The sequence below is a fragment of the Chiloscyllium plagiosum genome, chromosome 18 (genome assembly GCF_004010195.1).
Source record: "Chiloscyllium plagiosum isolate BGI_BamShark_2017 chromosome 18, ASM401019v2, whole genome shotgun sequence".
Classification (NCBI taxonomy): Eukaryota; Metazoa; Chordata; class Chondrichthyes; order Orectolobiformes; family Hemiscylliidae; genus Chiloscyllium; species Chiloscyllium plagiosum.
Window position 1 is genome coordinate 8,426,357 of NC_057727.1, and position 72,089 is coordinate 8,498,445.

The 72,089-nt window shown below is 39.8% G+C and overlaps 1 protein-coding gene across 1 annotated transcript; it reads left to right on the forward strand.

The window, feature by feature from the left end:
• The first annotated feature begins 4,788 nt into the window (after positions 1 to 4,788).
• LOC122558830 (rab GDP dissociation inhibitor alpha) lies at positions 4,789 to 58,222 on the forward strand. Its single transcript, XM_043707642.1, has 11 exons — positions 4,789 to 5,191; positions 29,852 to 29,959; positions 33,487 to 33,586; positions 34,897 to 35,031; positions 40,468 to 40,666; positions 43,430 to 43,561; positions 44,336 to 44,435; positions 47,469 to 47,640; positions 48,290 to 48,434; positions 49,828 to 49,882; positions 51,759 to 58,222. Exons 1-11 carry the CDS (start codon positions 5,147 to 5,149, stop codon positions 51,906 to 51,908), a joined length of 1,341 nt encoding a protein of 446 aa, XP_043563577.1. The 5' UTR covers positions 4,789 to 5,146; the 3' UTR covers positions 51,909 to 58,222.
• Positions 58,223 to 72,089: the final 13,867 nt, after the last annotated feature.

The following is a 72,089-nucleotide window of genomic DNA, read 5'->3' on the forward strand; positions in this document are numbered from 1 at the left end:
GGCAGCCTGCCCCTACCCACCTTCCGGTTGACAGATTTTTAATTGACAGTGGAGTTGTTTGGAGAAATGTAATCACACATAGTTTATTGGCTGTTTTGTCATAGTCACGTCACCTGTGCTGCCAACTTGTTCTCACATTAGTAATGGAAGACTTGTACATATTATTTGAGGCATGATATCAGAAGAGCAAAACTAAAATTAGCAAACCTTCTGTGCAGGAATCCTGCAAAAAATGCCCAGTGAGCAAAGACAAAGCAGCCAGCTCTCTATTTTTCTGTGTAGAGAAGCATAACAAAATCCTTCATAGCTAACTACTGTCCCTCAGCTTTCGTCTATTAGCTGCTCTCCCTGAAACTTTCCTGTTGTAAAAGGAGAAAAAAAATTTAAGATACACTGAAGGGCTGAATTCTCAACCAGTGAATGAAAGACTGAGAATTGAAATGCACATGACATTGTGTTATGAGCAAAGGGTCCGAAGGAATCAAAAGAGACCAATTCATTGACGTCCATAATCTGGATTGGTGTCAGACCTGTGCTTTTTTGACTTTCTTTCTTCCGCAACTACAATATTTAAATCTTGTCATTGAGTCATAGAGATGTACAACATGGAAACAGACCCATCGGTCCAATCCATCCATGCCGACCAGATATCCCAACCCAATCTAGTCTCACCTGCCAGCAACTGGCCCAGAGACCAGAATTGCACGCAATATTCCAACAGTGGCCGAACCAACTCCTGTACTCAATGTTCTGACCAATAAAGGAAAGTATACCAAACACCTTCTTCACTATCCTGTCGACCTGCAACTACACTTTTAAGGAGCTATGTCTTGTTTTATCTATTTTTGGAGATGTATGGGATTTTATTTTAAAAACAGGGTTAAGTTCTCGAATCATAAGTTACAGAGTCATAAGTTAGCAATTTGTTTTGCCAATGGCTGGAAGCAGTTTGATTACAATTAATAGTTATTTTCTTGTAAATGCAAGCAAGCCTGGTGTGCATATTCTTTTAACCTGTGAGTTGTGACAGGAGGGAAACTGTGAATCAGTATGTGATGGCACTGACACATCTAGCTTCATCTTGTGAGTTTGCCAACTGAAAGATGATCTCATCAGAGATAGAATCCCACTGTGACAGTCTGGCTGCTGAGAGAAGAGAAACTTACTCTCAAGGAAGCTATCAATGTGATTGTCAATTGTGACCTAGAGAAATGGGAGAACAGATGAGGCTTTAGATTTTACTGAGACACATTTCAGGCTGATCGAGAACAACATATTTGAACAAAACTTAAATATCTGCACAACAGCTAGCAGAATGAGAAAAACCAGAGGTCAGCCTGTAAATAATGAAGAAGACACAACACAAAAGAAGAGGAAGCAAGTCCAGTGTAGGAAAAGCAGTGTTGTAACTGCAATATTGTGAATCACGCAAGTGTTCAGCTAGGATTAAACAAAACAATCTTAGAAAAATGGCTGCTGGAAAGGACAAATCAAAATAGATTGGCATTGTCAAGACTCAAGGTGATAAATGGCTTTTGACTGTTTGAATGATGACTGCAGAAGGACTGATTTGGAGATGCTGGTGTTGGACTGGGTTGTACAAAGTTAAAAATCACACAACACCAGGTTATAGTCCTACAGGTTTAATTGGAAGCACACTAGCTTTTGGAGTGACGCTCCTTCAAGGACAGCATCAGGTGAATGTGAAATGTCAGAAAGACACAGATGCTTCAGGCACAGACAAGAAGCAGCTTTACTCAAATCAAAAGACTAGTAACAACAGTTCCAAATGCTTTGGAAGTTATTGTTGAGAGGCTACCATATAGAAATTTATAAAATAATAAAGAATCAATAGAGTTAATGGTAGTTTTCCTTTCCCTCTGATGGGGAATTTTAAGACTGGGGACACATTTTTAAGGTTAGAAGAGAGAGACTTAAAAAAAGCATGAGAGGCGAATTCTTTACGCAGAGGGTGGTTCGTGTAATGATTTTCCTCAGGAAGTGGTGGATTCGGGTACAATTACAATGTTTAAAAGACATTTGGATAAGTACATGAATAAGAGGGATATGGGCCAGGAGCAGGCATGTTACACTAATTCAGTTTGGGATTATATTCAGCATGGACTGGTTGGACCGAAGGGTCTGTTTCCATCTCATGACTCAATGAAAAGAACATCATCCCAGGAATGAACAGATACCAGACAAATTGACAACAACTCAACTGTATGTTATCAAAATACCTGAATGCCTTAGAGAAAACAAATAAAATGCATGCACAGGTAAAATGCATTAACAGAGACTGATGAAGATGGGACAGACTAGAATTTTCAGTTTTGTTCATGAGTGATCATTTTTCTTTGATCATGCATTTTGGGTAATCTGTAGCTGCTGAAAGTATTGTATGCATTTTTTTTTCTATCAAAAGGGGGATGCTTGGAGAAATGAATCAGTACATTGCCATCTTTCTTTCATCCCGTGATCTCAACCTTTGCTGTAATTTGTTTTCACTTCAGGTGTGGCAGCCATTAAACACATATTTTGAAACAAGGGTTATGCAGATCAAGCAGGAAAGAGGGGTTATGGTCAGAATCATATCAGCCATTATCTCATTAAATAGTGACAGAGTAGGCTTGGGGAGCTGAATGGTCTGCCTACTCTGATTTCTTGCGCATTTGTGTTATTATTACAGCATAAAAAGACATTGGTCCCAGTCATTCCTAAATCTGAGCTTCTTTAAATTACCTGTTATGAAACAATTTTAGCCTGGATATCTTTTTCTGGAGCATTGGAGACTGAGGGGTAACCTCAAAGAGATTTATGAAATCATGAGGGACACAGATAGAGTAAGTAGACAAGGTCTTTTCCCTCGGGTGGGGGAATCCAGAACTGGATGGCATAGGTGTAGAGTGAGAAGGGAAAGATTTAAGACAGACCTAAGGGCCAACTTGTTCATGCAGAGGGTGGTGGTGTGTATGGAATGAGCTGCCAGAGGAAGAGCTGGAGGCTGGTACAATTACCACATTTAAAAGGCATCTAGCTGGGTGTATGAATAGGAAGCATTTAGAGGGTGTTGGTCAAATGCTGGCAAATAGGACTACATTAATTTAGGATATCTGGTTGGCATGGATGAGTTGGACCACGAGGTCTGTATCCGTGCTGTACATCTCTATGACTCTATAATTTGGGATAACAGTAACTAGAATCATAGAATTTCATTTTTTTCTGTTATTGTTCAGGGATCAGTGATTTTTCATTTATATGTTTGAGATCAAGTACTTAATTCCTTACTTTATTTTAGAGTAACTTGTATAGTGGTAATCTAAATAAACCAAATTCAAGTTTTCATGATATACATCAGAACTTTTGTCTGTGATTTGCAGGTGAATTCTGTAATTGTGTCTAATATTCAGGAATTAAATACACAAGTTAACACAACATCGAGTTATGTAGTGCCTTAAATGTAATCAAATGTCCCAAGGCAAATCACAAACAAGCTAAGCAACCAAATATAATGCCAAGCCTTATAAGGTAACATTGTGGCTGAAAGCCAACAATGTTGTCAAGCAATGAGTTTCAAGGAATGTCCTAAAGAGATTTATGAAGATATGTTAAAAAAAAGTCACAGGATGTGGGAGTCATTGGCTCGGCCTGTTTTTATTGCCCATCCCTCCTCGTCCAGAATCAACTGTTGTGGGTCTGGAGTCACAAATAAGCCAAACAAAGTAAGGATGACAGTTTTCCTTCCCAAAAGGACATCTAGTAATCTTGACGGGTTTTAAGCTAATTGACAGTGAAACTATTGTCTAACTCCAGATTTTTATTGAATTCAAATTTTATCATACTGTATACCATAATAGAATCCTTGTCCTCAGAATATTATTGAGCCTTCTGAATCACTAGTCTACTGACATTACCACCACTACTGTTCCTACTCCTCCTTCTTCTACCTTTCAAAATCTTGGTGGTTTCGTCAGCTGAAAGTATAACCACCAGTGGAGGAAGTATTAACATCTGGGATGCTCAAGAAGCAATCTCAGAAGATTGCAAAGCTGCAGGAAATTAAAGTGATAGGGCAGGGTGAGGCCATCAAAAATATGAATAAGAATATTAATATCTTTGATGAGGCAAATCATTTACATAGGAGTGAACCCAATTTACCTGTAAGCTCCACTTGTTCCCTTAAAATTCCATCACCCAAACAGAACAAATTTATTGAGAAATTCTGGAGTCCCTAGAATCACAAATAATAGCTCCAGGTACAGAAGGTTCTTTGATGTGCACTTAAAAGATTATCTCTGTTTCTCTCTCTCCACAGACGATGCCAGACCTGCTGGGTTTCTCCAGCAATTTTAGATTTTGGTTCTTTGTTTCATTTTAAAGAAGGTCCTTGTTAACTTCTTCTTTCCTCCTCCTTAATACAATAGGAATTGTCTTCCTGAGCATTCTGCCAGTTGTACTGGGCCTTGCACTATGGTTGCAAGCAGACTAATACTGTCCATAAAACTGTGGAATGATGGTTAGTGTTCTGAAGAAGGGTCACTGGACCCCGAAGGATTGATTCTGTTCTCTTTCTCCACGGATGCTGACCTGCTGAGTTTTTCCAGCAATGTCTGTTTTGTTTGTGGAGAAGAGGTCATTATGTCCGATTATGGAACTACATCTCCCATGCTGCACTGCAGCCCAAAAACAGCCAATACGCAGACTCAGATCCCGCTGTGGACTACAATTCCCAGAAGGCCCGCGCGTTCTACGCCTGCGCAGTGCCGGTTGGTTATTTGGCAGATGACCGTGGCACTACTTTCTCTGCGGCCCAAATTGGACGCGGGGCTGGGAACTCCACAGCGATTCGATATTTCTTTGCTGTTCGCCCTCGGAAAGCGTTGCTTATCTTTCAAATCAATATTCCGAAGCCATCCTGTCGATCCCGAGAGGTAAAGGCGGTGACCCTTTTCCGAAAAAAAAAATAAGGCGCACTATTGGATGGTGGTGGACGGACACCGTCTGAAGAGGGGGCAGTGGTGAGGTATGTGGTGATCAGCTCCATCCAGTCAGCTTCAGGCCAGCTCAGCTTCTCCACAATAAACAGCAGATTCTCAACCAAATAATATAAAAAAAATAACGTTGGCACAGTAAATAACAGCAAAACATGGATGAAGAATATGATGTGATTGTCCTTGGGACTGGACTGAAGGTGAGTCTTTATTCTGTGATTGGAGTAACACCCCCTCCCTTTTGTGATATTAATATTTGATAAATGGGTGGAAGAAATGGAATTACAGAGGCCACTTAACTGGTTTGCTGCTGTCACGCAGGCTGTCAGACTTGGTATTGCAAAGAAAAAAACAAGTTGTTTCCTAATATAAGAATTCTTTAAATCTTGCTAAGGTGGAGGAGAACACTATGGGTGGTGGGTTTGCTACAAAAAAAATCTTACAAGCAATTTGGTGCTGCTGAATTGTAAAGTTTAAAATTATCATAGAGGTGGGGGAAAATTGGTCCCAAATCCTGCCTAACTTGTAGGATTTCTTTGATTTTTGTGAGTTTTTTTTTGAAGTTGTTGGAAATTATTTTTCTGAGACTTTTGAGGTGGAGCAGTTCAGAAATCGAGGCGAATGAATGCTCTGGGAACATGGTGGCTTTTGGAATTTTGATTTAAACCAGTAAAATCTGGTTTTGAAACATATTGCTTCGAATGGTGTTAGTTGTAAAAAGCCTCTTGTTCTCAAGTGACTCTTGTTTACGTGTGACTCCAGACCCACAATAATTTGGGATGAGCAATAAATGCTGTCCTTTTGCCAACCTTTGAAAGAATTAAAAGGATTTTAATCCAGGAGTATCTCCAGAAATACTATTTAAGTTAAATACTAGGGGAAGTCAAGTCCACTGGTTTTCCTTCTTTAAATGGAAATTTAAAGGGTAAATTATTTACTCTATTGTTCTACAATAAGTGATGTTGAGAGATTTTTATTCATGTAAATATTTGTTATATTAATGCTTTGTTCATTAAGTCAAATTTTATTTTTACTTTTAAGTTTCTGTTAAAATGTGTAATCATGGAGCAAGAATCAATGATGTTCAGAATTATAAAATTCCTGCAATATGGAAACAGGCCATTCAGCCCATTGAGTCTGCACTAATCCTCTGAAGAGCACCCCACTCACTATCGGACTGCCACCCTGTCCTGTAACCTTACATTTCTCATGGCTAGTCAACCTAGCCAGCATATCTCTGGACACTGGGCAATTTAGCATAGCCTGCACTTCTTTGGACTGTGGGATGAAACTGAAGCACCCGGAGGAAACTCACGCAGACTCGAGGAGAATGTGCAAACTCCACACACAGTTGTCCGAGGGTGGAATTGAACTCAGGATCCTGGTGCTGCGAGGTGGCAGTGCGATCCAGCATGCTGCCCTGTGCTTGAAGTAACTGGGATTATAATTAAAAAGCATCTAAGAAATTATATTTTAATAGGCACTTTTGATCAGTCAAAATACTGTGGAAAAATTGCTGTTTCTAAATCTATTAATTTAATATCATCTTTTTATGATGATGGCTGATTTTGTCTATCACTCTCTACCCTCGCAGGCCTGTGTTATCTCCTGCTTCCCCAGTAGCATAGTTTTGTTTTTTTTATTCTCCCAAGGCCTTGCCCATCCTATCTTTTATGACATTCTCCAGTGTTGTAATTCTCCACCTCCTCACCCCAAAAAGTCCCTGATGTTTTTTTTTAATCCCTATCTTCCTTAACCTACCATTGATGGTCACACCTTTTAGCTGTTTCTTGAATTGTTTCATTTTCTCCCCCTCCCCCAACCCATTTCTCCATTAAAACCCTTAAGCCATTTTTCTTTCAAGCAAGTATTTGGTTAATCAGGTCTTTATTGTTTTTGGCCCTTTTTTCTCCCTCATATGTGATATGCTTATGGCTTTTTTGCCACATGCATGAAAATTGCTTTCATTGTTTCCTGTGGCAGAGAGGAAAGAAAACTGAACCTGTTATGTGGGTGCTGCTTTGCTTCTGTGCGTTTGTGTGGAAATGTATATAAATAGCAATACAGGTGTTTGGTTTATTTATTAATATCTACATTTGCATTTTTAAGGAATTTTTTCCTGCAAATTGTAATTTTAGAAAAAATGTATTTATCATAAAAGGTTTAATCTCTAACATTGCTTATTGATTTTTGGTCAAATGTTGGATGGGATATTCAGACTGCCAATTAAATGGAGTCTTTGTTTATAGAGTCTGTTTGCCTGCAGGAGAAACATGTGACTGCTGTAAACTGATTCCATCTCGTCTTTATGTTAAATGCATGATGTACGCATCCATGATTGGAACATAGATTATGCAGCTCTGTATTTGAGTGGGAGAGAGACAACTATATTTTTGACTTGTTAGAGTCCTTAGGAACCTGGAATATTAGGATATTCTATGATAATGTTGGTCTTTGAACCTGACAGGAGGGCTATAGTTCCAAAAGGACTTTGCTTGTTTTTAGGCAGTTCCCCCAGCTGGGCTAACCTACTTAACTCACTAACAAGGCATAATTCTTTTGAGAAGATTTGTAGCTCAGGTTGAGGTTCTGGATGTAGGTTTGCTCGCTGAGCTGGAAGGTTTCTTTTCAGACATTTTGTCACCATACTCGGGAACATCTTTGGTGAGCCTCCGGACAACACACTGCTGACAATTCTAGCTTTCTATTTATATGTTTGGGTTGGTGATGTCATTTCCTTTGGGAACACCACAGAAATGACATCAACCCAAACATATAAACAGAAACCTAGAATCGTCAGCAGTGCTTTGTCCGGAGGCTCACTGAAGATGTTACCTAGTATGTGACGAAACTTCTGAAAATGAACCTTCCATCTCAGCGAGCAAACCTACATCCAGAATCATACCTTGGGTTTTCCCTTCACTCTAGTTTGCACTCCCATGGACAGTGATTTCAAACTGGAGTGTGTTTCTGTAAGATGAAATGCTGATGTCCAAACCAGTCATTTCTGCCTGATAACCCAACCCATGTGTGAATGAGCCTTTCAACTGTAGTAGGCTTTAGTTGACAATTAGTGGGAATGCTAGTAGCCAGCGCCCCTTCCTAATTCAACCATCTGAGTAGAGTTTGTCTAATGCATCATGGATGGGAGTTAAATGTGGAAAATCCTTGACCATCACATCATTTAGTACATTTGCCACATGTACCATCACATCACTGAATGTGCTTGCTTTCTGCCATGTGGGAATTTTGATAGTTGACTTTCGTACCTTAGGATGGTTTTTAGGTTGCATCTAATATGGTATAGTTATGTCATAGCCATAGTCATACTATGCCAAACAGCTACTAAAATATGGTTCATTTGTGTATTCCCAAGTCTGGCTACATTGTCTTTTCAAGGTGGATAGTTATAGGTGTTTCATTTTATGTCCAATATGTGCAACTTCCCATAAAAGATTAAAATAAGATGGGAAATGTGGAATGCTTGATGTCTGACTCGGTTGACTAGTTTCAATTTCCTTTGATCAGATGGTAATTTTGGTTTGGGCTCTTTTTTTTTATTCTACACGTTTCTTGACCATGCCTCCGTCTGTAGTTTAGTGATTACTGCAGCCATTCCAGGACCATTATTTCTTCTTTTAGAAGATATTTTACTGTGGTTTTGGGTATCATAACTAAATAATGGAAGCAAATGATTTTGAAGATTTGTGGCTCAGGTTGGTGATAACTCTGCAAGTTAGCTCGCTGAGTTTGAAGATTTGTTTTCAGACACTTTGTCACCATATGAGGTAACATCGTCAGTGAGAGTCTCTAGTGAAGCACTGGTGGTATATCCTGCCTCTCTCTCTCTTCAGGACTTGGTCTCTTAAGGTGGGTAATGTCATTTCCAGTTTTTTTTTCACCCCAAGACAATGTAGATAGGATCTAAGTTGATCTGTTTATTGATGGAGTTCTGGTTAGAATGCCATGCCTCTAAGAATTCTCACAATGTAAATGATGTTATCATCTTGTAAATGACGTTAGTTTTGCTAGCGGTATCTAATGGATCCTTTAGGTTCATTAGTCGCTCTCTGTATGTGGTAGGTTTGTGGGCTACCATGATGCCAAGGTGTCTGAGTAGTCTGGAAGTCATTTTTGATTGGCCTTTGATGTAAGGTAATGTGGCTATAGGTTTTGGTTTCGTTGTCTGCTTTTGTTTGGGTTTGTTTCTGAGGAATTAGCCAATTGTGTTTATTGGCTACCTGTTTTTTGTCTTGAAAATGTTGGATAGATATTTTTCTTCTGCTTTTTGTAGTCCTTAGGTGCTGCAGCATGATGTAGCTTGTTGAAATACCATCTTAATGCAGCTCCATTTGTGGGTGCTGGGGTGATTGCTTCTGAAGTTAAGTATTTGGTCAGTGTGTGTTGTTTATCTGTAGACGCTGGTTTGAAGCTCTCCGTTAACTACGTTCAACTGTCACATCTCGGAATGGGAGTCTGTTGTCATTCTTCTCCCCTTTTGTGAATTTTATGCCTGTCAGGATATTGTTGATGGTGTTGTATGTTTCCTCTAATTTTGTGAAGACTAAGGTGTCATCTACATAGCGGACCCAAAGTTTGGGTTGGATAGATGGGAGGGCAGCTTGTTCAAGTCTCTGCATTGCTGCTTCCGCTACAAGCCCTGATATTGGTGGTTCTGTTTACTTGTTAGTAGGTTTTGTTATTGAATGCCAAGTGGGTGATGAGATACAGGTCCACTAGCTTGAGGATGTTGTCTTTGCTGATGAAGTTGGTGCTGTCTAGTGTTTATGGTCCTGGTTTTCTTAGTAGTGATGCCAGTGTTTCTTTGGCTAGGTCAATGTTAATTGATCTGGAGAGGGTTGTAACGTCAAAGGAGATCATTATTTCGTCCTCTTCTATCTTGGTGTCTTTGGTATTCAGGAATTGTTGGGTGGAGTGAATGAAGCATTGTGAATCATCAGTTAGGTGTTTTGGCCAGTCTGTATGTTGGTCTACCAGGTAGGGAGACTATGGGTCTGAGGGGGGCACCAGGTTTGTGTATTTTTCGTAATCCACCGAAGTGTGGTGTTGGATCCATCTGGTTTCATGTTTTGGAAGCTGTGGGATTGGGTCTATCGCCACCTCCTGGTTAGTGTCCGTATCTAAGCTGTGCATTCGCCTTTTCAAGATAGTCGGTTTTTAAAAATAGCAGTCACCCATCTCTTGTCTGCAGGTGGGATAACAATGTTTTTTGTCTTTAAGGCTTTATTTATTCTAGCATTGTGTATTTCCTCTCTTTTTTTTTTCCGGCCTAATGTAGGTGCAATAGCTTGTCTTATGGTCTGCTGTTGTTTGTTCTGAAAGACAGACATTTTTAAAAATGTGGATTCAAATGCTGCAAGGAAGTCCTTTTTTTTAACTCACACCTTTGCTATTGTAGTTTAATCCTCTGACTAGGACTGCTTTTTCTGTATTGGTAAGTGGACGGTCTGAAAGGTTTGTTTTTAATCCAAGCATCAGTGTTGTATGAAATGTATTTTTGTGAGTTTATCTAACTAGCAGTGCGAGTTTTTTCTTTTTTTGTTTTAAAGCTTATGGTTCGTTCTATGTATTTGTCCATTCAAACTTTTGGGTCGGCTTCGTGGATGACACCTTGGTCATTACAAGAAGGAACAAGTTAGAAGAAACATACAACACCATCAACAATATCCTGACAGGCATAAAATCCACAAGAGGTGGAGAGCGACAACAGACTCTCATTCCGAGATGTGACAGTTGAACATAGGTAACTGAGAGCTTCAAACCAGCGTCTACAGAAAAACAACACACACTGACCAAATATTTAACTTCAGAAGCAATGACCCCAGCACCCACAAATGGAGCTGCATTAAGACAGTATTTCAACGAGCTACATCACACTGCAGCACCAAAGGACTACAAAAAACAGCAGAAAAATACCTATGCAGCGTTTTCTAGAAAAAAGGGGTAGCCAATAAACACAATCTGTCGATTCCTCAGAAACAAAAGCAAATATGCAGACACAACGGAACCAAAATTATAGCCACGTTACCTTGCATCAAAGGCATCAGAAATGACTTGCAGACTACTCAGACCCCTTGGAATCATAGTAGCCCACAAACCTAGTGACACACTTAAACAGCGACTAATGAACCTAAAGGATCCATTAGATACCACCAGCAAAACTAACATTATTTACAACATACTATGCAAGAACTGTTTTTTAAAAAAAAAGGCACTACATCGGACAAACTCGCAGGAAATTTGCCACCAGGATACATGAACACCAACTAGCCACCAAAAGACACAACCCCACTCTCTCTAGTTTCCATACAAACAAATAAAAAAAGGGCACCACTTTGACTGGGACAACACACACATCCGAGGACAGGCGAAACATAGACACGAATGAGAATTCTTAGAGGCATTGGTATGCTAACCAGGACTCCATCAACAAACATATCGACTTAGATCTGATCTACCTTCCCTTGGGCGCGATTGGGGGGGAGAGGGGAGAGAACTGGAAATGACATCACCTACCTTAAGAAACCAAGACCTAAAAAAGAGAGACAGGACATACCACTTAACCAGAGGCTCTCACTGACCATGTTAGCTCATTTGGTGACGGAATGCCTGAAAACAAACCTTCAGGCTCAGCGAGCTAACTTACAGACTTAATGGAAGTAACAATTGAAAATCTATATTCTACCCCAATGGTGACAGTTGGAGAGAAGCAATACTTTTTACTTTCAGCAACATGTAGTCAGCTTTTTTTTGATTTAGATTACTTACAGTATGGATACAGGCCCTTTGACCCAACAAGTCCACACCGACCCTCCGAAGAGCAACCCACCCAGACCATTCCCCTACATTCACCCCTGACTAATACTCCGAATGCCATGGGCAACTTATCATGGCCAATTCCCCTAACCTGCATATCTTTGGATTGTGGGAAGAAACCGGAGCACCTGGAGGAAACCCACGCAGACTCTGGGAGAATGTGTCAACTCTACACAGACCGTTGCCCGAGATGAGAATTGAACTCTGGTCCCTGGTGCTGTGAGACAGCAGTGATATCCACTGAGCCACTGTGCTGCCCCAAGTACAGATGTGCTCATAAAAGATGCGAAAGCAAATTTAAATGAATTCCAGTATTATATTTGACTAAACAGGGATCTTTTGTCTGAATAAATTAATCAGTGAGGACCCTGAGGCTATAATAACAAAATCTTGGAACATTTTGTTTTTAGAAAACCAAGACTGGTGTAATATTGTCACTTGTATATTTTATAGGAAATGTGTAGGAGAGAATAATGCAGAGTGCTGCAGGTAGTACTCAGTGGAGAAAGGCCAATTTTATTTCCTTACAGATAATGCCTTTTTACAATTAAGTACTGTGTTGTAAATGCAAAGATTTAATGCATACATTATAGGGCATGGACTAAATGAATGAATTCCTGTGTTACACAAGCATTATGGGGTGGGTTATTTTAGGCTTGGAGCTTTGGCTGTCGCAGATATTTTTAATCAACTTGTTCACTGGGTGGGTCAGACTTGAACCTGGCCCTTCCAGCCCAGAAGTAGGGACACTGTCAGTGTGTTACAAGAGCTTTATTGCTGTTGCTTTATGGTGTGGATCATTATGGGCTCATTCTGTGGGATCTTAGCTGATGGCTCACAGTTGTATCAATTTTTCCATAAAAGGTGCCTTGACTAACAGCATACGTCTAGTAAATTTCACTCTTTTTCCAGTTGGAAAGAAAATACTGCTATTTGAATGCAGGCCCTGAGTGCCAGAGAGCAATTGTTGCTATGTTACTGTGGTCTTTGTGACCTCATTCAATTCTGCAAGACCACTTTCAACTACAATCAATACACCCTCTGTCAATAGTTGGAAGAGGAAAAATTGTCAGCAGAAACTCTGCAGTGTGATTAGTAGCCTCCTTGGGCAGTAAGATTAAGGCAGAAGTTCAACCTGTCAGTCACAGCTCCTGACGTAATTAAATCTGCATAATCGGATAATGGTAGCAACTTATTGCCGACTACCTAATTCTACATGAAATTCCTTGTACTGCTTCTACTATGTTTTCTCTTATAAAACTTTCATTTTTTTTTACAAAATAAATGAAGATAAGCTTTTCAAAGTATGTATTCTTGAGATATGAGCATCATTTGCAAGATCAGCATTGATTACCTTGATCCACATCCTTCATTGCCCTTGAAGATGCTTTTAAGCCACCTTCTTGACCCGCTGCAATCTGTGTGTTTAAGGTTTTACAGTGCTGTCGGTGGGAGTTCTGATATTGTGGGCTAGTGGTGATTCGAGGCAATTATGTTTCCCTTCTCAGTAAAGATTTGAGAGTTTTAGCAATGTACTTTGAAGACTGCATCATCAGCCTCATATACTTGGTACACAATATAGTCAGACAGTGAAGGGGGCTCGTCGTGTTCAGAAGAGTTTGCCAAGCACCATGGTGCAAATGTTTGGAACATGACAACTGTCCATGCTACATATTAATGATTGTTAACTGTTTTGGCCAGTGACCAGTGATTGGCCTAAAAACTGAACACTTTTTGTTTTAAGAAACGTCATGGAAACATTAAGAATAGGAGAATAATTAGATCATTTGACCCATCAATTCTACGTTGCTATGTGTTTCTCAACTCCATTCTCCTGTCTTCTCCATAACCCTCGATCCCCTTACTAACCAAGAACCTATCTATCTAAGTCTTAAATGCACTCAGTGACTTAGCCTCCACAGCCTTTTACAGCAGTGAGTTCCTCAGAATCCCCACTCTGGCTGAAGAAATTTCTCCTCCTCTCCAGTTCTAAAAGGTTGTCCCTTCAGTCTGAGACTGTACCCTCCGGTCCTAGTCTGAGTGGAAATACCTTCTCTGTATCTACTCTGTCCAGGTCTGTCAGTATTTTCAGTTTCAGTCAAAAAAACCCTCATCCTTCTGAACACCTTATAGAAAACAGACTGCAAATTCTCAGTGACACCTCATGTGACAAGCCCTTCATCCCAGGGATCATTCTTGTAAACCTCCTCTGGAACACCCTTTGGTGCCAGTGCATTCTTTCTTGGCTACAGGGCCGTATTATAAATACAGTCTGACCAGAACCTTGGATAGCCTCAGCAGTACACTTGGCTTTTGTATTTTAGCCTTTACAAAATCAATGCGAACAGTGCCTATGCCTTTCTCAATGCCAGCTGAGCTTGCATGTTAACCTTAAGTGAATCCAGATCGAGGATTCAAGTCCCTGTGAGGTTAAAATTTCTAAAACTTTTCCCATTTAGAACATAGTACATGCCTCTCTTCTTCCTACCAAAGTGCTTAACCACATTATGTCACATTATGTTCCATCTGCCACTTCTTTGTCCACTATTCTAACTTGTCCAAGACCACCTTCTGCAGTCTCCCACCTCCTTAACGCACTACCTATCTGTCCACCGACCTTTTGTGTCATCTGGAAACTTAGCAAGTGTCCTTTTCTTTTGTCCATATCACTAACCTATAATGTGAATAGTTGTAGTCCCAACATTGACCCCTATGGAACTCTCTGCTATTCGCTGGCTGCCATTCTGAAAAAAAGCCCTTTATCCCTATTCTCCGCTTTCTGCCAGTCAGACAATGCTGATGCCTTGCCCCTAACACCATGGAGGAGAAAGTGAGAACTGCAGATGCTGGAGATCAGAGCTGAAAATGTGTTGCTGGAAAAGCGCAGCAGGTCAGGCAGCATCCAGGAAACAGGAGAATCGACATTTCGGGCATAAGCCCTTCCTGAAGAAGGGCTTATGCCCGAAACGTCGATTCTCCTGTTTCCTGGATGCTGTCTGACCTGCTGCGCTTTTCCAGCAACACATTTTCAACCCTAACACCATGGACTCTTGTCATTTAGCAGCCTCATCTGTGGAGTATGATTGCAATTTACCCCTGTGCATACTAATTTTGGAGTCTCGGCAGTCCTGAAGTCACTTTTACCCGATGCTTGTACTTCACATTGTTGAGTACCCCTCTCATCATTTGGCCAAAATAACCAATTGGAATATCAGGCTGTAATGAAAATTAACATGAACCTGCAGAGCCTTGACATTAATGGAGTATGGTTGTGCTGAGGCCTCATTAGTTTCTGGTTAATAGGATACAGGAATGACTCGGGTGGATGCACCACTTTTGTATCCATGGTTATGTATTATTCATTATGCTGTGAATTTGACAGTTGTTTTGCAATTGATCAATGTATGTGGAGGATAATAGGTATAGCTGAGTTATTTATAAGGCATGTTACAATGGGGAACTTCAGCCTCTGAGCAAAATTTCTCCCGTGCGCTCGCTTGCTCTCTCTGGGTAGATGATGGTGGTCTAAAACCGAAGAACACAATTTCAGAGTAACCATAGGATTGACACTGGGATTTACTTCACTCAGTGGTGTATCTTTTAGAAGAATTTCAATTTTGAGGGTTATGAAAGCTTGGTCATTTAGGGTGTTTTTAAGGCAGTGATCTATACATTTCTAGATATTAATGATTTACTAAGGTTATTGCAAACAATTGGTGTTGAGGTGTAAGATTAAATCTTTGGCAGTCAAATGGCCTTTATTTTTTGTTTTTCAGCAGTCAATTGTAAAATTTGTTTTGCATGCATCAAAGTGTAGCCTGTCTCTGCTGGAAACATTGAACTCCTTTCCAGTCTTGGCATCATTTTAAGCTTTTTTTTCTGCTGCCCCCGTTTCAGTTGGAAATGAATTAGTATTATTCATGACAAAAAGAGGCCATTTGGTTCATTTTTGCTCTTAACGAACAATCCAGTTGATCTGTTTTTTTTTTCCCATAGTGCTGCTTTTTCCTCCTTTTCAAATATGTACTTGCCTCTGTTTTGAAAGGTAACAATGGAACTGTTCGATTCCCGGGTCTTGATCAAAATAAAATGCACTTGGCTTAATTGAGTATTTACGACATAGATTTAAATAGTTAATTTTTTTTTAAAAAGCTGTCTAAAAAGGGCTCTCCCATTGGATGTGGAATGCACTATCTGAAATTACTTTTTAAGAGGTGGTGGTGGCAAGGCTGGGATTGGAGATGGGGAAAAGGTTGATGTGCAAGTCTAATTTGAAAAGACTTTAAATACATCTAACAGCCTAAACCTGGGCAGCCGTGAAGCATCCAGTGATTAGAATTGTATTCTAGTAAAATGTGTAACCAGGTACATTTATCTTCAAACCAGGGATAAACCATGATTCAATAAACAATACAAGAGAGCATGCCAGGAACAGTACCAAGGATGACAACAAATGAGGTGTGAAGCTTCAATAAGGACTATCTGTGTGGCAAACAGCCAAAGTGGCATACAATGGACAGGGCTAAGTGATCCTATAACTGGTGGATCAAATCCTAAGCCCTTGTGATGCTACTTGCCATGCATGTCAAACAGTGACCATTTTGACAAGAGACAATCTAGCCATCATCCCTTGTTCAGTAATATTACCACCCCTGAATTCTTCACTACCAATATCCAAGTGGTTACCATTGACCAGAAACTAAACTGATCAGCCATATAAATATATGGACAAAGTGAGGACTGTAGAAACTGGAGATCTGAGTCACAAACTGTGGTGTTGGAAAAGCATGGCCGATCAGGCAGCATCCAAGGAGCAGGAGAGTCGATATGTTGAGCATAAACTTTGAATTAGGAATAGGAATGCTGGTTTTCCAGCACCACACTTTATTTGACCCATTAAAAAATTACTATGGCCACAGATCAGGGCACAGACTGGGAATCCTGCAATGAACAACCTGCCTCTTGTATCCTCAATGCCTGTCTAGCATCTACAAGTCCCCGATATGATCTAACACTCTGGTTGCCTGGATGAGTGTAGCTTCAACAGTATCTACGATAACTATTTGATTGGCACTTTATCCACCACCTTCAACTCTCAATCCCTTTTTGCCACTAATGCACAGAGCAGTAAAATGTGTTATCTGCAAGACCTATTGCAGTCAGAAGTTTCTTAAAGAACACCTTCCAAGCCCATAACCTTTACCATTTGAAGGACAAGGGCAGCAAATGCTTGGACGCCACCACCTACAGGCCACACATCATCCTGACTTGGAATTCTCTGACTGTTCCTTCACTGTCACTGGATTCAAAAATACTGGGACTCCTTTCTGAACAACATGTGTTGCTGCATCCTGAGGATTGCAGCGGTTTGAAAAGGCAGCTCAACACCACCTTCAAAGCAATTTAGGATGGGCAATAAATGCTGGCATAGCCGGTGACTCCCAGATCCCATGACTGGTGTGAGAAACAGGAAGTGTAAGTTCATGTGTTTTAATTTTTATTACAAATGGAATGTCCTTTCCAATATTCTAAAAATTCAATTGAGTATCAAAGTGAGACTTTAGTCTGCCATATGTTAACTTGTTGTTTCTCCCCCTCTTTTTAATTATGGTTAGGGATTAGCATCTTGTGGTATGTTAATGGCTCATGGATAATATTTCACTGGCTGAGACATGGAAGGGAAAAAAAAGCTGACCAACAGTTGATCTTCCAAAAGGGGGAGATGATGGTGACATGTAATTGCTGAACTAATTATCTGGGCTTTTGGATTGTGTCCTGGAAACCAGAGTATGAATCCCACCTGGATAGATACAAGTTTTGAATTAAATATAAAATAAATCATTTTTTGGCGTTCATAATCTTGAGGAAAAAAAAACTTTTTCATTTGAAAGTTGAACAGCCATACAATTTTATAATTATTTGCTATTTTAAATAAATTGCCGAACTGAGAATTTGAATAAATGAAACTTGAAAAAGTAGTACAGTGCCATAAGGCATTGTATAAATTATTTTTGCCTTTTTATTGATGCTTAGGTTTTTTGAGAATTTTACATGATTTAAAAATAAATTACTTGACAGATCTGCATTGAATTGACCAATGGAAAATATTAACAAAAAAATTGTTTAACAAAATCTTGAACTTTTTTAATTTCAGTAGATATTTGTAATACTGAGATCTTTTCTTTTATACTAACAATATACTTATTCTAAAGGGAGAATTCACCATCTGTAGCTAACTAACGAAGTACAGAAGGCATCCAAGTTGAGGGAAATAAAGCATATAATTGTGCAAAGGTGATGGTAGTCAAATGATTGGACAGAATGTAAAGAATGGCAGATAATGATCGGAAGGTTTATCAGAATCAAGATTATTCGAGTATGAGCAGAAGTTAGCTAGAAATATTTAAAAACAAGAGATATTGAAAAAGAGAAGAGCTGGTAATGAGTGCAAATCCTCGAATGTTGGATGTGAGATGTTAAAGGGTTAATTTGTTCTGCTGACCTGTCAGAAATTGGGTGTCCTTTGTGGTGGGGGGGGGTGGGGGGCAGTTTCTGTCTTGTGACAGCCTAATCATACTCTGTAAATGTTGCAGTTTAAGGAGTAACCTAATCACACATTTGTTTCTGGAAATAATCTAATCACTTCACTTTGTTTTTGGGTGGCATGTGACTATGGGGGAGTGGCAGGGGGTGGTGTCTTGTGTGCATGACTGACTGTGATGTAAAACCCTGTATAAAGGGAGGATGGTTCCGTTGTTCAGGGGGATCTCTTGACATGGCTCTGTAAGCCTTGTGAAGAATGTTAAGTGATCCTCTAAAGGGCTTCTACTTGCTGAAATAAATCGTGATTGTTCACAGAAGTTGTATATTGCAGTTGTGTAAGAATCTCAAGAAGGGAACCTAACAGATGGAATAAACAAATATTTAGCTTTGCTCTTTACGATAGAGGATTCATAAAGCATTCCTTTAATTATAAATCAGGAAGTTGAAAGCAGAAAGGAAATTTAGTGAATTACAAACACTGTAGAAGTAGTCCTGAGGAAACAGCAGAATGGCAAGTCCTCTAGTCATAGAGATGTACAGCATGGAAACAGATCCTTCGGTCCAACCCGTCCATGCTGACCAGATATCCCAATCCAATCTAGTCCCACCTGCCAACACCCAACCCATATCCCTCCCAAACCCTTCCTACCCCTCTCACCCTAAACCTATGCCCTCTAGTTCTGGACTCCCTGACCCCAGGGAAAAGTCTTTGCTGATTTACCCTATCCATGCCTCTTATAATTTTGTAAACCTACATAAGATCACCCCTCAGCCTCCGACACTCCAGAGAAAACAGCCCCAGCCTGTTCAGCCTCTCCCTATAGCACAAATCCTCCAACCCTGGCGACTTCCTTGTAAATCTTTTCTGAACCCTTTCAAGTTTCACAACATCTTTCCGATAGGAAGGAAACCAGAATTGCATGCAATATTCCAACAGTGGCCTAACCAATGTCCTGTACAGCCGCAACATGACCTCCCAACTCCTGTACTCCATACTCTGACCAATAAAGAAAGCATACCAAACGCCGCCTTCACTATCCTATCTACCTGCGACTCCACTTTCAAGGAGCTATGAACCTGCACTCCAAGGTCTCTTTGTTCAGCAACACTCCCTAGGACATTACCATTAAGTCTTTAGACGCTATGGAGTTCATGCTGAGGCCTTTAAAATAGATGCTTAAGCTAGTCCGATGAGTGAACTAGATCAGGTTGGAATGATTGACAATGGTTTCATGACTTTCAGACTAATTTTTAAAATAATTACAGATTTTTATTAATTCAAATTGTCTCAGCTGTCAGTGTAGGATTCAAACTGTGTCTATTTTGTGACAACGTTACCTTTGGTCTTTGAATTGCAAGTTTGGATAGTGTTCTTTTTCCAAAGTTTCCTAAATTTCAAGATTCCATCTGAATGGAAAATAGCCAACGAAACTTCCTTCAAGAAGGTATTGTGAACACATCACCCAATACTCTTGAGAAAATTACCAGGAGATACACACAATCCTTGACTAAGTTAAACTTTTATTTGCAAATACATTTTCCGATTGCCACAGCTTGCATTTTCTGTCTGCCCACCCACCTCTTGAGCTTCTTCTGTTCATACTTTTCTAGTTCCCATGCTTGTCTTGTAGCATTAGCATACCCAATCATACTAGCTTGCTTTGTCTTTCTAAACTAATTATCTTCTGCCAACCTAATTTACTGCTTACACTTAACCTATCACATTACACACCACCATCGTCGTTAGCAGTAGTGTGCTACCATTATGTTATCTGAGCCATGTAACACAACCCTATGCATGCATTACACCACTAATGATTTGGAGATGCCGGTGTTGGACTGGGGTGTACAAAGTTGAAAATAACACAACACCAGGTTATAGTCCAACAGGTTTAATTAGAAGCACACTAGCTTTCGGAGCGACGCTCCTTCATCAGGTGATAGGTCATAGACAGACAACACAGGGGGCTAACACCTTCAACATATTGTCTCGCTATCACCATTGTTAACAGCTCACCCGAGAATGCAACTTTAAAAAAAGGGTTTTGTGATTTACACATGAAAGAAGTGAAACTATCACTGTATTCTAACGGATGAAAGGCTTAACAGACAATCAATTTTTCAATGTATAATTTCAGTAACATCACACTGCAAATTTTTGCTATAAATTCTGTGTTGCGATCGAGCCCTCCACAATCACCTGATGAAGGAGCGTCGCTCCGAAAGCTAGTGTACTTCCAATTAAACCTGTTGGACTATAACCTGGTGTTGTGTGATTTTTAACTTTTTACACCACTACGTTAACTACGTAACTGCCAAAATAACTTGCATATATTTCATAAAGGGAGGATGGCAGAAAAGAGCATACTATTAGCTACTAAGCTTGTGGGAAGGGAGTTCAAATAGTAAAGAGATTCTAGCTCCGCACTTAGAAAAATTCAAGTTAATTAAGAAGTCAGCATGTCTTCTTGAAAGGGAAATTATGTTTAATTTATTGATGTTCTTCTGACGGTGTTACATGCACTGTGGATAAAAGGAAGCCTGTATTAAAACACGTTTCAAAATTATGGGCCTATTCTGCACAGGTGAGAAGTTTCACTTAGCCTTGTGAGACTTTGGAACTCTGGAGGCAGGTTCTGGATCAGTGGTGCTGGAAGAGCACAGCAATTCAGGCAGCATCCGAGGACAGCCTGAATTGCTGTGCTCTTCCAGCACCACTGATCCAGAATCTGGTTTCCAGCATCTGCAGTCATTGTTTTTACCTCTGGAGGCAGGGTCATTCAATATTTTCAAGATTGTTGTAGACTTTTTTCTTTCGGCAAGAGAATCAAAGGTTGCCATAGGTAGATGGAATGTGGAAACCAAATTGGTCATGATAATTTGAAGGGCAGAGAGGCCTGGGGCTCTGAAGGCCCTCCTCTGCTCCTAACTTTGCTGTTTGTATGTTCAAGGCTCCCTGTTTTCTGGGGAGAAGAAGAACCACCTAACGTTTAGCTTACTGCTACATCTGTAAGGTTCTAATGCATGTCTGCAATCTGAAACCAAAATAATCTACCATGAGTTGCAATTTTGTTTTATGAATCTCTATTTTGTCTGAACTAAATTGACAGCGTTTCAAGCCTGTTCAAGTAACTAGTGTGACTACTGTACATTTAAGAGGTGTGCTCTGTCCTTTTTGCAAAAAGGTGTTGCCACTGGGGTACCAAAATGTCTCCTCCAGACAGGCAATTGGTAAACAGCTTTTGAGTTCTTCCTGGCTTTGTTTTTAAGGAAGTGAGACAAAAGAATTGAGTGGTTGGACTTAGGGTTCAAACAGATAGAGGAAGGCTTTTGATTTCCTTATTCAGTTGAGGGTTTTCCACTGAGCCAAAACTTGAGTTCCTGTCTGTTTATAGTCAAGTCTTAGACAGTGAGGCTTCCTCTTAAAAATTAATATGGTCAGATTGTTTCTTTGCTCTGGACTGGAGAGAGCCAGCGCATAATAAGGGTTTTGCTGAATTTCATTTTTGCCTAAGAGTTTGTGGGATGCTGCCTATATTGGAACAGTTGATGATTAGTTAAATTAATACAATATCTTGTTAAATGTCTTAATAGAGTTAGTTATGCCATTTTTAAAAAATAAATCTTAACTGTTGTAAGAATGAAGTATTTTGTTAAAAGCCTATAGGTGGACCAATCGAATCACACCTGAAATATAGTACCTTCCATTTGCCTTTAAATAGAAATTTAGGTTCTAGGCTATCTCCTTTCTATAGTACTATGGATGGATGGGTCTAGTCTGGTCTATAACACTAACCCTTTTAAATTTTAGGTGTGTTCTAGTTCTCTTCTGAAACTTTTTTTTAAGAAGACTTCTGTATTATACACCCATGTGAAGGGACCAAAACTGCAAAGTAATCCGGAAGAGGTCTAGCCAATGATATAGGAGAAAGCGAGGACTGCAAATGCTGGAGACCAGAGTCAGAGTGTGGTGCTGGAAAAGCACAGCCAGTCAGGCAGCGTCCGAGGAGCAGGAGAGTTGATATTTTGGACATAAGCCCTTTAATACATATCATTGGCCTTGATGATGACCAGTTCATTTTATCAGTTAGCGCATTGCTTTGACTGCAACATTTCCACATTGTTTAACATTTATTCTCAACTTGTCCACAACATCACCTACATATTTGGCTCTTCCCATTTTGGCAAACTTAATTAAGTGTACTTTGTTTGTCCCATGCATGTATTTAACACTGAGCCCAGGGGTTACCACATGTAATCTGTTGTACTGGTTTTGGTAAACAGTCTTTGCACTGCAGAGGCACCGCAAATTTAAACATTCGTGTTTCTTATTTTTCTCTTGTTGGTCTTGGACATTTGTATGTTTCTCAGATAAAAGGCAGGTATCTGCCAAATAGGCTATAGCATTGCAAGAGTTTATTCAGCCTTGATGCTGATATTAAATACCTGTAAGGTGATTGCCAAGGCTCTAAAATAGTGTTACACTCAGGTGTGGAGAATTAGGGCTATTACAAGATAATGTATCTGAGGGCCCTCCTGTGCAGTGGTAGAGTCCCTGCTCCTGGGCTGGAAGGCCCAGGTTCAAGTCCCACCTGCTCCAGAAGCGTGTAATATCATCTCTGAACAGGTTGAGGAAAATAGGTTAAATGTTTTTAAAAAAATTAAATTTATAAAACTTCTACAAAACAGCTGTTGAAGCATAGTGGTAGTGTCCCTACCTCTTGTGAGTGTTGTGGAGCAGCGACTGAGGGGTTCAGGTCTTTGAAAGTTGTAGTGCAGGTAGACAGGGTGGTTGAGGTGGTGTTTGGCATGCATGCCTTTGTTGCTCAGACCATTGAGCATAGGAGTTCAGACGACACGTTGAAGTTGTACAGGACATTGGTGAGGCCTCTTCTGGAGTACGGTGTACAGTTTTGGTCACCCTGCTGTTGGAAGGATATTATTAAATTGGAGAGGATTCAGAAGATTTTTGCCAGAATGTTGCCTGGACTGAAGGGGTTAGAATTATAAGAGGCTGGATCAGCTGCGACTTTCCTCCCTGGAGGTTGAGGGGTGACCATAAACAGGTTTATAACATAATGAGAAGTATAGATAAGGTGAATAACTAAGATCTTTTCCCGAGGGTAGGGGAGTTTAAAACTTCAGGCATATTTTTAAGGTGAGAGGAGAAAGATTTAAAAGGGACCTGAGGTAGTGTTTTCAGAGGGTGGTCTGTATGTGGAACAAGCTGCCAGACCAAGTGATAGATGCAGGTCCAGTAACATGTAAAATATATTTGGATAAGTACGTGAATAGCAAAGCTTTGGAAAGATATGGGCCAAATGCAGGCAAGTGGGACTAGTTTAGTTTGGGAAATTTGGTCCAGCATGAATGAGTTGGTCTGAAGGGTCTGTTTTCATGTTGTACGACTGTGTCTCTGAGCCAAAAGACCCATGTTGAAGTCCCATCTTTTCCAGAGGTGTGTAAGAACCTTACTGAACAGGTTCATGACAAAATATATATACTTAGAAATTACTTGCCTATTTTTCAGGGAATGCATCCAACATGAGTTTGGGTTCTTGTGGTTATTTTTGGGTTTTTTGGGGGTTTTACTTTGACTGATGGATCATGCTCCTGTTTTAACATTTTAGCATTTATTTTTTAACTTTGTTCTCATCATATGGGTGACTGTTGTCCAGCCCATCGTGAGATACCTTGGGGGGGGGAGAGAATCGTGGTAGTAAGGAGACAATCATTCTGAAGTGCTCTGGATTATGTTCAATATGGAAGTTCAGAACTTTTGGATGAGTGAAATATTCAACCTATTTTGAATGGCATGTGACTTGGAAGTGACATTAGTTCTCTGGGGAAAGGCTCTTCTTTATATTAATTGTCTTGTGAATGGATAGATCTCAAATCTAAGATCTTGAGTTTCATGTCTGCTAGGCTACCAAGGCCCATTTACTCGAATTAGATCAGTCAAGTTGAGGAAATGTTGGCAGTGAGCAAGAATTGTGATTTAAAAGGGATGATATTGAAATGTATACTAATGATTGTAGCTATTCCTCCTAAGGGAAAACAATGTTAAAAATCTCAACACCAGATTATAGTGCAACAGGTTTAATTGGAAGCACACTAGCTTTCAGAGTGCTGCTCCTTACCACCTGATGAAGGAGTAGCGCTCCGAAAGCGAGTGTGCTTTCAATTAAACCTGTTGCACTATAATCTGGTGTTGTGTGATTTGTAACTTTGTGCACCCCAGTCCAACACCGGCATCTCCAAATCATGCCTCCCAAGGGATTTACTGTCATGGTATGCAACACTTGTCCATCTTACACTATCCTCACACACATGACTGAATGAAGCCACCCTGATACCTTGTCATTTCACTGTGCCTAGTTTGACCGCTCTTTCTGCCAGGTGAAAGTGAGGACTGCAGATGCTGGAGATCAGAGTCGCTATTAGTGGTGCTGGAAAAGCACAGCAGGTCAGGCAGCATGCGAGGAGCAGGAAAAATCAACGTTTCGGGCAAAAGCCCTTCATCAGGGAATTCCTTATGAAGGGCTTTTGCCCGAAACGTTGATTTTTCCTGCTGCTCTCATGCTGCCTGACCTGCTGTGCTTTTCTAGCACCGCCCTTTCTGCTGCCTTCCACTTTGCACTCTGGTTTGTAACTTTTATTTTAGCTTTGGACATTAAATCAAAATATTGACATCATTGTTTCTGGAGTTCTTTTTAATTTTGCAATCTCACATACCTCTTTGTAGTCCCATATAGTACAGAAGAGGTTCTTTGACCCTATAATACCTCTGTATATTAAATATCAGAGCTAATTTCAAAAATTAGATGAGTTCAAGTAGGTGGCACTACTTGAAAGAAAGTGAGGACTACAGATGCTGGAGATCAGAGCTGAAAATGTGTTGCTGGAAAAGCGCAGCAGGTCAGGCAGCATCCAAGGAACAGGAGAATCGACGTTTCGGGCATCCTGAAGAAGGGCTTATGCCCGAAACGTCGATTCTCCTGTTCCTTGGATGCTGCCTGACCTGCTGCGCTTTTCCAGCAACACATTTTCGGCACTACTTGAAAACCAATATTAATGCGTCTCTATCCAATTGCTTGAAACTTAGCAGATAAATGTTCGAATCATTTGCCTTTTTTCAAAAAAGAAATCACTGGTGGAAAACTGATACATAATTCCCAGTACTAACAAGTTCTCCCACTTTAAAAAGTATTGCCTGTTCTTAAACCAGATATTAAAGTTCTGTATGTATGAGGAAGGCTGCAGTGCCACGATGATTCTCTCTGAAACTCAACCCTATATACCAATGAAGGGTGATGTGTGTGTATTGTACCTTGCCAGAGATTGCCAGACTTCTTTTCAGTATTGCATTTGTTAAGTGAGGCAGCAGGTGGTTTTGTTTGCATGTGGAGCTCTATTATTGGACCCAATTTATATTGAGAAAGAGTCACTGGACCCAAAAATGTTAACTCTGATTTCTGTTCACAGATGCTGCCAGACTTGCTGAGCTTTTCCAGCTATTTTTGTTTTTCCCTTGCTGTAAATTGGTTGGCTATTGTAGGAATGAGTCATAAAGCAGAGGGCACTTAGGACATTACCAGTTTGTGATCGGTCTTCGATTTGCTGGGGAATGTATTGCAATGAATAGTGTATTCTATGAAGCAAAAAGCCGGAATTCTGTATGACTCCACGTTTATGTCAAACAGGGCTGCACTTCTACTGTTAGTTCAGGGAGGCTTTTAAATAGCTAATGGCAAATTTGTATTACAAGTTTTCAGACTATCTGTCATGTCTCTCTTGCAGTTATAATTTGGTGTTTCTGTATCCTGTAATTTTTGAAAAATGGGGTTTTTGCTTTTTTTGATCTTGAGGTAACTAAAGGAATTGCTGAGAAAATTGGCAGCTATTGGTTCTCAATTTACAAAACTTGGAATAAAATTAGCCTCTGATTCAACCTTTTTGAGTATCAAAGCCCTCTTCAATGAGACCAGCAATTCCATGGTGCACCCACTTTTTTTTATCAGCTGAATTGATTTCTCATAAACGTCACATTTACTTGGATTTACTACAGTTATACCTTACTTGAGAGGTTTGCAACATAGTACATATGTCAAACTATCAACCTCTGCTTGGCCTCTATGCGTTGCTGCGTATCCTGAAGTCCGCCTTGGAGGATGACCACCTCCAAGGGACATTCAGACTTGGATCTGACCACCGCAGTGTTCCCCGACTGGGAGGGAACATCCCGTCTGGCGATCGTTATGCGGTGTCCACTCATCCGTTGTCGAAGCATCTGCTAGATCTCGCCAGTATATCACGCCTTAGGGCATCCTTGCCTCCAGTGATGAGAGTGACAGTGTCAGTGAGTCACATGAGTACCTGCTGCGCATGTGGTCGGTGGTGTCCCCATGTCTAATAGGAATAATAGTGGTGAACAATGTTGTCAAACTTAATCCCACGTGCACTTTGCACCAGTATCATGTGTCAGTTATTCAGTGATCTTTCGAATATATTTGTGTTGGCAGTGCACACAGGATACCTGGGATCACCTGACTTTGGAACTGTACTCCAGAAGTCAGGAGTTTGGGAGAAAGGAAGAAAAGTAGAAGGTGGGGGAGGAGAACTTTCTATTTCCGATTGTAGTACAGTTTTAATTCACTTCTAGGAAGAGGTTTAATGAGAGCATGTTTTCCTTCATTTTTTGACAGAGGTCAGTAATGGAAAAAGCTTGTGTTAAGTGCATAATTGCATCAGCTCCATATTTGTGCTGGTTCTCAGGATTTCTGGCCTCTAAATGTGTAGTTACAAATAAGGCACTTTTTAATCTGCTTCTCTAGTCTCTAGTTTCCCATCTCAGTAAATAAAATGGCATTACATGTCAGGTGCAATATTGTTTTAAGCCTTCTAAATTGATAAGATGAAAAATCTTGTGACTTGAATTTTGTGACAGACCATCAAATACTCCAATAATAATTTAAACTTTTTATTAAGACCCCTCAATTAAGAAAGTATGAGCCTGCAACCCGACTTGGTTATTACTCGAATGGTGAAATCTAACTATCGTTGGAGGATTTGAGCTACGGGGAGAGGTTGAATAGGCTGGGGCTATTTTTCCTCGTGTCAGAGGCTGAGTGGTGACCTTTGTAGAGGTTTATAAAATCATGAGGGGCAATGGATGGGGTAAATACACCAGGCATTTTCCCAGGATACAGGAGTTCCCGAACTAGAGGGCATAGGTTTAAGGTGGGAGGGGAAAGATATAAAAGGGACCTGAGGGGCAACTGTTTTCACGCAGAGGGTGGGCATGTATGGAATGAGCTGCCAGAGGAAGTGGTGGAGGCTGGTACAATTATAGCATTTAAAAGGCATGAATAGGATGGGCTTGGAGGGGTATGGGCCAGATGCTGGCAAATAGGACTAGATTAATGTGCCACCATGTCGCCCACAAGACAACTTCTGGACGACATGGATGAGGGGACCGAAGGGTCTATTTCCATGCTGTACAGATCTATGACTTGACTTCAATTAAGTGTTATGTCTGAACATGCCCAGGGTTCAGTTCTTGTGTAGTGTTGTTTTTCGAAGTTCTGCTGTTGAATTGTTTTGGTGTTAGATTCTTTTTCTGTCTTTCAAGCTTATGGTGTGAATTTTTTTTTTGATTCGATAGATTCTTTGATCTCCAATATCGATTTATATTTTCAGAGACCTCGAGGTCTGCAGCTTCTCTTCTCATCAAAAATAGCTCCTTTGTTCCTTGTTACATTTGGGTTTAGCTGTGTGCTTAAAACACAGCCTTTTCCTGCACTTAACTCGTTTTACTTCAAAACATTGCTACTGCAGGAAGATCTAATTGTTCCTTTGTCATGAGGCAGCAGAATGTCAAATAAGTGTTATCTCCCATCTCCCAGGAAACAACCTGTTTGTTCACAAGGATGGCTAATTCTGTCCTGCTATAATTCCTTTTATAACGATTGCTCATTCATCTCCAGGAAGAGTTTTGCTGCTGCTTTCACTCTAAGTTTTTTTTTGATTTTCTTTTTTAACCAGTCCATGAACAGTTAATACAATTGATTTAAGTTTTTGATTGAACAGAATATGATTAGTTAATCAATTTGTTGCTGAGTTTAACACTACAGTAAGCTAAACTGGGTCCAACTTCATCTGTGTACATACGATTCTCCTTTATACAGTGATAAAAGGTAGTCTTCTAGGGCATTTTGGAGGATGGATAAGGTTGAAAGTCAAAAGGGTTTTTGGAGACTACTGAAAAAGCAACATTGAACGTTCAGACTTAAACTTGCTTAAGAAAATTGTAAAGTGGCAGAAATTGACACCAAGATGTTAGTTGGAAGTTTTAGCAATAACAAGTGTACTTCCACTTCAGAATAGATAATGACCAACACCACCTCAAGGCAACTAGGGGAAGTTGATCCTAGCCAGCACTGCCCCCACAACCTATGGATGAATTTTTAAATAAGGCTGATTGGAGATATTTCCTGTTTTAAGATGATTTGCTATTTTTATTCTCCATCTCTGAGACGACTTCTGGGTGTCCTAGAGAACATTTATCCCTCAGTCAGGACAAAGGTAAAAGTAAGAATTAACTGGCTAGTGATCAAACTTGATTTAAATAGAGCCTTTTCTATGCAACAATTGCTAGCCAAGAATGATCACAATACTTTGAACTTGAACAAATAATTGTTTCAATCCAGATGTTGCTTTTGTAGATATAAGAGGTGTGTTTTGTCCTGATTTCTTTTTAGTATGATTTGGGAGACCCCTGATAAGCAGATTATAAGAAGATAAACAACTTATGAAACTTTGGGGGTGTCTCTTTTTGTGTTAAAATGGAACACTAGAAACAGCCTGAATGGGTGTGGTCGAGCTCTCTCAGAACTGGAACTTTTAATTTTCCTCAGCAACAGTTATTGCTAAGGTCTCAGTAGGGTTGGAAGCCAGTGAATCTCTGCTGATTTGCTACACACTGTCAGTTTCTCTCTGGATATGTTTTGTCCTAGGCTGTTGGAGTTGCACGCAAGACAATTTTTTTTTTCTGAATTTGTTAAGGGTGTGTTTATGGAATGTTACTATAATGGAACCGTTAGTTAGGGGTTACTGGTATCTGTTATTTGGTTAAGGTATTCTAAATTCCTTTCTTTGTATTTTAACTATTTGAGTGAATTTGTATTTGGCTTAACATCCAGTAGTTTGACCAAATGAATTGCATCTGGAACACAGCACCTCAAATTTACTTTCTTTAAAATAAGAAACTGTTGGAGTCTAGGCTACCTTTTTAATAAAGTTTGAGGGGGTCTGGTCTGATCCATAACACCTTGGAGAAATTATTATTGGAGTTTAAGATTATCATTTATACGAACGTAAATTTGTATGCTCTTTTTAACCCCTCATACTTTCTTTTTTCTAGCCAAACAGCAGCCTCCTGTTTCCAGGCATTTAATTCTACCTTTTGTTTTGTTTTGAAGGAATGTATCTTGTCTGGTATCATGTCAGTGAATGGAAAGAAGGTGCTTCACATGGACCGGAATCCCTACTATGGAGGAGAAAGTGCATCAATAACTCCTTTGGAAGATGTAAGAGGATCCTATTTCTCTTTTTTGCTTTTGTTTTATTTGGATCTTTCGTGCTGTTATCGCCCTCTGTTGGAACTATTTCAGTCAATTGTCTACACAGCCACTGAAATGGCTGCCTGCAGTTGCAATATCAGTTAAATTTTGACACTAAGCAGAACTTTGCAACATTTGAATAGTCTGTCAACAAATGTTTTCTGTCTCCTTGTAAAAGTAGTTGACGTACTTGCTATAGGTGTGAATTGTGCCTTTTATTTTTCCTGCCTTTCATCTCTCTGCAGTGTCCATACCTGCCAGTCACAAAGAGGTTTCGGCATTCTGGAAGGTCTACCAAAATTGTCAACTTTGAGCTTTCACAAAACTCCTTTTTTGTTTATTGCTACTCCATTTCTACTTTTCCCCATGCCATCAATGAAATTCTAGTTCTGTTTCTGGATGGCAGTGTTCATCTAATTCTACTAAGAGCTAAAAACTGTGAACTGTGTGTTTCTTTTTAAGTTCTTTGGTTTAATGCATTTTTAACTTGTTACTGTTTTGGGTTCCCTGACTGAAGTAAGCACACTAAAGTATGTATTAGATTCACTGAATTACAGTTACTTACTTGCCCTGCCCTGGCCAAATGACTGACTGATGGTCTTAGGGCCAACTATTTCCAATTATAACTGCTGTACCATTTGAGGTTTTCCAATTTGGCAGGAAGATACAAAAAGCAAAATGTTAGTTAGATTGTGAATGAATGATTGCAGAATATTGCAATACCGAAACATCTGGGAAACTTAGCACATGACTCTCAAGGTTGGATCAAATGTAGTGTAAGTAATGAGCAACACACCTGGAGCGTGAAGTTTTTTGTTTGAAGAAGTCTGAGCAGATAGAAGGGAACTAGTAGATATGTTGTATTTGGACTTCCAGAGGCTGTTGGGCAAGATTACTTTTTGTGAGGTAAGTTATATGTGTTGGACAAAGGATATTGTCATGGATAGAGAATTGGCTCATGAGCAGGAAACAGCAAGTGGTGATAGGGAGTTCGTTTTCAGGTTGGTGACGTGGGACCAGTCAGGATCAACTTTTGACTATATATTAATGGCTTGGAGGAAGGAAGTGAATGTACTGTAGCCAGATTTGCAGACAAAATAAAAATCGGTGGAAAGGCAGGTTGCGAGAGGGAAACAAACAGTTCGGAGAGATATTGATAAATTATATAAATCCAGGCAAAATGTTGGCAAATCAGATATAATTGGAAATGTGGAGTTCCTTTTTGGAAGGGAGAACAAAAGAACATAATATTATTTAAATGGAGAAAATCGCCGAAAGTTAGCGCACATGTGCAACAAATAATTAGCAAGGCTGTATACCTCTGACTGTATAATTGAATTTTGACCTGTTGAGTTTTCAAGGCGGTTGGAGTAGAAGAGTTGGGAAGTCTCGCTGCAAATGTACAAGGTACTGTTGAAATAATATCTGTGGTACTGTGAGCAGTTCTTCTGGTCATATTACTTGAGGGAAATTACCAATTCATTGAAGGCTGTTCAGGATATGTTCATTAGGATGATCCCTAGTGTGGATGGATTATCTTATGAGCTAAGCAGGTTTGGACTGTGCTCACTGGAGTTGAGAAGAATGAAAGGTTTGTTTATCGCATTGTTAGTGAGCTTGACAGAGTCAATATTGAGAGGATGTCTCTCTTCATGGGAGGGTGTAGAATCAGATGACATAGTCTGACAATCAAGAGGCACAATTTAAGACTGAGATGAGGAGGAATTTCTTCTGAGAGTGGCGTGTCTTTGGAACTCTTTGCTACAGAGAGCTGTGGCTGCAGAGTCTTCGTGCATATTTAAGACCTGAAATTTTTGATGATGGGGGATTAAGGCTCACAGGGAAAATACAGGAAAGTGGACATGAGGAATGTCTGGTCAGCCATGTTCCTACCGAATTGCAGAGCAAGCTTGAGCAGCTGAACAGCCGACTCCTTTTCTATTTCTTATGGTCTTATTTACGAGGCTGATTTATTTTGGATTAGGTTAGATGGATGGAGGGGTTGGCTTTATGAGGGAAGGTTGGGCTTATGATCATTCAGGTTTAGAAGCATGAGGGGCGGCATGGTGGCTCAGTGGTTAGCACTGCTGCCTCACAGCACCAGGGTCCCAGGTTCGATTCCAGCCTTGGATGACTGTCTGTCTGTCTGGAGTTTGCACATTCTCCCCGTGTCTGTGTGGGTTTCCTCCAGGTGCGCCGGTTTCCTCCCACAGTCCAAAGATGTGAGGGTCAGGTGAATTGGTCATGCTAAATTGTCCATAGTGTTAGGTGCATTAGTCAGAGGGAAATGGGTCTGCATGGGTTACTCTTCGGAGGATCAAAGGGCCTGTTTCCACACTGTAGAGAATCTTAAACATAGGATTCTGAGAGACTAGAGTGATTTGGTTCTGAGAGGATGTTTTCCCCATTCGGAGTAATCTCTAGAACAAGAGGTGTCCCCTGAATGACAGATAAGAGAGAACTTCTGATTTGTTAGTTCCACAGAGTAATACAGATTTACACCCTTTAAATATTTTCAAAAGACAGATTTTTGATTTAAGTGGACTTGGGGTCAGGAAGGAAAATGGAATTGAAAGCCCAGCCATGTTAGCTGTGATTTTCTTGAATGACTGAACAGGCTCAGTGGGCCAAATGGCTTACTCCTGTTTCTTCTGCTCCGGCTGAATTTTTGTGTAGATTTTGTTGAGAACAGACAGGAGGTATTCTTTTTTTTTTCGTTGGCCTGTGGGTGGCCATTATTCATGTAATGGATCCCATTGTCAGTGAAGTGCATGTAATGAATTCATTGATCGCAACCTGTTACAATTTTTTTAAAAATGAAGTACACTTTTTTTTGTTTGTGTTTCTACTAATTGTTTCTTCTGCCTTGAAGAATAAAGCAGACAATGTCTAAATGAAATTGAGACATGATCTGGCTGACTGAGATTAGCTAACTACTAAGTCCATATAGAACAGGAAGGGAAACCTTCCTGGCTTAGCCACATGATGACCTTATCCATAGATTCTTCAGGGTGAACTCCTAATATAGGATTATTCCAAATACCCATTCAATCATCAACTCAACTGTAGATTGGTGTAAATAAGTTGCATCCAGCTATAGATTATTACCAGGTATTGAGGTTAAATTCTTAATACATAAAGGAAATTTAATGAGAATGGATTCGGGCAAATAGAACAGGTAATACTATAATAGCTCTCTAAAAGCAATTTTATTATTGTTCTCTGCCATTTGATTTGAAAGTGCCTTGACTTTTTTCAAGAAATATGCAGTGGAACAATTTACATTTGGTTGTTTATTGCAATAGAAGAATTTTGGGAAGGCACTTGGGAAGGTCTGAGGTTTTGAAAAGTGATGCATTATTTAATATGGTGAAGTGAATCTCAATTTGAGATTGCAGCCCTCAAAAAATGAGCAAAAACGCTACAATGTCTACTTTGTTTTTAATAAATTACCTGACAAAATGAAGCTAAATATGTTTTGCTTTTACTTTCAGCTGTTTAAAAGGTTCAAGGTTGCCGGAAACCCTCCAGAATCTATGGGAAGAGGCAGGGACTGGAATGTAGATCTGATACCCAAATTCCTTATGGCAAATGGTAATGAATAGCATATTCCATTTTATCATGTGAAAATGGAAAATTAGAACTGGAATTTCAAAATACATTCCAACTACAAGGCAAAATAATGGACATGTTAACTTAGCCAATTGCTAGTAGCATTCTGAGCTGGCTAAACATTTACTTGAGACAGAGATCAAATGCCTCAGGAATGTGAGCCATAATTAAGTTGTCACTGCTGTGCAGTACTGGGAGGTGTTGCCTTTTATGGTTGTATTGTTGACCCAAGACCCCGTCTTTGACAGTTCAGATGGATGTTTAAGATCCCACTATGCTATTTGAAGAGCAGAAAGGTCTCCTGTTGCAGTGGTTCCTCAGTTGAACCTCCCGAGTGATTTACTTGTGTGGGTTGGTTAGGGGAAGGGAGCTTAAACAAAGGGCGAAATAACCTTGTAAAGGAGCAGCATCATCACAGTGATACAGTAAAGGACATGTTGATTTGGCATCCATGATTGGGCTGTGTTTGTATACGATGTGCATTAAGAGTGGTTGAAAGTACTGCAAGATGTTTGGTATTAACACCCGTTATGTTTATGTTTGTACAGATTTGTTTTGGAAAGATGCAGTCAAAAAGTACCAGCATTTTGTTTTGTTTCAGCTGACCATAATATGTGGAATTTAGTGTAGAAAGTACTGCATCGCTTGTACCAGCAATCCTCTTTATGATTGCAAGTTTCCAATTTGTAGGGGCATGAGGAAAAGTTAGTGGAATGAGTTGAACTGCTCTTGCAAGGAATTGCATGAGCAGGATGGACGGAATGGTAGTCTCCTCACTGATATGTAACCATTCTCTGACTCTAGCGGTGTTCCTAACAAGAATGTGTTTATTTAACTAAGGTGTGTAGCTGCTAGTAACATAAATCATGGAAGGTGTACTTAATATCAAGGTGATGAACATGTTGTCAATCAAATAACTGTCTTGTCACGTGTAGCAGGAAGGAAAATCTCAGAAAACAGACAAAACTGCTTTTCCTTTTATTCTTAAATTCATCAGATTGAGTTGCCTATAATGACAGCAGCATTTAACAAATGTCATCTGTTCCAAAGGGTATAAGTCATACTGTGCCCTTGTAGACAGTAAAACTAATTGGAAAGCTTGTTTCAAGGCATGGAAGTAAGGTAGGGCCTGACCATGGATTTCTTTTTGGTTCTTCTCAACTCTTTCCACAAGTATCACCTTTGATCAATTGACTGCCAAAACATTCCAGTGGAATTCAGATGTCTATTTTCAATGTGCTATTGGGAAATTCTGTATATTTTACATGGGTTTTTGATGGTGGTTTTCTCAGGCCAGCTCGTTAAAATGCTGCTTTACACAGAAGTTACACGTTACCTAGACTTCAAGGTGGTCGAAGGAAGTTTTGTCTACAAAGCAGGGAAAATTCATAAAGTCCCATCTACAGAGACTGAAGCTTTAGCTTCTGGTGAGTAAAGAGCTTAACTGTTTTGTTTTTAAATTTTAATACTAAAATTTTATTCTGTCTGAGACATTTTTGTTTTTCATCCTTTTGAACATTTTAAAAAGATGCTGTGATGAATCCTTTAGAGTTATTGTTCGAGAACCAACCAGAAAGCAGACAATTCAGATTAGGTATTGAGCAATGGGGCTGGATTAATTAATAACCACCCAGTAAAGGCAATGGTGTTTGAATTTTCAATTTTTCTGTGAGGGTAAAGAAAAATGGATCTAAGACTTGTATTTGAAACTTCTTCTTAGATAATTACAAGGGTATGAGCTAAACTTTCTAAAGTGGAATGGGAAAATAAATTCGGAGCTGGGTCAAAAGGAATGTACTGACTGTTTTCTTTTTAAAAAAAACTCTTAAAAATGCAATCCAGAAATAGACAAAGACTCAGGATGCATCACGTGGTGAACTAAAGAAGTTAACAATAATGTTAAATTGAGGGGAAAAACATACAATACTGCCAAGCTTAGTTGCTGGTCAGAAGTTTGGGCAGAATTTAAAAACCTGCAAAGGAAAGAAGATAAATTAGAGTATGAGAGAAACTAGCTAGAAATGTAGAAACTCCTATCTGTTTTTATAAGTCTTTTCAACAAGAAAAAATAACTGAAATGAACATTGGTCCTTGAGAGAGTCTGTGGAATTAATAGTGAGGAAGTAAGAATGTGCTGAAAGTATTGCATGGTAATTTCCTAGAAATACTTGCAAATTTAAAAGGTGAAGAAATAATATTTTGGGGTTTCCAAACTCTATTGTCTGCCATTTTAAGCTTGGAGTGGAGAAGATTTTTTTTTGCTGTTTGGTGACGTCTATGTTGCAGCCCAAGATCAACCATCATAAGGGATAGAAGTCCTCTGTATAATTTATTGTTTCATACATTCTGCATTACTTCTGAGCTTTTGAAAGATTTCTTTTTGTCTTTTTAACTGTGGTAGAATCTGGTGCAGAAATGACCAAACTTCGAAATTGCATATCAGTCCAGTATTTCTTGAAAATGGAAAAGGCATTGTCAATTCGGCTGGTGTTTCTGAATTGTGCGAACGAGTTGTGTTCTGTCATTTTAGTGTCAAGCTTCTCAATTGACTTCTCGGTTTGTCACTCTTTCAAAGAATAATCAATTTTAAAAATTCTTTCCTCCATCACTTTTCTCTTCAGCCTTTTCTTTTGAAACACAGATGAATCTTAAGCCAATGACAATAACTAAATGCTTACATCAGTGATAAAAAACAATTTATAGGTTTTTAAATGGTCCCGTATCCAGCGAGTTTTGAGAGGATTTGTAGCTCCGGTTGGGGTTTGGATATAGGTTTGCTCGCTGAGCTGGAAGGTTCGTTGTCAGACGTTTCATTACACTACTAGATAACCTCTTCAGTGGGCCTGAGGCGAAGCAATGTTGAAAATTCCTGCTTTAGATTTATATGTTTGGGTTTCTCTGGGGTGATGCCACCTCCTGTTCCTTTTCTCAGGGGGTGGTAGATCTATCAACAAACACATAGTTAGACCCCATCTACCACCCCCTGAGGAAAGGAACCGGAAGTGACATCACAAGCAATAACATCAACTCCAAGAAACCCAAACATATAAACGGAAAGCAGGAACTTTCAGCATTGCTTCGCCTGAGGCCCACTGAAGATGTTACCTAGTAGGGTAACAAAACGTCTGACGATGAACCTTTCAGCTCAGTGAGCAAACCTACATCCAAAAAATCCTGTACCCATTTGGTGCAATAGGAAGAAGGATGCTTTCTGATGGGGTTAAGTTTTTTTTTGTGAGACATTCTCAATTTTGAAAAATTATAGGACGTTTTTTGTTTTGTCCTGCAAGTCAATTTTATATTTTGATCAGTTTTTTTTTCTAGTTTTGTGGTCACCTTCAGGATCGTTCTACCTGACTGTTATACTTGGCTCCAGCTACTGCTATCTAAATTACAACTTTGTTGTGTTTTAACTGTCACGCAGAAAAATGAGCACAAATAGGTTTCTCAAGGTTTTCTTTTAACATTGACTAACTTATGAGAAAGCCATCTCTGTAGTTGAGGACAGCAATGATGCAGAAGGGAGGTGGAAGTCGGTAGCATCAATCTTGAGTAAACAGCAAATTGATCATAAAGGACATTAGGAAAACAAACATGTGAGAAAATAAGAGAGGGAGATGATGCAATTTAACCAGAATTTCAATACCAGCAGAATGCTGACTTTTTACTGTTTTTGTCCTTGGGGAAAGGCAGAATATTCGCGGAATATGTTGCAAATCAGATCTCCATCTGATTATTTAAAAGCATCCACATAAATAAGTGTCATGACTTCACCAGATGTGTCCTCAAGGTTTTCCGTGAACTCTGAATTTGAATAGCTTGTTGAGCTCCTTTGTTTCAGTGTCACAATTGATTAAAAAGCAGCACCATCTTTGAACAAGGTGATTTACAAAAGTGTTGCACAAAGTTATTTCAGTTTGTTAAGTAAGGATAAATGCTTCACATGAAATTGAGTCTGAGATTGGTCTCTTAATTGTTCCTGACTTGGTTAAACATTGACTTTCTGGAGTGAAGGGCTTGGGTTAGCTGCTGTGATGGCTTCAGTAGTTGAGTATTTGGGGTTGCTTCCACAGGTGAACAGTGCAAAATAGGTCCTTGGAGGGCATTTCACTCTGGCACTGAACTGCAGGTTGTGACTCTAGGTAGCCTGTTTCAAAGCAGCAGTCTTTTAGCTGGTTTGCTTCTCCCTGTCTCCCTGTTGAGAAGCAGTAGCTCTATTTCTGTTCACAAGCTGGTTTCTCATAGAAAGGTACTTGTTCAGATCAAAACTTAAAACGGTTGCTATCCCAGAACCGTCTGATCATATTCCATAATGGGTGTTAGCTTGGCCTCTGCCTGGGGTGCAGACCATCCGTTATCTTTATGTTAAAATAATTAACTGTCTTGGCCATTTATCTTGCAAGGTTTTCATTGCCATGTTGTGGTGAGATAGAAAAAGCTAAACACATATCCAGGAAAGACAATTGTGAAGGAGTTTCTGTTTATCATTTGGAAATGGTCATTTCAACTTCAGAAGTTCTCATGTGATTTCTTCCTGTGCTAAGTACAATCTGGTCTCTGTGTCCTAAGATAGCTGCAGTCTATGCAACATTGGGAGCCTCTTATAAGCTTTTTGTGTAGATTTTAAAGACTTGTTGACTTTCTTTACAAAAAATATAATTGCACAGTGTGTCACAAATGCAAAAGCAAAAACAGCAGATGCTGGCTGCTACTGGTCTGGCAACGTCTGTGGAGATTAAAACATTGTTCACATTAAAACATTGATCAGACCTTGCAAAGTGTTTTCCTTTAATTCTGGGATGATTGACCTGCTGTCAAGTTCGATGACTATAAAACTTGCTCCAGCATTTTTTGATATTATGCAAATTGAAGGAATTCACTTGGAATGGCCGGTAACCAAGAACTGATCAAAACTCTAGTGAGGAAAATGCTAAACTCCATGAGAAGAGATTCATTACCTAAGCACTTGGAAAGCAGTGGTAGGATCAGATAGAGTCAGCATGGATGTACAAAACGGAAATCATGCTTGACGAATCGACTGAAATCCTTCAAGGGTGTATAACTTAGAGTTGATGAGGAGGAGCCAGTAGATGTGGTTTATTTGAACTTTCCAAAAGCTTTTGAATCTCCCACAATGAGATTGATGTGTAAAATTGAAACTCCTGGGATTGGAAGTAGTATATTGAGATGGATAGAAAACTGGCACAGAGGCAACAGCAGGAATAAATCATTTAGTTTTTGTATGGCAAGCAGTGACGAGTTGGCTACTGCAGGATCAGTGCTATGACCTGAGCTATTCATACTAACAATTGAGAAAAGGGAGCTAAATGTTTTATCTCAAATTTTGGGAGATGATGTAAAGGTGGGTGGAATGTGAGCAGTATGTAACTTAATTTGTTTTGCTAAGCGACTGGGAAAATGCATGGCAGATGCAGTATAATTTGAATAAATGTACGTTTATCCACTTTTGGGAACAAAGACTGGAAGGTAGATGATTATTCGAATGGCTATAGGTTAAGTGAGGGGAATGTGCAACCAGCCCTGGGTGTCCTCGTGTATCAGCCACTGAATGTGCAGCAGGTACTCTAGAGCAAGTGGTATGTGGGCTTTATAGCAAGAGGATTTGAGTATTCGTGTAGGGATGTATTGCTGTAATTCTACATGGCCTTGGTGAGATCACTGATGGAATATTGTGTGCAGTTTTGAGGTAGAATGTTCTTGCAATTGAGGTAATGTAGTAAAAATTTACCAGCGTGATCCATGGGATGGGAAGATGTATGAGGAGAGATTTGGGATGAAACTCTGGCTTTTAAGTGGTATGTTTTGTCCTGGTTGTTTTTAATGGAGAGGTTGAGACAGAGGCGGTGAGTGGTCTGTTCCAAGTCAATCAAGTCAGCAGCTTGTGATGCCTTGGATGTTTTTCAAAGTTGGAGCACGAGAAGCAGCGAGAATGGGTGATGTCAGGCTCCCACAGAATCAGGGTTTTAGTTTAGCTCTCAACAGTTATTGAGTTTTTGAAGTTGACTGGAAGCTGGCTCTTGCTCTTGTTGTTCATGGGATGTTGAAATACTGGAACAGCTGCTGTTAGTAGTTACATAATCTATCATTTTTCAATAGTGTTCGATTTATTCCAATCCTTCATTTGTTTGTGTTTTAACTGGGGTAAGAATAAATATATGTTTTGCTTAAAGCTGAGAGTAGTTTGACCAATTGAATTGCATCTGGAAGACAGCACCTTGCACTTTCCTTTTAAATAGTGTAGGAGTTAGGGTCCAAGCCAGCTCCTTGAGATATCTACAAGGGGTTTGGATGATGGACAGTGGGCAGAACAGGCTATTGAGTTGGATAATAAGCCATAAGCATCACAAATGGTGGAGCAGGCTCGATTTACAGATTGACTGACTTTGTCCTATTTTCTATATTTTGAAAATTCAGGCGTGACTCGAGTTCTTAATTAAACTTATAGAAGCCATGAATTGTTGTGATATGATATCCTTTCATCTTTCTGCAGTGCATTCATGTTCTGATGTATCTGTGAAATGATTTTAGAGGTGTGTTATTTGATTACTTCGCGGCACCGTTTTTCTGCTTTTAATGTGTTTACCCAAATGGCTAGCAGCATATTACAGGTGTCAAGCAGTTAAATCTTAGATTACTGCAGCAGTTACATATAGGCACGATGATGTGGCCAGTAATTTAAAATGATGAGCTTTAAATGGGCTGGTGAAAGATCCTTCAGCCAAAAGTGTCAAGTTGATGAAGGGGAGCATGATGTCAAACGTTGCGACCTTGCAGAAGGAAATAAGAAAGTTCAACTCTCCATTGTGGTAGTAAATATTTATTTATTTTTCCCTTTTTTTTAGATCTGATGGGCATGTTTGAAAAACGCCGTTTTCGAAAATTTTTAATGTTTGTTGTCGGTTTTGATGAGCATGACCCGAAAACAAACCAAGGTGTTGAACCGAGAAAGACGACCATGCGAGAGGTCTACAAGAAATTTGACCTTGGACAAGAGGTCATTGATTTCACAGGACATGCTTTGGCTCTGTATAGAACAGATGAGTATGTTAACATTTGACTTTTACGCCCTTTTTTAAGCTACAATGTGCAACAATAGCAAGCTTGTATTTATATAGTGCCTTTTTAATATTATCAACCATCATAGGGACATTATAAAATGAAGTATAAATGATACTGAGCCACAAGCTACTGGGTTGAAATTTTGGTCAAAGATCTAGGTTTTAAGGAATGCCTTAAAGGAGGAAAGTCAGGGAGAGAGGCAATTTCAGAGCATGGGGCCCAGGCAGCTGAAAGATATGATCATCAACGATGAATCAGTTCTATTTGGAAAGGGACTGAATGTATGAATTGGGAAGTGTTTCTTTTTCCTTTCAACCCAACTCTACCTTTTTTTGAGTCCCTTCTCCTGCAAATAATGTATTTAACTCCTGCTTTTAATAACTGCCTTCACTGCTCTTTGGATAAAATAATTCCACAGACTCAACTCTTAGACTTCTCCTCTCCCTTTGCTTTTAAATTCTGTTTGGCAGTCTCTCTCCTGTGAGGGGAGGCCATTTTCAGTATTTAAGTAACAAGTTTCCTCAGGATCTTCTATCACTCCAGAAGATACCTCTCACTTTTTCAATTCCCATAGACATAGACATAGACTCAACCAACCCAAGCCTTTTCCCTTAAATTTGTCCCTGCATTAATTAAATAAACCTTCCCTGAACTACAAATACAATTTTGTCCCATTGCAACATGAGACTGGAACTGTACATTGTACTGTAGACTGGTCTCACCAGTGCCCTATATAATTGCAACATAACTTTGCTACCTTTTTTTAATATTCCATTTCGCTTTTGATAAGTGACAGTATTCCATTATCTTTCCTAATCACTATTGTACCTGCATGCAAAATTTACAATTCATTTGCAATCTTTCTTCATTTAAATAAAATGTTGCTTTTCCATTCTTCTTGCCAAATTGACTAGAATGAGAGGAGTGCAGGTATCTCAGAAGATTGTGGGATTGGAAAAGATGGGTAAGACCAAGGCAGTGGAGAGCTTTGAAAAACAGGATGAGAATTTTAAAATCAATATTGGGAACCACTTGTCCAGTGATCATAAGGGTGATAGGAGAATGGGGCAGGAATCGTGCAAACAGTGTGCAATGAAACAATGTACATGACTGTTTGGATACGGATGGATTAGAGGAAATTTAGTCTTTAAGTCAGTTTTTTCAAATTGGTCCACACTCATGGTTCATTATAGGCTATGAGATGTACGAAAACCACTGGAGACAATTTAAAATAAAGTTTGGAGTCAAAGGAAATATTTAGGAACTGTTTTATTCAAAGTGTAACCAAGCTCTTGAATAAGAAAACAACTGAAGTGAGACTGAGTGCAAATAATACTTGCTGTCACTCATTCTGTTTGTACTGTTCAGCAGTATTCTTCTAGCTTAAAAACGTTAGTGTGGTGCTCAATGTTGAAGCATCAGTGAAACAAAGCATGTTAAGGGATGCTTTTAAAAATAGCTTTTGAACATTATGGAAAGTTGTGAGTGAGTAGACAAACAAGAAATTGTTTCCATAAATTCTCGTGTTCAAGCAGGTATTAACAAAAAAGAAAAGGCTTTGTTTCCCTCACAGGTTATTTAAACTTTAAGTGGTTTGCCAAAGGGACTGCTGTGACAGAGTCTGAAAAGTTTTTAAACTAGAACTGGATAATGAAAAGGAATGGAATTCAAGGAGAACAGTTACAATCAAATTGATCATTGTCTTATCAAATGGAGGAACATCCTTGAAGCTGAAAGGCCTATTTATGTTCCTTTATTTGTTTGTGGTAACTATTTTAATAAGCTATCATCATTGACCAGTGTTCGGCAGGTGCTTTATTGGGAAGACAGAGTGAACACTTGGGTGTGGTATAAAGCAAGTGTTCACCATCAAGGTTGCTGTCTTATGGATAAGACATTGTACAACTTTTAGACAGGATTTGGTCAGATACATGCAATGACCACCACTGTTCATTCAAAGCATATAAAATAGGAGCAGAGTTAAACCATTCAACCCTTCTAGTTTGCCCTTGTATCCCACCATAACCTTGGATAATGTTTTGCCTAATAAGAATCTGTATCAACGTCTGCCTTAAGATGGTAATTATCCTGTTATGTTTGCTGTTTTTCTTAGTTTTTTTTTCTAAATGTCCTCAGCCAACAACTTGCTTCAAGCCTCTGCCAGTTGCTGATTGCTAAGTTAAATCCAAGGGAACTGACTTCTACCAGAGATTTAGTACAGGTATAATGGAGGATGCCAACCAGCCAAATGTTTCACTGTAGTTGAGTCTGTTGGTAATGATGGGGTGGTGTTCATTATTGCGATTTGATACTGATGTACATTCTGCTGAATAAGAAGGCTAGCTGAGCTCTATACAAGAAGTTTAACACCACGTAGGCTAAGTCTCTTCATGACTTACTGGCAGCAGTATTGTATTATTAAATGTACTTTCTACTGAAAAGACATTACGTTGAGGCCCCACCACCCTATTCAGATGGTTATGGAAGGTTAGGTAACATTGTAGAATGGGAAGTTCTAATGTATTGCAGCATTGTCCCTTAACCACCAATCAACAAAATTTGACTAAGGTGTACTTACTAATTCTGCAGTGACCAGAGACCATGCTTTGAATCCTTCTGATCTATTGGTATCTCACCTGTGTATTGCTTTTGCCTAAGAGTTCATGTTTGTTGTCTTTTTTTTTAAAAGCAGGCTGATGGAATTTTGTTTTGTGAAGTTGTTACCATCTGCCATTTTGATTCCAGTTACTTGGACCAACCATGTCTGGATACCATCAATCGCATTAAACTGTACAGTGAATCATTGGCACGGTACAGCAAGAGTCCCTATCTTTACCCACTCTATGGGCTTGGAGAGCTGCCACAAGGCTTTGCTAGGTAAGCGCAGTACAAAATTGTGGAATTAATTTCTCAATCCAGGTTGTTGACAGTTATAAATCTGAGCATCATTGTGCTGTGACAGTAATTCCTCCTTACAGTTCCATATTTCTGACATTTAGATGGAACTTCCAACCCACAGCATCATTGGTGGCCAAATGAGTTTGGTCAGACTGGCCATCATTAAAACCAGTGTGAAATTCACTTGTTTTATTTTAAATCATAAGCGTATTCATATTTATTCAACTTTTTTATGGTGTTATTTCTTTCCTGCTGCAGTTTGGAGCAGCTCTTGCACTTAGGAAATCTGTTGTTGGTGCTGGGTATACGGTAACAAAACTTTATTGATTTAAGAATGTTCTCCATTCTCCGTAACAATGCTATTCAAGTCCATCTTTTGGATATTCTCTCTGAAAGTATGGTACATATATTTTGAGGAAATCAAATCATCAATTATTAACTTGGTACAATCAAATGTGTGTTGGGAATTCTGAGCCTAGTCATGCCTGAGACAAAACTGTCCAAGATGGTTTCTATTGCAACTCATAAGAGGAAGTCAGAATTTGGAAATTTCCATGCTGTTAATCTGTCTAGATATGTCTGAACATCAAATGGTCAGGCAAAATTCATCTTGGGTACCATTTGATGCCAGTGATGGTGTAACGTCCTGAGACATTATTAGGATGTCAGTGTTTGTACTCTATCTGTTAGATAACACTAATGAGCTGTTTCTCAAACTGAATTCCGATGTTTTTGTTTCTCTGTATTTTCCAGACTTAGTGCTATTTATGGAGGCACTTACATGCTTAACAAGCCAGTGGATGAAATTGTGTATGAGAAGGGACGTGTTGTGGGTGTCAAGTCTGAAGGGGAGGTAAGTTGGCTCTTTGTGGCGTGAAGCTGTATGAGCAGTTTTTAGAACTTATGTTATCAGTAATAAATCTAATAAGGAATTTGAGGGGAAAAACTGCTTTATGAATGTGGAACTATGTAGAGTAGTTGAGGCAAGTACGTAAATCACAAAACAAAAACAGTCCATTCAACCCGATTTGGTCTGTTTTTATTTCTTGGAGTCCTGTGTTATGACAGTCTCGATGCTTCCTTTGCTGAGGGGTACTTAGGGTACCCTGAAGGATGTAGATACCTTCTTGTATATAAATGAAAGTCTGTTTATTTTCCCTCCCGTCAATCTTTGCCCAATCTGATTAGCCTAATTTTCTACAGTATCATGGATCCTTGAAAGGGAACTAAAGAACATGGGGCTAAGATATACAGGCAGGGTTAAATGAAATTGCGGCTGGAAACTCATACATGGCAGCAACACTGATAAAACCTTTGGTATAAAGGCCTGTGGCTGAAAATGTGTTGCTGGAAAAGCGCAGCAGGTCAGGCATCATCCAGGGAACAGGAGAATCGACGTTTCGGGCATAAGCCCTTCTTCAGGAATGAGGCCTCATTCCTGAAGAAGGGCTTATGCCCGAAACATCGATTCTCCTGTTCCCTGGATGCTGCCTGACCTGCTGTGCTTTTCCAGCAACACATTTTCAGCTCTGATCTCCAGCATCTGCAGACCTCACTTTCTCCTATAAAGGCCTGTAGTTCTGCTATAAATTCTAATTACATTCAGGCAAAAGAAAAAATCAATTTGGAGTAATACATGAATTGAGGTTTGAAATAAGTGTCTCGATACAAAAAAAATTGTGATTGTCTTTAGTCAGCTCAGAGTTGATGCAATTTAAAGCATACAGGAGTCCTTGACTTAAGAATGCTTGTACTTAGGAACACAATCCCACACGTGACTGTAATTTTGAAGACCTGAAATACAAATATTTTCTCACGTTTACGAGTGGTTACTTTCATTGTCCTGCACTTGTGTTCCGACTTAAGTACTGGCTGACTTGTGAATGGACTCCAGAATGGAACCCTTTAACACATTTTTTTTATTTAATTACTTCTCCTCAAACCACTTTCTTTTGGCTGTGCACAACAAACACTTTTTTTGTCATTTACTAGATTAGATTACTTAGTGTGGAAACAGGCCCTTCGGCCCAACAAGTCCACACCGACCCATTCCCCTACATTACCCCTGCACCTAACACTACGGGCAAACTCCACACAGTCAGTCGCCTGAGGCAGGAAATGAACTCTGGTCTCTGGCGCTGTAAGGCAGCAATGCTAACCACTGTGCCGCCCATGGGTTAGGGTTAGGTCCTTCTATTTCTGTCATGGCCCTTCTATTTCATTTTATTTTCACCATCTCCCTTTTTTCACTTTTTTGTCGGTTGTTCGTTTGTGGAATATGGCATCACCAGCTGGGTTGCTGTGGGTAGACTTACAATGCCATCAGGGAGAGATTTTGATCCAGTGAAGAAATGGCAATGTTTCCAAGTCAGGGTAGTGAGTGGTTTGGAGAGAAACTTGCAATTGGTGGTGTTCCCCAATGTACTTGTTTTTGTACGTGGTGATGGTCATGGGAACTGTCTAAGGAGCATTGGTGAATTTCTGCAGTACATCTTGTAAGTAGCACAAGTTGCAGCAACTGAATGTCAGCAGTGAAGGCAATGGAATGTTTGTGGATGTGGTGCCAATCAAGTGACTAATCTGTCCTAGATGCTGTTAAGCTTCAAGAGTGCTGTTGGAGCTGCACTGTTCCAGAACAGTGTGGAGTATTCAGCCACATTGCTGACTTGTGCCTTGTCGAACGTGGATAGGCTTTTGGGAGTGAGGTACTCACTGAAGGATTCTTAGCCTCTGATTGCTTTTGTAGCCACAGTCGTCTTTGGGCTAGTCCAGTTCAGTTTCTAGTTGACGGTAACTGGCTGGAGTGTTTGTTGCTCATGGAGGAGATGGGCCTATGACATTAAAAATTACACCATGATCCATCTGCACAGCGACATTAGTGGGAAAGAGTGTTCTTTTTTTACCCAAGTTCTGAACCAAGCATTGAACTAAAACTGAAACCATTATGGAAAGCATGTACTCCCATTACTGTATCTTCAGGCAACTGGTATACTGAGTTAACAAACTGCTTGTCAGAAGGAAGTTTTCAAAACACTTAACTATGCCTAGAGCAGTATTACGAATAAATGAACAAAAAACTTCCAATTCTTGCAGTATCGAAATGAAAAGTGTAATCTGATGAGGTATCTGACAAGATTAATTTGGATATCCAGTTGTCAGACCAAGATCTTACACTGAGCACTGAGACTGTTCATCCACAGGCTATGCACTCCAGCACCTTTTCCTTAACTTTGCTCACCTGATAGCAAATCAGCTTTTTGTTTCATTTGTTTTCTGCTAATATGCACCAGGAAGGAGATTTTTCACAATGTGTGTTATTGTTGAGTTTTCAAGTAATATGAAGACATTATTAATATTACGAGGTGGTCACCAATTGTTACAATTTTGTGCAAAGTTGGGTGTTGTGCTCCACCTAACTGTAGCATTGGCCACAAACGTAGCCTTCAGAATCTATTGTGTTTTCGAATTTATCCCAGTTCTAATGAAAGGTCATTAATGTGAAATTTTTGGTTCTCTGTTTTCCCTCCTCTCAATGCTGCCTGTTGAGTATTTGTTGAGTATTTTGTTTCTGAATTTCAGCATCGACAGTATTTCACTCCCTCATTTTGTAGTGTTCTGTTTCTGTGTTAAGTAATCCGTTGTTCCATTTGTCCCTCCTTTTCAGGAAATTACTGTTTACGTTCATTTCAGGTGTTGGTACGAAAAGTACTGGAGGAACGTGATCATTCTCTCAAATTTGTTCTTTTTTTTGTTTTGTTTCTCTTTTTTGTTTTTTTTTTCTGTGATGACTGACTTTTATTGTGAATACTGATTCAAAAGCTTTAGTTTTGGACTCCTAACTCGGAAATAATTGGTATGAATCTTGAACTTTTGTTCTCTTTTACAGACCGCTCGTTGCAAGCAGCTGATCTGTGACCCCAGCTACGTCCCCAATCTGGTGAAGAAGGTTGGCAAGGTCATAAGAGTCATCTGTATCCTCAGTCATCCGATTAAAAACACTAATAACTGTAACTCCTGCCAGATTATCATTCCACAGATGCAGGTCAACAGAAAGTCAGGTAGTGTGTGATATTTTAAGCAAATTGCATAACATGAGAGGGAATTGTAGATCAACGAGATCTCTGGGCATCTTGGATGCCTCTTACACAAGTATTAACAGTGCTAAAAGTACACCAACGGCTCCATTGATGCAATATATTGTGCAATATGGTAGTGAGGCTGTGAACTATCTTCAACAATGGGCCAAATAACAACATGCTTGAGTCAGTCATGACAGACCCAATCACCTAACCAAGATAAAGTAACAGAGCTCTACCACAGTAGGCTCGAATTCCACAAGTGAATTGTGTGGCCGAGGCTTATGAGGGCCTAAAAGCAACCAAGGGGAGTCTTCCTGATATCTCTTCAATCGCTCTGGTTTGAGCATGTGCTCATTAGAATTTGGTTGAGAGCACCACCACCCTTCCACTCATGCCACCTTCATGACTTTTGAGCAGCCACCGCTTGCTCAGTGTCTATGCTCACAAATGAGGATTGGCTGCTTGGGCACGTCATAAGGCTGACAGTCCATGGCAAATTGTACGACAGCAGAATTAGAGGTTATCCAAAAAGAGAAGTGACTCACTATAGTTGTTCGATAGTGGTCATGCTGTAATTTTATTGAGTTGGTTTTCTTCAAATATGTGAACCAATGAGTTGTTCTTTCAGACATCTATGTTTGCATCGTGTCATATGCACACAATGTTGCAGCCGAAGGCAAGTACATTGCTATTGTCAGCACTACCGTGGAGACCAACAATCCTGAAAAGGAGGTTCAGCCAGCGCTAGAACTTCTGGATCCTATTGACAAATCGTAAGGCATTTCCTGGAACATTTTTATATCTTTTTAATTTAATACAAGGATAGATCTTACTTTTGTAGAATTACACAGCCTGTCTCTGTGCTATAAGTCCTACTTACCTTTAAGCTGGTGTTTAGAATATAGATTGGAGAGTTGGGGCAGAGAAATAGCAGATGGAGTTCAATCTGGGCAAATGCAAGGTGACGTATTTTGGAAGATCAAATTCCACAGCAAACTATATGGCAAAAGCCCTGGGGAAAATTGATTACAGAGAGATCTGGGCATTCAGGCCCACTGTATCCTGAAGGTGGCAACACGAGTCGATAGTGATCAGGAAGGCATGCTGCATGCTTTCATTCATCAGATGGAGTATTGAATACAAGAGTTGGCAGCCATGCTATAGTTGTATAGGACTTTGGTTTGGCCACATTTGGAATACTGCGTGCGGTTCTGTTCGTCACATTACCAGAAGGATGTGGATGCTTTGGAGAGGGTGCAGCCCAGGATGTTGTCTGGTATGGAGGACACTACTATGAAGAGAGGTTGAGTAGGTTAGGATTATTTTCATTAGAAAGACTGAAGTTTAGGGGGGACCTGATTGAGGTCTACAAAATAATGAAAGGTATAGACAGAGTGGGGGACTCAATTACTAGGGTCACGAGTTCAAGTGAGAGGAGGAAAGTTTGACATATGCCTGGAAAGTCCTTTACGCAGAGGGTGGAAGGTGCCTGAAACTCGTTGCCAGTGGAGGTGTTAGAGGCAGGCAGTATAGTTTCATTCAAGACGTATCTAGACAGATATGAGAGTGGGCAGGGACAGAGGAATACAGACCCTTAAAGAATAGGGGACAGGTTTCGATAATGAATCTGGATTGGCACAGGCTTACAGGGCCAAAGGGTGTGTTCCTGTGCTGTAATTTTCTTTTTGTTTTTTTGTTCTCTGTGAGCTTCCTTTTGCCTTTCATTCAGCCCCATCAATATTGCCTTCTCTTCCTCCCTCTCTCTCCCTTGCGTTTATCATACAGAGACTTGGTTGGAAGTAATTGAAAGAAATGTTTTCAGATTTTTTCCTATTTCCCTGTCTCTTATTGACCAGCATGAAACTCGGGTGAATTGATCACAGAAAAAAATTAGTCCTGTTTTATATTGGGAGTTGTGAAGTGTCCACTTTCCACTTGCTATGTGCTAACGTTAATCTCTAGTTCAATTTGATAAAAATTGATGCTGTCCTGATGAAAAGAGATGGATCTGAAGGGTTAACTCCATTTATACTCTGCAGAAATGCTGGATGCTGAGTATTTCCAACACTTTGTTTTTATTTCACGTACATTTACATTTTGATTTCCTGAATTCTTATCTAATTAAATAGCCTATACCTCTAATTCGTCCTTTATCTACTGTTCCAGATTTGTTTCCATCAGTGATTTGTACCAACCAACAGATGATGGGCAAACAAGTCAGGTATGGATTATGAATAAGGCTCAGTTTCTTTGAAGTGTGTTCCAATTCAACATATGTTGCATTGAGAAATGGAGAAGATGCATAGAGGAATCAATTCACTTTAAATGTTTTGGCATTACCATCAAAAAAATCAAAGTATGTGTAAGTTTCCCCAGTAAGTGGGGAAAAGTTACTTTGGTGGCAAAGTACACTAAGTTGGTGTGCTAGTATCCCATGGCACACTGCTGAGTTACAGATTCTGCCCCTCACGTTTCTATTAACTGAGTTCATGCTCTGTTGGATATGTGGTTGACAACTAAATCAACGTGTGTGGAATCAACTTCCTGAGGAAGTGATGGATGTGGGTACAATTACAGCATTGAAAGACATTTGAATAAGTACTTGAATAGGAAAGGTTTGGACGATTATGGGCCAGGAGCTGGCAGGAGTTTAGTTTAGGATTATGTTCGGCATGGATTTTTTTGGACCAAAGGGTCTGTTTCTGTGCTGTCTGACTCCGTGACCGTATGAAATGTTACCTTTCCTGTGGATATGGTCCATCTTCATTCAAGTTTCTTTGCCGCCTTGACTGACTACTTCATCCATGCAGATGGATGCAAAACCTTGCTTCAGATTGCAGCATCACTGTGATGCTAAATCATACACAGCTGCAGCTTCCTTGCACTATCCAAGGTATTGAAACTTATCTCATGATTGAAAGATTGTTAAGTAGTTAGGTAAAAGAAACTGATTTTAATTAAGTTGCAGTCACATGAAATAATCCAGGCTTTTTAATTCCTCCTACAGCTTTAAAGAAAAGTATTGTGCAAATTGAGAGATTTACCTAGGGAATTGGTTGTAGTTAAGCTAAACCCAATACACTTTTTAGCAGATTAATAACCATATGTTGAATTAGGCAGCAAAAGACTAGCTAAAATTTATAGGGATTTTATTATGTATGCGTAGTTCAGTACAAACCCAGGTTTTCATCTTGCCATTCCGAATCCTTTTCTCTGTCCAGGAGCTAACCACTGGGGAAGAACCCTGATCATTTTGTTGGTATTTTAATAACCCATCAGAAAATTGACCAGTCATCCAAAAAGGGCCCACGTCTTTTTTTCTTAAAATAACTTGTTCAAAGATTTTACTACACGCCTCTGTAACACCTGAGACTTGCACCCAGGTATCACCTTGCATCATAGATAGGTACACTGTTGTTGAGCCGCAAGAGCCCTCATGTTATTTTTGTAGGTTTTTATTATATCCAGAGGTGTTTGTACATGCAACTGAATAAACTTTTTCTTCTGATCACCAAATGTCCCATAGTATTTGGTTTCCATCTATTAGTCACTCATTTTACTGGTTTTTAAAATTACTTTTGCTAAATGCAATCTCCAAGAAACATCACCTGCTTTTAATAAAATCTGGAGATGTTCTGGTTGACCTGAGGCTTTTGTGGTGCAGCAGTAATATTGCTGCCTCTGAACCAGGAGACCTTGGTTCAGGTCCCACTTGCTCCAGAGGTCTGTGATAGCATCTCTGAACAGCTTGGTTAGAAAATATCTTCTGGTTGACCCTGCAAAGGGACCTGCATTTCTAACACTGGCATACCACAAAAATGTGATGGAACCTTTGCGGCAGCAATCTCTGCTCTTGTATGGAGGAAGGGCTAACCAATGACTTTTCTTACAGAAAGATACAATTGTGTTATTCTTGCACAGCTCCTCACAAGTGATCTATAAGCCACAAATCTGAATTTCAGGCAGGCTACATGCATTTGGCCTTGACTGTGGGATATGAATATGACTTCTGTTATATAATAAAAAAAGAAACAGTTGGTGGGGAGGACAACAGCAATGTTTTCTCCTAACTGTTTGTTATTTGGTTTTACTTACAGGTTTTTATCTCAAGTTCGTATGATGCCACCACCCATTTTGAGACAACTTGTGATGACATAAAAAGCATTTACAAGCGAATGACAGGCACAGACTTCGACTTTGAGAACATGAAGCGCAAACAGAATGACGTGTTTGGAGATGATGCATAGTAGTCATGCACTAGATTGTGTTCTGTTCCTTCACAGCACTTTCATATGAGAATACTTATGGAACTGTTAGTGAATTAGATTTCAACTTCCAGAGATACGTACAGTTGTCCAAAGAAATACCCACCTCTTCATTTTGATTTGTATTTCAAGTGTTTAGTTTTACTTATGGGGCGGGATGCAACTAAGAGGCAAGATTTCAAAGTCCAGTCTGGCGTATGTGGTCCTGTACTTGGTAGTCAAAGCTCTGCGTGCTTGACAAGTTTGTCATATATTGGTGCATCTATTATTGTAAAATCGGTCTTGAGGCCTATCTGTATGATGATTTTTGAATCTCATTTTCACTGCATACCGACTATTTGCATGTGAGTAAAAATTTAACATGTCCTATGAGTATAAACAGAGGGTCTCTACAAACTGTTCTCACTGAAACTTTTATTCCTTAATCTACATTCCCATGCATTATTGTACAGTTGAATCAACGTACCATGTATACTTTTGTTTTCTTGGTACGACTGGAGCGGTAACTCTATAACTGTCATATGTATTGTTACTGATCAGTGTTCAGAGGATCTACTAAGTTTGTGACTTTATTTATTAAAATAAACCATAAATCACTAATTTATAAGGCCTCTAGAGATCTGTACAATATCTTCCCATCTGTGCATATTACAGGGCTAATTACTGAGGAGCATTGCAGCTTTGAAGTATTGGGACCAGTTTTCTCAATATCTGTTGTGATTTGGTACAGGCGAGCAAATTTTTGGTTTTTCTGAAACTAGAGGCCCTGAAAGCAAGTGAGTGAGTAATGAGGCCAGTCCCAGCAGCTTTACGATGGCACAATTTTCAAGAGTAAATTGAGTCACCATGGCTGTTTCTTTTTTTCCCGTGAAGTAATGACCAACAATATGCAAGTTACTTAATAAGATAAACAGTAAACCAAGATCATATTTTTGATTCTTTTCTCCTGAATATATGTTACTAGGAAGAATGATTGAGCAAAACACTCTGTTCATTTTTGAGAAGCATTGGATGATGTGAAGGCATATTGAAGGGCAAATGAAAACTAAAGGTTAAGATGAAAAGGTTAAGATTAAACTGCATTTTTGATTAATAGACAGTCTGCTAAATACTTAGGAATTGCAAAACTGTAAACCTTTTGTGATTAGTACTCCTTCCCTATCCTTTTGTCTTGGCCAAATCACTTTCCTCTCAATTTAGTCTATTATTTGTTTTATTTCCTTATATTTTTGGGCAATTGCATCTTCGCAAATGCATTTACCCTGTCAGATAACCAGCAAGGTAACTGTCCAGTTGGGACTTAAACATATGGTTAGCTAGGACTGAGGTGGTTAAAAGTGCATAAGACAATGGTTTGCCCATTTGCTGATGGGCAATGAATTGTCAACTTGAAGGCAGTAGGCTCTGATTGAATGATGTGACAATGGATATGTCTTCGAATTTTGCTTAATTACCTTTTTGAAGATCAAGAAGTACGTGTAGGATTTATCTTCAGGAGTTTGGGTCCCATAGACTGGTGAGGTGGAGGGCATATGGGACAAGCAGCCTCCCATTCCTGTGTTTTCCTGTTTACATTTTACAGCTCTTCAAAACTAAACTAAATGAATTCCTGACACTGCATGAATTGTAAATGGGTTTCACCATAATATTTGAGAATTATATATCAAATTGCACAAAACTAATATCCCCTGAATGCAAAAGAGCAGAAATGAAAGAAGCAGGGCAAGAAGCACCATATCAGTCTGACAGAACGTCACAGGTTCCAGAACTTAGATCCCATGGGAGTTTTATCAATTGACTATTGTTGTCATGATTCAGCAGAAACAATTCTCATAGGAAAGTGCAAGTAGACTTTAATTTAATTATCCAGGTGTTAAATAGCTTCTCAACTAGATTTTAATCAATATTGTGTATGGATTTAGCTGCTTAGTATCTCCATATATTTGAAACTACTGCCTTGTACTGGCTCTTGAATTTTAGTTACGGTGGATACACATTTTACACATGTAACTTATAAAGTACTTTGTTTCTTTTATGGCATATAACAGGTAGTCAGCGGATAAACTTAGCGAACTTTATGTATGCAGAACAATGAGCCCAGCAGTGTAACTCCAGTCACATTTCAACAGTTCTGCTTTGTTTCCATCTCCCCTCTGGCTGTGCACGAGTAAGGTAAATTACTGTGACAGATTATACATCGCCCTATTATAAATGTTACAACGACCTCCACGTCCAGTGTGGATTTGCATAGTTACTGGGTTCTCTGCTGTTTAGTAACCTAAACAGTTTCGGAACTCTTCACTCCTTTTAAATAAGGTGCTTCAAATCGGAATGAAATGGGCATCAGTCAAGCATTCTTGTGAATTTTAAACTTGGCAAAGAATGCATTTTTTTTTTGTTTTCTCTCTCCATTTTGACTTTTAGAAATCCTATGACAGTAAACTGGCAAACAACTGAGTACTCAATAAGAATTATATTAGAGTACGGGCAAGTACTGAATGGGATCTCATGGCACTAGGATGACAAATATTTTGAGTTTATATCAATGACCTGAATCCAGAAACCTCTGCGCAAAGTCTTCAATCTTTGCCAACTATTCCAGACCAGGAGCATAGGGGAATAACAGGAGGCACCTGGAATTAATCTATAAATGTCAGTGATGTGATAAAGGGAGTTTAAGGATTTGGATGCAGTGTTTGTGAAGGATTAATGGTATATTTGCATGTTGGGATGGTGCGTGACTTGGAGGTGAACTTGGAATTGGTTGTGTTCCCATTTCTTTGCTGCTCTTGTCCTTTTGAGGTGGTAGAGATTGCAAGTTTGGAAGGTGGTGTAACAAGTTCCTTGAATTGTTGCAGTGTATCGTGTGATGTTACACATTGATTCACAATGACAATGTTGAAGGTGGCAGTTGGAGTCAGTCATGTGGTTCTACAGTGAAGCTTTGATCATTAGATCTTCACTTGTCTGTTTTTGCTTTGAAGGTGAAGTGAATGCTCCAGAGAGCCAGATTATCTCTTATGTGGAAGACCAGGTGCTGCAATTTATATCCTACTTGTCGTCTGTATAATGGAAGATGGGATATTTGACAGATTTTAACTTGGTTCCATTCCGTTTGTTTGTGAATGAATGTACAGTGTGATGCCACTCAAAAACCTGTAACTGCGTTTGAGACTATTATTTGTTTGAGGATGAGTTAAAATGGACATTTTATAGACAGTGTTCATCTATGAAGCGTTTTTCTGCCCTCTGACCTCTTTCCAAAATAACCAGATGGTAATCACATATGTTTTAAACAATGTGTCATGTAACAAAATACATGAGCTATAAGGCCATAATACAATTACAAAGTGGCTAGATTTGATATGTGTTGGAGAATTGAGTTCTCCACAGTTTCTGGAGCTCATTTCTCTAGTCTGAGACAGCATCCTTACTTCCTCGGTCTATTTTGGTTGAAAAGAAATTTGCTTGAAGCCAGTAATGTTGGTGTTGACTTGCTGACTTGAATGAGATCCATTTTGCAGTTTTTTTTCTTCATGCTTTTGTCTATTCTTGATGGTTACCAGTGTTTTCCCAAACACCTGGCCTTGCAAGTAATTTTGCGCTTTGGACTCGTATGTAGATTGAGTTTAGTTTCTCTCTTTCCCCCCCTGATTTTCTTGTAGACTTATAAATAAAATTGATATTGTATTTGGAGTGAAATATTATTTGAGACATATGATAGGAAATTCTGCACTGAGTGGTTGAAAGAATGGCATCGGTCATGTTGAAGAATTTCTAACTATTTTCTTTTCCTTGTGTAACCTGTGCATAAACTTGAACTTTGCTGCAAATGCACATTGAGCAAAGTTACCCCATCATTCAATTAATTTATGAATTATACTTTGATACCGCCCATGGACTAAGCCATTTCCAATCCCATCATCACAGGCACATTGTCACATATTGCAGTACTGAGCCAAGTAATCTTAAAAAGGCTGTGATCCAGTGAGGAGATGTATAACTCGTAGTAGAAAAGACTTGTGAATGCACTAGCACAGTCATCTGTTGAGTCAATAGGCCCTGCAGTTGCTTCTCCAAGGGGAGGGGACTGGTGAACAAAACATATAGTAAGGAAAGTCTATAACAAGTTCCCAGAAGAAGACAACCACGTGTCATTATCCTTTCCCTTAAAACACCAATAGATCAGAAATTTGGTGGTGTGTTGGGTGTGGAGCTTATTCCTATTTTAAGAAAATATTTGATATTAATGAGATAACAGCAGAATGTTTATACACACTGAATTTGACAATGCTATGATCCTTAATTTTCAAAAAAAATTTTGGATTTCCAGTTAATAGCTGAAAAAAATCAAAACAAAATTTCCCATTCATTTTTTTTTACTACAAATCAATTCAGAGCATTTGACTAAACACTTCCTGCAGGTATTTGTACTTTAAACCACAGAGTAGAACTTCCCCTTTCTCCTGTAAAACAACTAAAAGCCCTCTTGACAGATGTTACACTGTCCTTTAAGTAGATGTTCATTTCTCCAGAAGCAACTCAGTGATTCTGAGTGTACTTTTGTTCGTTCTTTTTCTGATAATCCTGGCATATGTTCCTGCACTCTGCTTTAAACCAGTGTTGATCCCCTGGTCCGATGCCAATGGTAGTGAAAGGGGTATTCTGGGCCGTTTTGGGTTGTGGTTGAAAATCATGCTGCTGCTTATGGCCCACAGTGTCCCATACATGCCAGTTTTTAGCTACTTGATCTGTTCTGAATTTATCTCATTTAAGATGTTTATTGCACAAATTATAGAAGGCACCCTTAGTGAGAATGCAGGCTTAGTCCGCAAAAGGATTACATGTTAGCCACTCTTACCTGTACTGTCATGGATTGAAACATCCATGACAGACTGAAGCAAGATCTCATAGATTTTTCCATTCTTGCTTCCTTCACTACTTGATGTTTATTCTTCTGGGCTTTGTTAGTCCTTGTACTACCAAGTCACTTGACACAAGCAAAGCAAACCAAGTCAACAGGTTGCTTCTTTCATTTGGTGTTTGTCAAACTGATTCTGTGCAAACTAATAGTTGTTTCACTACTTACAACTTTAAAATCTACTTGTAGTCAAGTAATTCCTATCAGTTGATGAATGTTTGGTGGGGGGGGGGGGGAACACTACAGGTATGAAAGTCAGCTATGGCTCATTTGGAAGTACTCTTGCCTCAGAACCCAAGTTCTCCAGGTTGAAGCCCCACCCCCAGGATCTGTGTGTGTAAAAGCCAAATCCAACACACTGTTAAGGATTCCATCTGATAGGAAGACCGAGACCTGTCTGCTTGTTCAGGTAGTTGTAAAAACTCTCACAACGCTATTTCCAGGAACAGGCAAGTTCTCCCCAGTGTCCTGGCCAATATTTATCTCCATGAACACAATTACTTATCTGATCATTCACAGTACTAATAACATTATCCTAAAAGTTTTGTTGAAGTATGTGTCCTGCTCTTCTGTTGTCAATACAGCAGAAGCCAAGATGCTATACAAGTGCAAGTCTTTAACATATCCCTTGGGCTGAGGAGCCCACTTATCTTCATACTTCAGCTAGCAGAAAATTCCTTTCAGCAGAATTTCTGCAGTAAACCTCTGGCCAGCTTTTTTTTTCCGCCTGTGCCAAGGGTTCATTTTCAAGAAACTGTTAGGTAGCTTTTCCAAGTAGTCAACTTTCATTTGCAGTCTAGATATTGTATGAGCAGACTCATTAAGTGAAAGGCATGAAGGAAAAATCTGATATCATAACTTGAAATGTGCACGTACCAGCAGGGACCATTGAATAATGATCAAGATTAGAGAATGTTTTATTTGTGTACTTTGTCTATTGTTGCCATGGCTAAAATCAAGTACAAGCACAAATTTGGTGGTCTGCATAGTTCGGTCTTCTGCCATATAGTGCATATGTCCACTGAACCACAGGCAGCTTTAACCATTGTTGAGCAGAAACTAAACGTTTATGTGATTACCTTGGCCTTTTAATGAGTCATTCCTTAATTGAATAATTGTTATTATGGTTTAAACAATAAAAACTTGTTACTAACTTCAAAGATGCACTTTTAGCAGAATATTGTATTGTGAGTTTGTTCTCTTAGATACCTGTGCTTGCTGTGTGTGTATAAACCATTGCTCTCTGTGGCATGGGAATGCCAAAGTTTTAGATGGCTTGTGTACTGCTCTGTACTCGACACTTTCCTATAATGTAGAAAATGAGGATGTGTTTCTGTTCTCCAACATTAAAAACATTAAAAAGTATTTAAAGCAAGAAGCATGTCTTGTTCTTTTTAAGATATTTTATTTCAAGTGAAGCTAAGAAAATGGAAAAGCTACTGGTGAACTTGATCATTGAGCTTGGTTATTGAATCTTACTGTAATCTTTAAACCACATTGTCATCCAAATTAAACATGAGAAGACCTGGTAAGTTGACATTATGGCGAGTCAATTGTAGAAATTACAGCAGGAAATGAAGCTTGCAAAGGCTGGTGTTGGCTTGTTAACTGGAACTGTCTTCTCTAATTACAGGTTCCTTTATATTGAAAAATGAACATTGATGTATCAGTTCCAGCAGAAAGTCCCAAGACACTTCACAGAGCATTAAATATAATTTGACACTGAGCCAGATGAAGAGATGTTGGTATATGACAAAAACCCTGACCAAAAGCAAGTTCTAAGGAGTGTCTTAGTGTTTTGGAGGGGATTTGTGGAGCCTCATCCTTTGGTAATCAACTTCAAATTGCAATGAAAACTGGGAAGAGAGAATTAAGAGTGCAGAAATAGTGAACACTTGTAACTGAATGAAGTTGCAGAGATGGCAAAGAGGTTGAGATTTGAAAACTAGATGCAGAATTGGCTGTTGTATATACTTGACCAACTTCCTTATTTTTAAAATCTTAATTACTGTGCCTCAGTAGTTACCTGCAAAGCATTACCAACAAGAAGTGAGGATTTGTTGAAGAGAATTTGAATACAGGTTGTTCTTCTATAATGTGATGCATGCGTTCTTGTGCAACCCCGCATTATCGAAAAATTGCACTTTAGGAACGGTGTTTCAGGTGTTGGCAATGTCATCCAGAGAAAGTATATTTCTGTCAGTGTGAAAGGGAAGGCTGATAGGTAGGGAATGCTGGATGACTAAAGAAATTGAGGGTTTGGTTAAGAAAAAGAAGGAAGCATATGTCAGGTATCGACCGGATAGATTGAGTGAATCCTTAGAGTATAAAGGAAGTAGGAGTTTACTTAAGAGGGAAATCAGGAGGGCAAAACGGGTACATGAGATAGCTTTGGCAAATAGAATTAAGGAGAATCCGAAGGGTTTTACAAAAATATTAAGGACAAAAGGGTAACTAGGGAGAGAATAGGGCCCCTCAAAAGATCAGCAAGGTGGCCTTTGTGTGGTTCCACAAAAAATGGGGGAGATACCAAACAAATATTTTGCATCAGTATTTACTGTGGAAAAGGATATGGATGATATAGACTGTTGGGAAATAGATGGTGACATCTTGAAAAACATCCATATTACAGAGGAGGAAGTGCTGGATGTCTTGAAACGGTTAAAGGTGGATAAATCCCCAGGACCTGATTAGGTGTACCCGAGAACTTTGTGGGAAGCTAGAGAAGTGATTGCTGGGCCTCTTGCTGAGATATTTGTATCAATAGTCACAGGTGAGGTGCCAGAAGACTGGAGGTTGGCAAATGTGCCACTGTTTAAGAAGGGCGGTAAAGACGAGCCACGGAACTATAGACCAGTGAGCCTGACCTCAGTGGTGGGCAAGTTCTTGGAGGGAATCCTGAGGGACAGGATGTACATGTATTTGGAAAGGCAAGGACTGATTTGGGATAGTCAACATGGCTTTGTGTGTGGGAAATCATGTCTCACATACGTGATTTTTTTGAAGAAGTAAAAAGAAGATTTAGGGCAGAGCAGTAGATGGGATCTATATGGACTTCAGTAAGGCATTGGACAAGGTTCCCCATGGGAGACTGATTAGCAAGGTTAGATCTCATGGAATACAGGGAGAACTAGCCATTTGGATACAGAACTGTCTTCTGAGCCAGAGGGTGGTGGAGGAGGGTTGTTTTTCAGACTGGAGGCCTATGAGCAGTGGAGTGCCACAAAGATCGGTGCTGGGCCCTCTACTTTTTGTCATTTACGTAAATGATTTGGATGCGAGCATAAGAGTTTAGTTTGCAGATGACACCAAAATTGCAGGTGTCGTGGGACAGCGAAGAGGGTTACCTCAGATTACAACAGGATTTGGGCCAATGGGCTGAGAAGGGGCAGATGGAGTTTAATTCCGCTAAATGCGAGGTGCTGCATTTTGTGAAAGCAAATCTTAGCAGGATTTATACACTTAATGGTAAGGTCCTAGGTAGTGTTGCTGAACAAAGAGACCTTGGAGTGCAGGTTCATAGCTCCTTGAAAGTGGAGTCGCAGGTAGACAGGATAGTGAAGAAGGCGTTTGGTATGCTTTCCTTTATTGGTCAGAGTATTGAGTACAGGAGTTGGGAGGTCATGTTGCAGCTGTACAGGACATTGGTTCGGCCACTGTTGGAATATTGCATTCAATTCTGGTCTTCCTATCAGAAAGATGTTGTGAAACTTGAAAGGGTTCAGAAAAGATTTATGAGGATGTTGCCAGGGTTGGAGGATCTGAGCTACAGGGAGAGGCTGAACAGGCTGGGGCTGTTTTCCCTAGAGCATTGGAGGCTGAGGGGTGACGTTAGAGGCTTACAAAATTGAGGGGCATGGATAGGATAAATTGGCAATGTCTTTTCCCTGGGGTCGGGGAGTCCAGAACTAGAGGGCATAGGTTTAGGGTGAGAGGGGAAAAGATATAAAAGAGACCTAAGGGGCAACTTTTTCACGCAGAGGGTGGTACGTGTATGGAATGAGCTGCCAGAAGATGTGGTGGAGGCTGGTACAATTGCAACATTTAAGAGGCATTTGGATGGGTATATGAATAGGAAGGGTTTGGAGGGATATGGGCTGGGTGCTGGCAGGTGGGACGAGATTGGGTTGGGATATCTTGTCGGCATGGATTGAAGGGTCTGTTTCCACGTTGTATGTCTCTATGACTCGAAGACTCTAATTGCGTTAGAGCCTTCAGTTTTCAAAGTACGTGCTATAGAAACTGTCCCCAATTCGTCAATCGTGTTAATGAAATGCGAGTTCTAGCAGAATGACCAGTATGGCTAAAAAACATCCACATCTTGTCGAAGTATTTCATCTTGCAAGTATGAAAGGAGAATGCTGGTTGGATAGCAAGTGCACTCTGGTAGAGGAATTGCCTTTACCAATATGCTAGTTCGTAATGACTGATTGTTAACTGCTAAGCTTCGTTTCAAGTTTAAACCAGGCATGTTGACCCTGGTCGAGGCATTGCCCTGAGAAATGAACCTGAGAGTGTTGATTGGTTAGTTGAAACTTGTCTCGTTGCATTGAAACAGTCAGTGCCCAAGGGAGACAAAAGGGGTAAAACACACTTGACTTCATCCTTCTCGATTTGCTCGCTGCAGTTGCATCTGTCCATGACAGTATCAGCAAGTAACCACGACACAGTCCTTGGAGAGATGATGTCCCTCCATTGTGTTGGATGGCGCTATCACTATATTAAACTGGACATACTTTGAACAACTCATCTGAGCGATAAGTGCTGGCCACTCAGTGATGCCCACCTCTCATTTGTGGATAAAGAAGAAAGCCATTGTTGATTGCTATTTATAATCCCATCTGGTTTACTAATTTCCCTGAAAGAAGGAAAAAGACCGACCTCTGACTCCAAACATGAGATTGCAGTTGACTTTTAACTGTCCTCTCAAATTAAAGAATTTAAACGGGAAAGACCACCCATCAAAGTACTGGCAATGGCAACAGCAATCCCAGATCTATTGAGCTTCAGTCACCTGGCTCCTTTATTTCATGGACTCATCAAGCAATAGCCCAATATATTCAAACTACCTGAATCATACCATACAGCTAACAATCCAGATGCCAGCATCACTCTCTGGCTATGCCTTGTCCCACAGACTTGGCAGACCTCTCTGATGCAGTGGTATATAGTAGGGAGGGAATTGTGTTGGGGTCCTCGACATTGACTTTAGAAGCCTCATGACTTTGGGTCAGGCAGGGGAAAGGAAACATTCTGGTTACAGTCTACTATCCCCCATGTACTACTTGGAGGAAGCACTAAGGATGGCAAGGACATAATGCAGTCTGGGTGCAGGGCAGGGATCTTTAATGTTCATCACCTAAGAGTGGCTCAGCAGCAACACTACTGACCGAGCTGGCTGTCCTAATGCACATAGTTACCACATAGTGTCTGTGGTAAGTGATGAAGGAACTAACGAGGGCAAAGCTTACTTAACTTCATCCTCAATCTTGGATGTCACAAATGCATTTGTCAATGATAATATCAGCACGAGTGACCATCTCACAATCTTGGGACAATGTCCATGTGGTGCCACTGTGTTGAATGGAGCCTAGCAAATTGCGGATATCAATGAAGCACTATGGATCATCAGCAGTAGAATTGTATTAAACCATAGTCAACCAATCATGGCCGGTCATGCCATTAACATCAAAGCAATAGGTAAATCCTGGCTCAATAAAGAGTGCAATTGGGCATGTCAGGCAGACCTAAAAATGAGGTGTCAACTTGCTGAAGCTACAACACTAAACTATTTATGTCCCAAATAATGAAAGCAGTATGTAATAGGTTAAGCAATCTCACAGCAATGGATCCAAGTTCTTCAGCCCTCGCAGCTCCATTCATGAATGGTGCTAGACAATTAAATAGCTCAGGAGAAGGTTACACAAAAATATTTATTCTCAAAAATGGAAAGAAACCAACACCTTAATGCAAATACCCTGCAGAAGTGCAAGGTGGATGACTGACTTCAGCACTTCCTCTGGTCCCCAGAATTCCTGATGTCAGTCTTTAAACCAGTCTGATTCACTTCAGGTTAGACGTGCTCTGATAACCATAGTATCCATAAAAGACACTGAGACGTAGGAATAGAAGGCCATTTAGCCCTTTTGAGCCTGTTCTATCACTCAATAAGATCATGGCTGATCCAACAGTCTGCTTTCTTACCCTTTCCCTGTAATCATTGATTCCCCTACTGATCAAAATCTATGTATCCCAGTCTTAAATGTGCATAGGGAACCTGATCCCATATCTCTTTGTGGCAAGGCATTCAAAAGAGTCTCAAACCTCAGAAATAACCCCCAAGCTATTGATAGAGGGGGATTCACTGATACCGTTGACAAGTGGTAGTGGTCAGATTCATTCTTGTTGGAAGTGGTCATTGCGTAACATTTGTATGTTGTGAATGTTACTTGCTATTTTTTGGTCCAAGCCTGAACATTATCCAGATTTTGTTCCACTGAAACTGTGCGTGCTCAGGTGCAGTAAAGCAAAGGTAAGTGTGAAGTTGTTCACCTTCAGTACTGAAAGCAGAATGCTGAGTAACATTAAACTGGTGACAGACTGGGCAATATTAATTTACAAAGTGTCATTGCACACCAGTCATTGAAAGGAAGTATGCAGATGATATGTTGGTCCTCGTTGCAAGAGGGTTTTGAGTACAGGAGTAAGGTTGTCTGGTTGCAGCTGTAAGGGCCTTAGTGACACCACACTTAGAAAAATGTGTGCCGTTTTTGGTCTCCTTTGCTAAAAGACATATTCACTATACAGAGAATGCAGTCACATTTCATCATACTGATCCTGAGATAGTAACTTTGTGATATGAGGAGGGATTTTTGTCAACTGGGCCTCAAATGAAACTTAAATTTTTCATCAAAACAGGACAGACTGAATGCAGGGATAATGTTTCCTCCGGTTGGATGGTCCAGAGAAAGAGTCATGGTCTCAGGATATGTGGTAGTCCATTTCAGGGTGAGGTGAGGAGAATTTGTCTTCACTGGGGTTGTGAACTGGAACTGTCCAGCACAGAAGGCTGTGGAAGCTAAGGCACTGAATATATTTGAGATTTCTGGAGGCCAAAGGTGTCAAGGAGTCAGACAGGAGTACAGCGTGCTGTTAGAGGATCAGTCCTGATCAGATTAAGAGGTGGAGCACACTTGATGGGCAAAATGGCCTATTCCTGCTCCCATTTTCTATATGTATACATCAAATTTCCTTTTGAAAGTTACTATTTCTGGCCCCCATTCAGGTAGTGTGTTCCTGATAATAATTCACTGCATTAGACAATTTTCCTTATCTTACCTCTGGTTCTTCTGCTACATTTAATGTAAATTTATTGCCCTTGATGATCAATTCTCCAGCTAGTAGAAACAGTTTCTCGTTATTTACCGCATTAAAAACACTATTTTCTTAACACTATAGTAACCAAGTTGATTGTGAACCTCCGCGACACTATGAAACTTCAACAGTGTTGAATGCTTTCCCCAGTAATTTTATTTTTAGATAAAGCAGCTGACAGGCATTTTGTTTATTCAAAGACTCTGTGCCAGTGATGCTGCCAAAAAGATCACTTATAATCAAGAACAGAGGCCAATTGTTTCTTTAAGTTCTGCTTTGTTGTGTATCTCCCTTTTCATTTTTTTACAAAATCAATTCGTCTAACGTTTTAAAGACCATGCAGCAGCAGTACTGTGCAGAGTTATGCTTACAGAATTACAGAAATGTTTTCATCACACTGGAGAGTGCACAGAAGAGATTTATAACATTGCTACTAGGACTGGTGAATTATTGCTATAAATAGATGTTTGCTAGGAAAGCACTTGAGTAGTGCTGAAAAAAGGTGTGTTTTGCCAAAGCTTTTTATCTTGTACTCATCAGGACAATTTGCAAGAATACACAGTTAAGGGTATTTAAGGTTTAATGCTGTTTGGCAAGTGGATTATTATCGGTAGGGGCATTGCCATGTGGAATGATGACTGACAGTTAACATCCAGGCTTTGTTTAAATTTTAAAGCAAGCAGGTTGACTCAGATTGCTTAAGGTATTGCTCTCATAAGTGAACCAGAGAATGGCTATCACCTATTAAGTTGAGTTGGATCAGTTATAATGCAAGTACATTTTTTTTCTGACTGCAAAAGGTGAGTGTCTTATGTTTTAAGATATGTAGCTTCTAGTACATGCAAGTGTGCCACATTGAGCCTAAATGACAATTATAATTTAGTTGTCAGCACAATTCTTTGTATGCTTGGGATTATACAACAAATGTTGTCTAGTTGCGGAATAACATCTCATGTATTGTTGGTTTTGCAAATGGAGTATTCATTGAACTCAATATGTAGTGAAATAGAGCACATTAGAGCTATGTTGCAGGATAATGGCTAGTTGGCATTTTTTTCATTGTATGTTGTGCAAACTCATGATGGTTCTTGGGTCATCATTATTGGTCCTGGAAAGTGCACGGTCTACCTCAGATTACCTTGGAAGGGTAAGGTAGCACACATAGGTTTGAACAAAAGGTAGTAGCAACATCTAATGGGTTGTTTCCCACTGCTATTATGGTGTATTAACATGAGTAGTGTTTGCCACTAATAGGATGCTGCTATCAAGCCAAAAAGGCTTTTTGCCGATCGCACAAGTTAATGCTATATGAATTTCAGTGCAGGGATGATGTTAGGCATGCAGTTCAACTGTCCAAGAGACTAATGGACCATGTCTATCAGCAAGTTTCTTCACCTGATCACAACAAGCAAGATGCTGACTGTACCTAGTCAGTAATTGGACAATATTTGCTGGCTCATCATTGTGTGTGAAGAATTATGCAGAAAGTCAATTCAGGAAAAACTGTCAGGCTTGCAGTGTGGCATGGCTTTGTGTCCTGGAGACTACATACATTTATATACAGACCCTGTCCTTTGTGAACAAAAAGAAACAAGCATGCACTGTGTCTGTTTCAACTCAACAAGCCTTTTACTGGTTAATTTCTCAGGACAATGCCTTTACATATCAGGGCCAACTTGCCTGTTTTAAAATGTAAATAATTCCTGGCAATTAACTGCCAATCATTATTAACTGGAGGTGTATTCTCCATGGCAGTGACTCTACCATTCAGACTGTACTTGCCAACCAGTCAGCATCCTCTAAATTAGTATGCTTGTAAATTGTCCTGATTAGTAAAAGAGGAAAATTTGAAACAAAAATAAGTTTCCATTTTCAACGTATTATCAGAAAATATTGATTTGGCTAGGTTTCCTTTCTTGGAACAGAGGGGTTGAGGCTGGGATCTAAATGAGACGAATGAAATCATGAGGACCCAGGAGAAGGATCTAGTTCTCTCAGTGGAGAGGTGAAAAAACAGGGTAGGGGACAATTTGAGTGAAAGTAATGTTAGATGTATTAGATGGCAGGTCAGGAGAATTTGTTTACACCTTGAAGGTGCTGAGGATCTGGGAATTGAGATGATGAAATACAATTAGAGACATAAAGCTCATTCAGTGTTTTTTTTTAAAAAATGGATTATGCACTGAAGTGCCATGTGCTACAGAGCTATTGATTTAAGTACAATGAAACATTTTGCTTTGCAGGCAGTACAGAGAGATCATAACATACAAGGACATACAGATCATAAGGTATTTAGATAAAGTGAGACATTAAAGGTTATGATCTTGCTTTTGTGCAGCCAATATTAGATTTGAAATTAGAGCGATCTCTTCAGCAATCTAATAACAGTAAGGAAGAAGCTGTTCTTGAATCTTTTGGTATGTATGTTCAAGTTCCTATATCTTCTGCCTGACATAAGAGGTTGGCAGAAAGTATTACCAGGGTGTGAGGGATCTTTGGCAGCCTTTCCATGGTAACAGGATATCTAAATGGAGCACATGGAAGAGATGTTGGCTTTCGTGATGTTCTGGGCTGTGTATACAACTTTCTGTAGTTTATTGTCCTGGGCAGAGCAATTGCTATACCAAGCCATTATGCACCCAAATAGAATGCTTTCTGTGGTGCATCTGTAAAGTTTGGTGAGGATCCTTATGGACGTGTCGAACTTCCTAAGCCTCTTGAGAAAGAAGTGCCGCCTTGACCATCTCATCTACATGACAGATTCAGGACAGTGTTTTGGTCCTAGGAACTTGATATTCTCGACTCTATCCATCATTTGACATAGATAGAAGCGTGTCCTTCTTCCTGAACTCAATGATTAGTAGTTTTGTTTTGCTGACATAGAGAGAGAGAGAGAGAGAGATTGTCATCGTCATCATTGCTTCACATCACCAAGCATTCTATCTCTGTTTAATATCAGTCTACAATGCTGATGTCGTAAGTCGATGGAGTTCATGGAAAATCTGGCCACACTGCTGTGGGTCTACAGGAGGTACAGTAGAAGGTTGAATGCGTACCCTAGTGGGGCTCTGCTGTTGAGGATTTTCGTGGAGGAGGTGCCGTCATCTAATTTAGTGATTGCGGTCTGTGGGTCAGGAAGCTGAGGATCCAGGCCCAGGCCCAGGCGGAGCTGAGACCTAGGAGCCAGTGGGATTAAGCACTTGGCTGTTTTTAGTTGGCACATCTGCTGGTTGAATGGCACCTTGTGTAACTTTCTCTAATTCTAACAAAGTAGGTTAGGAATGTGTCTGAGGCAGATGTCAGTGACTAATGTGTGCTGTAGATATTATGGAATGAGAACAACGAGTGGAATTGGAAACTTTTGAAACACAAAATTGTCGTATTTCTAATGGCTACCTATGTATAAGTATCTTTCAATCTAGTTTAGCAATCTAATGATTTAACATTTCATTACCCATTCAACTCACCACTTGAGTTGTATTGGTCAGAAGAGAAGGATGGAAGAGGCATGGGAAGAAGAGAAAGAGGGAAAGAAGGATTTGGGAAAGATGGATGCACAAGAGATGAGGGAGAATGAGAAGGTCAGCTAATGAAAAGCAGAGAAATAAATTCCCATGAATACTGAATTCTGCAAAAGGAAATGTGTGTAAAGTTGTGTGCGGGGACCATGAACTGGAGTTGCTACTTTCTAGACAACATCAGATCGAGAGACGACTAAGGACTTTGAGCAGAATTAATTGCTGTCTCAGGGGAATAGTGGATGCTGGAACTGTATTCCGAGACCTTGAATCAGTTCTGTTCAAGTTTGTGGACAGGATGCGAAGAATAATAGGGCCAAAAACAAATCAAATGATAGTGGGGTAATGCAGGAATAGTGGTCAAAGAATGGCTAAAGTAGGAGTTCAGGAGTGATCTTATTGAGTGGCAGACTGGTGTCAATGGACTGCATGATAGAGTGAGATCCGGTGCTGCCCCCTATTCCTACCTATTATCTTAAAATTTGAAAATGCTGCTAAGTGGAGTCGATCAGGCAGGTGGGAGTAGCTCTATATAAAGCCAGTGAGAGGAGGACAAATAGATGTTTGTTGGATATATAGTTCAGTACATCCACAATTCAGTTACAGCAGCAATGGAAATAGTACCGTACTACTCAAGAAAAAGAAGTGGACATTAAAATCGTATTTTGACAGACTGCTGTCAAGGTAGGCTCGGCGAGGTAACTACCACTGTCACTTCTGACTCAGGCTCAAGACAAAATTTCTTTGAGGGGTTGTGTTAAAGATTTAAAAGGTGCCTAAGGAGCAACTTTTTCATGCAGAGGGTGGTGCATGTATGGAATGAGCTGGCTCAAGGTAGAGCGTGGAGGGTTGTTTTTCAGACTGGAGGCCTGTGACCAGTGGAGTGCCACAAGGATCGGTGCTGGGTCCTCTACTTTTTGCCATTTACATAAATGATTTGGATGCGAGCGTAAAAGGTACAGTTAGTAAATTTTGCAGATGACACCAAAATTGGAGGTGTAGTGGACAGCAAAGAGGGATACCTCAGATTACAACAGGATCTTGACCAGATGGGCCAATGGGCTGAGAAGTGGCAGATGGAATTTAATTCCGATAAATGTGAGGTGCTGCATTTTGGGAAAGCAAATCTTAGCAGGACTTGTACACTTAATGGTAAGGTGCTAGGGAGTGTTGCTGAACAAAGAGATTTTGACGTGTAGGTTCATAGCTCCTTGAAAGTGGAGTTGCAGGTAGATAGGATAGTGAAGAAGGCATTTGGTATGCTTTCCTTTATTGGTCAGAGTATTGAGTACAGGGGTTGGGAGGTCATGTTGCGGCTGTACAGGACATTAATTATGCCACTGTTGGAATATTGCGTGCAATTCTGGTCTCCATCCTATCAGAAGGATGTTGTGAAACTTGAAAGGGTTCAGAAAAGATTTACAAGGATGTTGCCAGGGTTGTAGGATTTGAGCCAGAGGGAGAGGCGGGAGAGGCTGAACAGGCTGGGGCTGTTTTCCCTGGAGCGTTGGACTCTGAAGGGTGACTTTATAGAGGTTTACAAAATTTATGAGGGGCATGGATAGGATAAACAGGCAAAGGCTTTTCCCTGGGGTCAGGGAGTCCAGAACTAGAGGGCATAGGTTTAGGATGAGAGGGGAAAGATATAAAAGACACCTACGGGGCAACCTTTTCACACAGAAGGTGGTACATGTATGGAATGAGCTGCCAGAGGAAGTGGTGGAGGCTGGTACAATTGCAACATTTAAGAGGCATTTGGATGAGTATATGAATAGGAAGGGTTTAGAGGGATATGGGCCAGGTGCTGGCAGGTGGGACTAGATTGGATTGGGATATCTGGTCAGCGTGGGCAGGTTGGATCGAAGGGTCTGTTTCCATGCTGTACATCTCTATGATTCTATGCAGTGGTGGAGACTGGTAAAATTACAATATTTAAAAGGACTTGGATGGGTATATGAATACGAAGGGTTTAGAGCGATATGGGCCAGGTGCTGGCAAATGGGACTAAATTAATTTAGGATATCTGGTCAGCATGGATTAGTTGGATCGAAGGGTCTGTTTCAGTGCTGTACAGCTCTCTGACTCTTATGTTACTTGACCTATATGTATCATAGTGTTCACTGCGCCCCCTACAGACAGTGCCTTTAAAATGTAGCAGCTATACATGATTTACTGATATGTGTACCCAGCTATGTACCCTTTCTTCCAGTTATGATTAGGTTAAATTCAATATGGTGTTATACGTGCAAGCTGAAAAGTAATATTGGCTGGGATTGCTCCCTAAGCTTCAAATGTCACTTCAAACTCCAAGTCCCAGAAACTCCACACAGTGAGTTAAATCTATCTGGTACTTGTGGATTTGTATTCAGTAAAGATGAAAACAAAGCAACCTCTCAGTTTGCTTTAAAAGAATGAACTAACAAGTTTGTTTCATCAATGCTATACAATGAGCAGAGTACCACTGAACAGCAAATCTGACCATATTAGTTGTTGAACAAGGAGCAGTTTATTCATTGTTCGATTGGCATCACAACCCAACACCAGCTGACCATGATTATTTCCAGGCCATATAACCAAAGAAAAACATATGAACCACCGCCAGGAATGTCGGTAGCCAGAGGACAGAAACTTAGGACGATTGTCAACAGAATCAGTTGAGATGAGAGAATTATTTTACACATTGAGTTATAATGACCTGGAACAGAATATCTAAAAGGGTGATGTAGGCAGATTCAACCATGACTTTCAGAACGGAACTAGATAAATGCATGACAGCGAAACACAATTGCAGTAGTCTAGGGCAGAAACAACAGAGTGAGACTCATTTGAAATTTCTTTCACATACATTATTTTTACTTCCCTACTACTTCTCTCAGATTCTTTCTTGTGGCAGTAGCCAGAAGATTTTTTTTTAAATTTCCTGGAGACACATAACAGTTCTAGAGGATTGACAACCCTGAATCATGCTGAAACATCAGCAAGATGTGAAAATAAATATTTCTGTTGTGAGATGGTGAGAATCCATTTGTCATTCAACATTTGAGATTTCTGGTCAGTTGCATTTGAAAGGATATGTACAAGTTTAATGAGACATTACATACCCTATTTATTATAATAGGTGTTATTCAACTTATGCATTTGTATAGATAGTTTCATTGTCAAAAATGATCAGCTCCTTTTGTGATGACATCTTGTTATTTTCATGTCTAATCTTCTGGGTACAAACTTGTTTTAGTCAATTTCTGTAGATTAATCCAAATATTGGGTGGAAATACAATTCACTAGTCTAACAGCCTGCATAATTTAACTTGAATGAAACAACCTTACAACCAGAGAGCAGTATCAGTGATATTGCATGTCATTAGCCAGGTTTGGTTGTTTTGGCTGAAGAAGTAGAGTCTCTTTGTCGCTAGCAGACAAGCCCCTGATCTCTTGTCAGTGTTGGGCTGGACAATAGAACCAGTGAGGTTGCGCTGCTTTGAGATTTGCAATGAGGTCATTGGAATTCACTGCTCCAGTTTGACTCTTATGGAATGTTGGCTTGTTTCTCTGTCACTGAACTTCACTGCTTCAGTCTGACAATTAACAACATTGATTTTGTCACAGTCTGGTACTTTGGTTGTTGAGCTGTATTTGTCCAGCTTGACACAACATTTCAAGTCTGGAATATAGTTGTGAGAAGCTGTTTGCTTGGTTTATGGCCAGCGTGCCTAACTCGCTAGCTATGATTCTGTATAACAAAGACTTCAGGGTTCACAAATTATGTCTGCTGGACCGTTTCATTATTGCTATGTTGCTTAATTTTCATCTGATGTCTATCAGATGAAGAAAGAATAACAGAACATGCATGACCATAGGATGTCCCAAATGATTTCCACTCACTAAAATTTTTAAAATGATATTCAGAACTAATTTATAATTTACAAAGAAGCTATCACAGTAATGGTGAAAATGTAATTCATGAATTGTAAGGGCCATCATGTTCAATAATGTCCTTTAGGTAAGAAAGTTTGCTGACCTTACCTGGTTTGACCTCCATGTAGCTCCAGAGCCACAGCAATGTGTTCACTCTTATTTGCTCTTTCTGAAATGAACTAGCAAGCCCCTCAGTTGTACCAAGTTACCATGACAAAGTATAATGAGAATAGACAGCCCAGCAACAACCCAGGTATTGGAATCAACATGACAAAGACATGTGCCCTGTTGACCTTACAATTTGCTCCTCGCAAAAATCTACAGTCTTGTACTAACATTGGGAGTGTGGTTTCAATTGAGCATTTCATGAGGCATTGCAGGTCATCAACAGCAAAACTTTTTATTTCAACTGCATTTGTAAGCTCATAGCCTAAT

Coding starts and splice junctions, on each gene's coding strand:
- LOC122558830 (XM_043707642.1), top strand. CDS start 5,147: ATGGATGAAGAATATGATGTGATTGTCCTTGGGACTGGACTGAAG. Junction 33,587..34,896: donor CAAATTCCTTATGGCAAATG/GTAATGAATAGC, acceptor TGGTTTTCTCAG/GCCAGCTCGTTAAAATGCTG. Junction 48,435..49,827: donor CTGGATCCTATTGACAAATC/GTAAGGCATTTC, acceptor CTACTGTTCCAG/ATTTGTTTCCATCAGTGATT.